The sequence below is a fragment of the Trachurus japonicus genome, unplaced genomic scaffold, assembly GCF_045865225.1.
Source record: "Trachurus japonicus isolate A0001 unplaced genomic scaffold, Traja_1.0 AP030127.1".
Classification (NCBI taxonomy): domain Eukaryota; kingdom Metazoa; phylum Chordata; class Actinopteri; order Carangiformes; family Carangidae; genus Trachurus; species Trachurus japonicus.
The window spans coordinates 1-51670 of NW_028220260.1; the positions used below are offsets into that span (position 1 = coordinate 1).

The 51670-nt window shown below is 45.3% G+C and overlaps 1 protein-coding gene and 1 long non-coding RNA gene across 2 annotated transcripts; both read right to left on the minus strand.

Annotated features, from left to right (window-relative positions):
- Positions 1–3413: 3413 nt before the first annotated feature.
- LOC146960692 (uncharacterized) lies at positions 3414–4955 on the minus strand. Its single transcript, XR_015035391.1, has 3 exons — positions 4859–4955; positions 4231–4554; positions 3414–3557 (listed from the first exon to the last, which is right to left on the minus strand). It is a non-coding gene; the product is annotated as an uncharacterized LOC146960692 (long non-coding RNA).
- A 1232-nt stretch (positions 4956–6187) lies between these two features.
- Positions 6188–41285, minus strand: LOC146960693 (inter-alpha-trypsin inhibitor heavy chain H3-like). Its single transcript, XM_085772147.1, has 18 exons — positions 40139–41285; positions 36938–37098; positions 36738–36842; positions 29908–30070; positions 29699–29809; positions 29259–29387; positions 28846–28962; positions 28553–28721; positions 28351–28461; positions 25460–25641; positions 15459–15638; positions 15278–15384; positions 14128–14345; positions 8618–8719; positions 8328–8496; positions 6890–7041; positions 6622–6706; positions 6188–6402 (listed from the first exon to the last, which is right to left on the minus strand). The coding sequence occupies exons 1-18, from the start codon at positions 40208–40210 to the stop codon at positions 6297–6299; spliced, it is 2439 nt and encodes an 812-aa protein (XP_085628273.1). The 5' UTR covers positions 40211–41285; the 3' UTR covers positions 6188–6296.
- Positions 41286–51670: the final 10385 nt, after the last annotated feature.

Below are 51670 nucleotides of genomic sequence, written 5' to 3' on the forward strand. Positions count from 1 at the left end.
TCTGCTATAATGACCACGGTTTGATTTTTTATGAACGTTTATGCAGTTATGATGCAGCTACTTAGAATCACGGATCAGTTTAATCATGTACTTTTTTTTGTAAAAGTAACATTATAGTGACATTATGCAAATAGTTAAAGTAATAGACCGAATCTCCTTGTTGTTTACATTCTACTTCCTGGTAGAAAACCAGCTGTAATGTGAATGAGATCAATAGTAACGAACGAGAGTTTAGCTATATATCATATTTTTCAGGCCCTATCACCGTTTAGACAAATCTGAAATGATTGAAGAAACATTACTATTTCTGTGTGTGTATTTGTGTTGCTATGTGTTGTATTTATTCAGTTTGGGGGAATCACGGTGTCTAGAAAGCATCAGTGGCTCAGCTGACAGGGACAGCTAACGGTAGTTAAGCTAACGGTAGCTAAGCTAACGGCGGTAGCTAAGCTAACGGTAGCTAAACTAACAGCAGTAGCTAAGCTAACAGCAGGACGTCAGCTGTTAAAACCCTCCCGTTGTGGGACACGACATGAAACTACTCCAGTTAGCTCAGTCATGTTGGAACTCAGATATCCGCTGGAGAAAATATTTTTTCATGGAGCGTTTATTGAGTCACTGAGTTATTAAAGTTAAACAGGTAGCTAACCGTTAGCCCCGCTAATCTATGATAACCATGACTAATTACAAAAATGTGCACAGTAAATAGTAATGTTTGTCCAATCATTGGTTTTATAAACTTTACAAACATCAGATTAGTCTAAACGGTGATATAGTGACATGAAAAAGTAGATAAATATAGTGAAACTCTCGTCCGTCACTATTGTTCTCATGCTGGTTTTCTACCAGGAAGTAGTTGTAAACAACAAGGAGATTCGTCCTATAGCTACACACTGATTTATTTTTCAGAGTTAAGAATCGTTTTTTTAGTGAAGATGACTGGATCACCATCTACTGCACTGTAGCTGCAGCCAGAGTCAGAGACAGTTGCCCGTTCCAATATGGCCGACTGTGTGAATGACTTCCTCCTGTTTGTGTCACTTCCTGTTCAGATCTGATGAAGGAGCTGGAGGAGGCGGCTGCAGAAACATCTGGACAGAAGTGACCGAGACCCAAGACCAGGACGTCACAGCTGCAGCTCAGTGGGACGACCAGGATTTAAATCAATAAAGAGCTTTAGATAATTAAATAAAAAAAGTTGATTTATTGATCAAACACGTCGTTTTTTTCTCTGCAGTTTAAAAGAAGTCAGTAAAAAGTTGTAAACCAATCAGAGAAGAGACTGAACGCAGCTCATCGTCATCTTACAACAGATGTTAACGGTAGAAACGAGGACGTAACATTTGTTTTAATCATTAAAAACAAATCTGTTCCTCTGCAAACGAGTCTCTGTTGCTGTGGTGTGTTGTTCTAAAAACTAAATATGAACTTTTTTTTAAAGGGATAGTTCAACATTTAGTCAATTTGGCCCATTGCCATACTCCCTATAGTCATAGCAGTAGGTTCGTTACCTTTAATTGTCGGTGCAAGCTGTTTTTAGAACGGCGGAGCAGAGCCGTGAGCTGCTCAGAGCTACGCTACAGAGGCTCATTATGGGATTTCTTGGTTTCCCTCATCATCAAACTCATCAAATACACAATCCAACAACTCCACAACGCTCTGGTGGACAAGTTGTGAGCTGCACATTCACCACGCTATGAGATAATAACACAACGTTACCACACAGAGTTGTTGTAGAGGGAAATACATGCAAAACCGCTGATGCACGTTGCCTTCAGGGACAGTTTTTCATCAACAGTCTCTGTATTTCCCTCTAAAACAACTCTGTGTGGTAACGTTGTGTTATTATCTCATAGCGTGGTGAATGTGCAGCTCACAACTTGTCCACCAGAGCGTTATTGTGGAGTTGTTGGATTGTGTATTTGATGAGTTTGATGATGAGGGAAACCAAGAAATCCCATAATGAGCCTAGCGCGTAGCTCTGAGCAGCTCACGGCTCTGCTCCACCGTTCTAAAAATAGCTTGCAACCGACAATTAAAGGTAACGAACCTACTGCTATGACTATAGGGATTATGGCAATGGGGCCAATTTGCCAAAAATGTTGAACTATCCCTTTAAAGAGCCTCGGCTGTGGAGGAGCTTCTCACTCCGTGTTTGCAGCCAGGGCCGTTGGTAGGAATTGTGGGCCCCTGAAAGAATACTAAAGTGGGCCCCTACCCCCTGACTTTTTTTTCTTAGACCATGTCTGTATTATCATTTTTTATTTAGCCTACTTTGTTTTCATGCTAATGCAGCATTACTATGAGTATAATGGCCATTCACTTGTTCATTATAATAGTTATTTCTTTGGAGATGCTCATGTGATATTAAAATAAAACTTGTTTCAATATTTTGTCGATCAAAATATGCATCACATAGCCTAGGTTTTTTTCCCACCATAAAGTAAACATCGCTCGCGTCTCACAGATGAGAGCTCGTGAAAATCAAAGTGACGTCCTAGAACCCGTGCAGTGAAGTTCAGAAGCAGTTATCACATTAACCAGGTGAGAGAAATTATTTGATGAGCTATTATTTGGAAAATATATATTTCTATATCGCACCTTGAACCGAGTCTCATATTCAGGTTGACAGCTGCTGTAGCCTATGTCACGGAAATCAATGACGGCATACTGAAATAGACAATATAAACTGGCATTTTTTGGGGCTGCCCTTATTAATGAAAGAGACTGCTGCAGCTGACCCTACAATTTCTCTGCCTATCTGAGTCAAACGCGGCCGCCTCAGTGATTTTGGTCACCTCTTTGGTCTTTAGTGCGCAAGTGTGTTTCGGTGGGAAAGGGCCCAAACGGCTCTTTTAATGCTAAAGGTTGCTGACCCCTGGTCAGGGTCTTATGCAGAATAAATCAGTTATTCAAAGATTAGACTACTGGGGTTTTTTGTGGGCCCTACTGGGCACGTGGCCCCTCGAATTATCATCACCTTTCTCCCCTATACAACGGCCCTGGCTGCAGCTGTGGCAGACAGGTCTGCAGGAGTCTCTTGCTGCAAGAATTTGTGCACTGTCTGTGTAGTAGCAGTGATATGCGCATTTTCAGTGAAAAAACAAACTGTGCCCTGGGGGTTATTAATTATCATCCTAAATACATATTTTACGGGGACGGTCCTGAGCCCTGTCGCGCGTGCCATCCCCAGTTTGAGTGCCATAAATTGTTCGTCCGTGGTCCGACCCGACCACTGCCTCCTGGTTTCACTATTTAGAAAAGGCTAGTCTTTACACAGATTGGCTCATTTCCTGTTTTAGGTCACACAGAGACATCAGCAGAAACCAGAGACTATTGCATATCCAGGTTAAAGTTCCTTGTAGGGGCTTTAACATACAAAACCACTAGTCATTGCCTGCAATGTTACTCTGGTCTATCACCAGACACAAAGTGCACGACTTGCTGCTCTTTGAACACAACTTCAAATTTGCCGTCAGGTTTAGAACATCCACAGCATCACCATCGTCGTCCGGCAGCAGGGGACTCTTATCCTTCATGGTGCATTCAGAGAAACCCTGGAAGAAAAAACCAACATGTGACATTTTATACAGTCAGTGTGGACAACAAATATTTGGACGTCCAACAGGCCTGTGATGTGACAAGCTGGTAGGTGGCTGTAACCCTTGGTCTGTTTTAATGAAATGTTTGACAATCAAACATTAAATCAGTGTGAAGGGAAATTAAAATGTCAGAGCGGCGTAGGTCGATACTCTAAGAAAATTAAATGTGTAATCTGTCAACAAGAACTGTCTGTACTGTACTGCAGCACACTGCAAAAACTCAAAATCTTACCAAGAATATTTGTCTTATTTCTAGTCAAAACAAATCTCATTCTACTTAAAATCAGACTCATCACATTAAAAGTAGCTTGTTTTTAGACACTTTTTACTTCTTTCAAGCAGATTTTCACTTGAAATAAGTAGAAAAATCTGAAAAGTTTTTCTTTCTTATTACAAGCACAAAAACTTGCTTTCACTGGCAGATTTTTCTACTTATTTCAAGTGAAAATTTGTTTGAAACAAGTGAAAATGATCTAAAAACAAGTTCATTTTTAGGTGATGAGTCTTATTTTAAGTGGAAAGAGATTAGTTTTGACTAGAAATAAGACAAATATTCTTGGAAAGATTTTGAGTTTTTGCAGTGCATGGGAAGTGTGTGTTTATTCAAGCTGTGTGCCCTGGAGTATACCTGTGAGCAAACAACTTCATCGCTGTCATGTCCCAGAAGCTCCAAAGCGCTGGCTGACAAGAGGACGGTCAGTGAAACCCACAGGATGAGCCATCCATGTGGGGACATATTTCATGGGGACATTCAGTCCCCAGGAGTCCTACAGCGGCTGTCTGCACCGATTCTTCTCCAAAACTGAAAATGTGAAACACATCCAGATCCCCCCCCCATCCCGCTGCTGGGTCGGAGATAAACACAGTGATGATTTCCAGTGAAGAAACGTCACAGTTGAGCGGCGATCAGTGAATCATAACAAGCTGCCCAGGTTCAACCTTTGTTTATTGCCTGTGGGAGAAAAGAGTCATACTGTAAATGAATGCCGGTGCCGGTGTAGGATTCCTGTCAACTGCTGTGAAAACAACTCCGGACAAGCTAGCTCCAATAGTTTTCTTGTGTAACATTGTGTCAAGTTCACATCCTTTAATGGATATGATAACTGGGAAGAGAAAAGTCTATTCTTTAAAAAAAAAAGAAAAAGAAACCCAGGCATTATACAAAGAATCAGATATTTGAGATCAAGTTTTATAATGAAGTTGTATATTAGAAGTTGTTTTAAATGACACTCATAGACATATCATGTGTTACCTACTTGGTTTGAGGCCGTCTTCAAGCTCTTCCTCTCCACGGATACTCAGCTCTACACCTCGTCAGAGCAGCCAATGTGTCATAAAACAGTGTCAGTGTCCTGAGTCATGAGACGCCCCACCCTCCCTTCCCCGCTCTCTCTCTATTTGTCCTTCTCTGATTTAGTCTCAGCATAGTCCCCTTACATGTTAGTTAGTTAGTTTCAGTTTATTTTGGACATGTTAAAAGAAATAAGAAATACAGTAATGGACAGACATAACAAATAAATACTTTGCAAAGACAACACATAGAAAAAAAAACTTATTTACTCCCACCCCCTATTCATATAGCTATCAAGCTTCCTTGTCATTATAATCTATACAATAAGTTAATTTATAAGTTCATCTAACTGGATTTATTCTAATATATTATCACTCAGACATATATATATATATATATATATATATATATATATATATATATATATATATATCCGCGTCGTCCATATCCGCGTCGTCCATTAATTTCTGATAATGGACACCTCGTCGGGCATTATCCCTTACATATATATATATATATATATATATATATATATATATATATATATATATAAAGACATACAGTATACAAACACATGTACAAAGACAAACTGAAGGTAACACCAACAGAGCAACAAATAAAACTAAGTGGGTAAATGCCCAAATAAATAATAATAAGCACCTTGTGGTTGTCAAACACCCTCTTCCTGTTAAAATGGACATAACTGAAACTCCCCACTCTGAATTCCTCCACACTGTGCAACCAGCTCTACTACTACTACTTTTTCTTCAAAACAAGACTCCAACATTGTCCAGCAGATTAGTTATAAACTTTTGAATGTGTTCCATGTAGTTTAGTGTAACTGTGCCTTGACGAACATGTTTGTTGCCTCTGCTCAGAAGAGTGTACCTTTGACCTGGACTTGTTCTGCGCTCTGGGGAGAACTATCTTGCACGAAATAAAAGCATGCACTGCTGACATGTAGCTGCTAAACTGATTTTACCACATAACACTGAACTGTATACACTCCTGTCTTCCTGTCACTCCTGAGAAATGTGTTCAAACTGGATTCAAAACAAACTGTGTACACTGACCCTGAACTTTCACATTTTCTAAGTGTTTATACAGTGGCGGTTACTCATTAACTTTGACGCATCCTTTAGCTGTAAAACACTGAGATACTTATGTGGAGTGGAGGTTATTCCAATAAGAGGCCAGAATTTCTTCCTAAGGTCAACTCTGCTGCTAAGGTGCTTATAACCATTTGACAAAGTCATTAAATATGACATGATTAAGTTCAAGACAACCAAAGATGTACTGTAGGAAGCCATTTATTTCTTTAGGTTTGTAACATGTTGAACATTTTTGTCTATAATGATGAATCTTATTTCTATTCTGAACTAAATTGATTGAAGTAAAGTGATTCAACACTTGACATCATCCAGGGGTCTCTGCAGGGCATCCTCGGCAGACATAAACCAGCACTCCGGTGTGGTGAGATGGGGAGTACTGTGGTCATCAGCCCTGGATCTGCACAGCAGAGACACATATTGTCATAATCTTTGTAATCATAATTGGTTGTGTCTTCAAAACATATGTCAAATGAATTGCCCAGTCTGCACATGATCTTGATAATGTAAAGATCTCCAATGCTTTCTCTAGGCAACAAGCTAGTCTAAATGTTTCATGTAAACAGCTAATAAAATAGTACTTATTCTATCGCTTCCCATTAGTACTATCTAATCGTACCTGGTGACGTCAATCTCCTGGCCTTTAATCCTCAGTTTTGTTGAGGGAGTTCGCTGCACCTCCTCATAAACGGCTGGATTTAGGCCTGAACACACAAAGGACACATAGATATGATTTCATTTAATAAGACACTTTATCAAACTCCAAAATTGATGCAAATATTGATTCAATCCGTTGCTTACTTGATATTACAGCTTGAAAGCAAATGCAACACTTTCACATGGTGCACAGATGTACATACAAGAACAAGCAGCCTATTATCACCCACCGAAAATCCCTCTGGTGTTGGTGTTGTCAGATGGCTTCTGTCTCAAAACCGGCCACAGGAATTTCGCGCCATCCTTCTCGCGCATTAAGATAATGATGCGAATGTCTCCGACTGCCACGTCTACTTCCTTGTTCCTCCTGATTACTGACAAGCTAGAAAAATATACTGCTTGTTTAACATTTCACTTTCACATTAACTCCCCAGGATCTTAGTTTGGAACACCTGTGTAGCTGTTATTAGTAATTATTCAGCTTTCCAATCGACCTATCACCTGGTAGAAACGCAGTGCATAGAGCTGTGTGGGTGCAGGTTGAAAACTGCATGAGTTTTCACATTACACATCAGAATATGAAAAAATGATGATGGGATTGAGCTTTTCTTATGATCTACAAAGACAATCAATAATCTATAAACATGTAATTATTATTAATAATAATAATACATTTTATCTATGTTTTAGCATGTTCTTATTTGAATTAGTTCTGTACATATTACGCATTGTAGTATGTGTATTAATTCATCTTTACACCTGAAAGCGATAGTTCAACAACTACTCATCTAAGAGTGGGTTTGTTACCACGCTATGAGATAATAATGGAACGTTACGAGACAGAGTTGTTTTCGAGGTACTTGCCTTGAAAACAACTCTGTCTGGTTACGTCATTATCTCATAGCGTGGTGAATGTGCAGGTCACAACTGGTCTACCGGAGTGTTTTGGAGTTGTTGGATTGTGTATTTGATTAATTTAATGAGGGAAACCAAGAAATCCCATAATGAGCCTCCGTAGCGTAGCTCTGAGCAGCTCACGGCTCTGCTCCGCCGTTCTAAAAATAGCTTGCACCGACAATTAAAGGTAACGAACCCACTGCTATGACTATAGGGATTATGGCAATGGGTCAATTTGCCAAAATGTTGAACTATCCCTTTAAGATAGCATTTCCTCAATTCAGTTCAGTCCCTGCTTTTAAGTTTACTTTGATGCTGTAAGAGATCCAGACTCTTTACAGCAGTTAGAAGATATTGAGTTGTTTTGTGAGCAAAGCAAAGCCTTGACCAGTATCAGTGTAGTGTTCCTGTCTGATAACGTGCTCAGTGAGTGAATCTTGGCTCAAAAGGCGCTAAACTATGCAGGGTCACTGGATGCTTCAACAGGAATGATAAAGATCTGGTTTTTCTCACTGCGGCAAGTGCAGCAATGAATTATTAAACACCCTCAAGCGGTAGAAGGTGCATGTATGGATAAACACTCTCAGTGATGTGTAGTGTTTGGGGCTGCACAGCTCTGTTTGATTAATAATTAGTAATTCATATGGAATATTTGTGTGCCTTGATTAGACACATGTGTGTTTCATTTTCATTTACAGCACAGGGGCACTTGGTTTAAATGAAAAGTGATGCCTCAACTCATGATCCCTGAACATAATAACGCAAAGTCACCTTCCGAATGAGACGGGATCCTCTTCTGTGATGCTCCTCCGTGTCTGTCTATCTTGTAAGTTGACTTCATTGGTGGTAACCTCCAAAAACTGGCCTGCTTTGAAGTGGATGATGATTTTTGAGAAGCCTCCATTTGTTACTGAATCAAGCTCACCATTCACTGTTACCTCTGGTACAGGAGAGAACAAATACAACTCAATACCACACTTCAAATTGGGTTAAACTATGAAATCATATACAAACAAATAGAGGAAGTTCAATTTTGTGAATGAAAGTGGCACATTACTGACCCGTGCTGGGATATTGAAGCAGCTTAAGGCAGATATTTCCAGTGATATCAAAACAAAGTGGAAGAGACTCACTTTTAAGCAAAAACCTGTGGGACGGAGGAACTAGAAAAACACAGACACAATGTCACACACAGGGAAACACACGTGCTGAAAATAAACTGACTTTGTTTTCAATCACAATTGAACAAACTAAGGGTGCATTGCAGTATGTTTGATAATTACGGAAGCCGAGAACGGCCAGGTCCGTATACATTTTTTTTATTACCGTTTTCTCGTGATAACGACTTATTATTTCGTTATCTCGAGATAACAAAGACCGTTTTCTCGTGATAACGAATTAATTTATTTCGTTATCTCGAGATAACAAAGACAGTTTTCTCGTGATAACAAAATAATCATAGAATGTGTCGTTGACATGGTTGCCTAGCAACAGGAGGCTACTGTTCAGCTCGAGCATGGGGCAGTTAACTTTTCTACTCTAGCCTACTCACTGGTGTGATTATTGTCCACACCAGCTGTCAACAATAGAGAGCCTAAGCGGAAGCAGGAAGTAACGGCGCCATGGGACCTCAACTCTGAAAAACTCGCCATACAAATGAATGAGACTGAAAATTTTATTTCGTGATCCGATTGAATTGCGCCATGAGAAAAAAATATGTCCTCTACCTGTTTAAAACATCACGTTTCATGAAGAGAAATCAGCCGTTTATCATAAAACGGCAACAGAAGAATGTATTTTGTGTAAAGACGCTCTACAGACTACAGATCTGTGTCCCACAAAAAAATACGTCACCAACTGACACGGGAAAGGGCGGCATTTGGTGTGTGACGTCACCTACGCGACTTGTAGTCTTTCTGCTTACAGATTCTTCTGAATTTTATTCTACAATAGCTTTACAACAAACTGCTGATTTCTCGGGATGAAACGTGATGTTTTAAACAGGTAGAGGACAGATTTTTTTCTCATGGCACAATTCAAACGGATCACGAAATAAAATTTTCAGTCCCGTTCATTTGAATGGCGAGTTTTTCAGAGTTGAGGTCCCATGGTGACGTTACTTCCTGCTTCCGCTTAGGCTCTCTATAACTTACCAGTAAGTTACACTTAACGTTAGTTTGTATAACGTCACTGTGCTGGGTTTATTTAAGGTGCTACCGGCCGGTGGTCCCATCTATCCTGTTTCAGCTAAGCTAACGTTAGCTACTGGCTGCTGCTGCTGTCAGAAATCACAACCTTATCTCGAACCATCAGACACCTGTTGCCTGCGACCACTGACATGTAGGCTAATGTTCATTTGGCAAGACAGCAGTGTTCATGAGCTTTATCTGAGCAGCAACTAGCTAACATTACCTTAGCTGGAGCTGCCATAACGTAGTCTACTCTCATGTGTTTATGCTAACCTGTAGCCCAGCTCAGTAAACAAACTAACGTTAAGTGTAACTTACCGGTACTTCATTGTTGACAGCTCCTCAGAGCAGACTAACGTTAGTGGCAGCTCTTGAAGGCTGAAATCAGGATGATGTGATCACATTAATCAGCTCACTGATTTGAGTTCTACACATGGTTCTGGGCAATTATCCCACGAAAAACATCTCTTCTGTTACGTTAGATCTGTAGATGTGTAGTGTTTCCAACAGACTCGCTTTAGTAGCCTCCTGCTACGAACATACAGCGGCTAACCAGCTGCTACCATGGATGTATTATAATTAACCCCGTAAGCAGAAGCGATTGCACCGGGGAAACATGTTGCTAGGCAACCATGTCAACGACACATTCTATGATTATTTCGTTATCACGAGAAAATGGTCTTTGTTATCTCGAGATAACGAAATAAATTAATTCGTTATCACGAGAAAACGGACTTTGTTATCTCGAGATAACGAAATAAATTAATTCGTTATCACGAGAAAACGATAATAAAAAAAATATTATGGACGTGGCCGTTCTCGGCTTCCGTAGATAATGACAAATCTATGCAATTCTTTTTTTTTTTTTTCTAGATCATTTGAGATTTGTATTGCTATGATAAAATAATATATGTGCTTGTGTGGAACCAGAGAATTGAATAGATCTACTACTATGTTCTCTGACTCATAAGATTCAAGGAGCCCCAGTGGCCTTATGGTGTGTACCCATATGTACTAGTGGAATATTATGTGGAACTAATTCTTCATATATATTTAAAAAAAAAAAAAAAAAAAAATACAACAAAACGGAATACACCGCATGTGCAATATCACAAAAATGTAAAGCCCTTTGAGACAAAAAGTGTCTGAAAAATGGGCTATACTAATAGAATTGCTTTGCCTTGCAACTTTTTTCAGTAACGAGTAGGCTATAGGCTAATCATGAAAAGTTACTGTTTCCCCCATTATAACGCCGTTTCCGTTACTGACAATAAAATGCGCCTTTACTCGCCGTTACTTGACTCAAGAAGTCCCATCACAAAATAATACACATGTTAAAGTGTACATTAAATAAAGCCTACACGTTTTTTTTCAGTCCATCAAGTGGGGGTTAGCCGTTAAAAGCCAGGAGGTTAGGGAGGCGAGTCCAAGTAATTTGACATCTTTGAGCAGTTTATAAAGAATAAGTAACAGAATAATTATTTTTACTGGTAATTAGTTAGGCTACTAACTCTTATACAGCATAGCCTACTCCGCTTGTGTTTCACATGGACCTTTATAACTGACGAGCAGCGTTGTCAGAATTCAGTGAAGCGATCAGAGGAGAGATGGAGCAAAGCCACAAAAAGACAGAAAAGAAAAAAAAAAGGTTGATGTTAGAGGACCATTTCATGTCGCATCCACTGTAAAACTGAGCTCTTACACACTAACAGCTCCCTACACGTAATGTAAGGCAACATGACTTCATGTAAACGTGTTCATTTAAAAGAACTTGCTGTAATTATGTTTATATCGGCGGCTAGTTACATATATCTACAGCTCAAGAAATTGTATTTTTACTGTTTTAACGTGATGTTTTCAATTAGTTTTAAAGGAAGTTTTGCTGATCATTGGAGGCACTGATTTACAGCTTTTGCACGTCTTCTATGCTGAGAACTTAAAGGTAGAGTCTGTAGGATTTTCCTAAAAAACAAAATATAGACAACAGAAATCCTGCTTCATCATCACCTATGGGCTTCTACTCATGTGTGATGGTGACTGTGTCTGCAGAGCCCCCCCCCCCCTTTCTGTATTTTGACGTTTTGGTGTGGATGGGACGTTTATGTGCCTGTGAATATTCTCATTTGTCCAGGTCATAGTTATCTCAAATAAATTTAAATCGAAATCAAGTGGACTTAGTTATATGTCTAGGAAGACGTGGTGTGGAGATCCAGGTATTTAACCTCTGTGAGGGCTGTCACAAGACCGATGATGTCACTGGAACCCTTTGTGCCAACGACCATCGTTAAGGCCTTTGCACACTGAGTCCGTTTTTTTCGTCTTGCCGCACGTCAAAAAATAAATTGGACCTCATGTTGTGTCGATCATGTTTACACACCGAGTCCGAAGCTTTCGTCCGTCATAAAAGTTTTCGGAACAGGTTCGATTTAACGCGTTTTTCACATCGTGAAAAACCTTTTGACCAATCACATCAGAGTTTCGAGGCTGGAGAGAGCGAGAGAGGAGGGGTGTGGGGGGGGGGGGGGTCACCGCTGAGTGTCTGTGTGTGTGTGTGTGCCAGCCGCTGTTCAGGATCATGGGAATTGACCGTCTTCTGTTTAATGTGTGAGCTAATAATCAATAGGCTATCTATCAAACTGGACCACTGACATCCTAAAATAACCTGTTGAAGTGATCATGATAGTTCCTCTGCTCATTAACAAGCAGCAGATCCCCTCCCTGTTGGCTCCTCTCAGGATGGACACTTTTTCTCTTTCATTTCTCGACAAGTGAGAGAACCACAAAGTGCATCATCACTGCGTGACGATTTTTGTCTCCCTCTCCGAAATTTGGAACACAAAATAAAAACACATGCGAAAAAAACAGACTCAGTGACCTTAAAGGTCTTTGCACACTGAGTCCGTTTTTTTCGCATGCGTTTTTCGTATCCGTCATCCGACCAAAAACGTTACGCGCAGGCTCCTTGCACACTGAGTCCGTTGCGTTTTATTCGCATGCGTTTTTATTTTGTGTTCCAAATTTCGGAGAGGGAGGCAGAATCGCCACGCATTGATGATGCACTTTGTGGTTCTCTCACTTGTTGAGAAATGAAAGAGAAACATTAAAAGCCAGTAGAGGATCTGCTGCTTGTTAATGAGCAGCGGAACTATCATCATCACTTCAACTGTTTATTATAGGATGTCAGTGGTCCAGTTGGATAGATATTGATTATTAGCTCACACATTAAACAGAAGACGGACAATTTCCATGATCCTGAACAGCGGCTGGCGCACGCACACACACAGACACACACACTCAGCAGTGAACAGCGGCTGGCGCACGCACACACACACACACACACACACACCCACACACACACATACACACACACACACACACACACACACTCAGCGGTGATCCCCCCCCTCCCTCTCTCTCTCTCCAGCCTCTAAACTCTGATGTGATTGGTCAAAAGACTTTTCACGGATGCGAAAAACGCATTAAATCGAACCTGATCCGAATTTTTTTATGACGGACGAAAGCTTCGGACTCGGTGTGTAAACATGATCGACACAACATGAGGTCAAATTAATTTTTTTGACGTGCGGCAATTTCGGACGACAAAAACGGACTCAGTGTGCAAAGGCCTTTAGAGTGACAAAGTGACAAAGTGTCACTCTAACGATGGTTGTTTAAATTTATTTGAGATGACGTTTATGTGGTATTTTCTCCCCGGCCAATGACAGATATGCACTTACCAGTAAAGAAAAGGAAATTCAGTCAGAATTCAAACAAGAACTTTGAAGGCCGAAGTGGAGAAGGGTTCCATGGGTTAGTCCTGACAACTGCTGTCAGGGGCAAGGGGAGAGCCCGGTTGAGCCCGAGAGGAGGGGCCAAATTTGAATGTTGTGTTCACAAACTACAGCGAACAAACCTACTGACTCTACCTTTAAGAAATAGAAGTTCACCTTGACGTGGCACTGTATGGATGTGTGTAGAGGAGCTTTTGACCCTTTTTGACCCTAGAAAACAAACAGCCAAGCTTAACATCTGTGTTATCTGCAGTGATGTTTTAGTGAAGCATCAGTTAGTTGTATCAATATTTAGCAAAGATGCAGCACATTTTTTCATGTGATAACTTTTGGTTGTTACTCTAACGTATCTGACACAGACAGATGGATTTTTTTGCAAACAATGCACTTGATACTGAAGCTTTTCTTTCTTTCTTTCTTTCTTTCTTTTGATGGACCTGTCCCATTAGGCTGTATGATCTTTGCATCTTTTGCTGATTGATCATTAGAGGGACTGATTTTTGAGTGTACTAGGCATAGTTTTGTTCTGGAATTTTAAAAAAAATCTACTGATTGTAAATAGTATGTTCTGTTAACAAATGTGTTGCTCACTTGGTTCTATAGCTGAGAAGCTTATACTTCCTGCTGCACTGGGTATTGCAACATCCGTTCTCAGTGGTGGCTGGGGCTGGACCTCCTTGGGTTTATCAAGCACATCTGTGCTCTCCCCCGGAGGCTTAATGACCACCATGGACGTGAGTGGGGTCACAAAGCTGTACTTCAGCGACAGCTCCACGGCTTTTTCCTTCTCAGTTTCAGTTAACAGCAGCCTGTGTGCATGTGTTTTAAACATGATAGATAACAACACAGTAGGCTTGTTTGTTATTTTAAACAGTAGCCAACCCAACTATCTACTAGCCTCGTAAACCAGCCTCTCGCGGAAATGCATTTCATTTCATTTCTCAGAGAGTCTGGCCTCATCCCCCCTCTAAGCGTCTGGGCTGGGCGGGAGCTGGGCGGGAGTAGTAGCAAAGACGGTTTAATATCTTTGGTAGTAGCGTTGACAGACAACCCCATTCAGCCAATCAGCGAGTTGGTGTAGTGACGGGGCTTTGCACCAGTCGGTCCCTGATTGGCCAACGTGCTGTGTCAATCACAGCGGGCGACGCTGATTGGCTCGGCCTTCTGAGGGTTTCAGGCCAAACGCTTAGAATGGGGATGAGGCCAGACTCTCCCTCAGAATGAAATGAAATGCAGTTCCGCGAGAGGCTGGTTTACGAGGCTAACTATCTACCACTGTTTGATTTCAAGAGAAAATCATCAGCTACAAATGAGAAATCTGTTTTTTTGTTTTAAAAAAAAACAACCTGAAGTTCTGGGAAATTGTGATTAGCCTTTTCCAATATTTCTTTACATTTTATAGATTAAAGGTAGAGAAGGAGATCCTATGCAGGCTAGATTTTGAAAAAACGTCATTCAAAAGTCCAAGCCCCTTTCTTCAAACTTCTCTCTGAAGCGCCTGTTCTTTTCTGCCATAGCGTTGCTGCAATTTCGTTGAATCTCTTTGACTTTACCGAAAGCATGGCAGTTTGAAAGTAACATTCATTTGTGATGTTCAAAATGATTGGATGATGTTTTTACAGGACTGTCTGTTCCACAGCTGAATGCTCAAAAAAAGATCTCCTCCCCTATACCTGTAATAATAATAATAATAATAAAAAACAAACAACAACAACAAAAACCCAGAGAAAAAAAAGCTTACTCTTTCTCCAGGAGCTGTTCGACAGTGAGGTAGGCCCAGACCCTCTCGAGGCCGTAAGACACTGCTTCAGGAGACTTCGGCAGAGAGACCGTTATCCTCCGAGTGCCCTGTGATGAAGTCCACATGAATCAGGGAAACCTTTGAGAAGAGCATATCTCGTGCAGATTGGACTGATTCTTACCGAAATGGCTACAACTTGTGGGCTGAAGGTCTCGATGTCATTGTCAGTGATCTGACCGGCCACCACGATCTCAGAGCCACTGTAATACTGGCTGAAATGAGTCTGGGTTAGACTGCTCCCTCCTGTATAGATCATTGTCACATCCGTCAGCAGAGGAATGGCCACCTCCTTATAGAAGTCCTGTTGATACACAGAGGACATGTCAACTATGCTCAGTTTGTTTTCGGTGAAAATGTATCAGTGTTGTGAAATAGGTGCAGATTTGCGACCTTTAATGAATTGAGCTGATTCTTTTTAACTGTCTATCTGCAATCGCCACAGGCTGTCCTGCCAGAACAGTTGAAATGATGATATTTCAGTCAATGATGCACACACTTCCTCTCATGCCACTCATTTATTTATCAGATGCTTGAATTTACTTGTGTGTGGTTTCTACAGAGAATTAAAAGAAACATAAATGAAAATGAATTATATGCATGGTTATTATTGCATTATTATGAACATAAAATGTGGCATAAACAGACAAAATATATAATATTAATAAAGAAATATTGATACAGTAATGTACGCATTCATTTAACACAATGCAATCATTAAACACATCCCTGAAAGCAGTGCACACTGAAAAGGCATGCAACAATTGAGTGACGGTCCCTTAATTATTTATTATCCCTAGCAGGCGGCAAATTATAAACAATTAACTCCGGCGACGCCGTCACACATTAATAAATGGACCGGGTGGCCCGTGCGAATATTAACCGCCACATAAACATACGTCCTCAACAATAAACAAAACAACTTGAACACTTACAGTCTCATGGACGCACAATCTAAATGAATGAAGGATGAATGAATGAGTGAGTCCCGACTCCCGACTATGACGGCTCCTCCGCTGCTCTCCCTACGTGATCAGCAACGATCGATCACTCAGCCAGGTGATCTGATTGGTTAGGAATACCGCGGGTTCACGTGAACACTACATGCGAGCTGAGTGCGAGCTGAGTGACCTTCTGTACAGCCGCCCCCAATTTTGCAAAGCAAAATTGAATCAGGTGAAGGTCAGCCAGGAACATCGTGAGGAAGTGCAGGGAGTCTAATGAGCCGAGCAACTGCACGTGTGTACATCTTGTCCTTAACTTGGACCTGTGCAGTTCGCACCTTGCCATCAGAACCAGAGATGACTGCTGTAACTTTCCCTACTGGCCACAGAGCCCGTGGTAGTTGCTGATCCACTATGAGAACGATTGTCCCAACCGTTAGGTCATCTGTGTCTTGTTGCCACTTGGAACGAGTCTGGAGGGAAGGCAGATAGTTCCTGATGAAGTGGATCCAAAATTGATCAGCCAAGGCTTGACAATGCCTCCATCTACGACGGCTGAGGAGCTCTGTATCTGAGTAGATGACCTGTGGTGTGGAGGGGTCAAGCCGCCCCATAAGGAGCATATTGGGCGTGATTGCATCTGGGTCTGCAACATCCGATGAGGTGTAACCCAGGGGTTTGGAGTTGACAATGTTCTCCACCTCAGTCAGTATCGTCCTCAAGACTTCTTCTGTGACACTCTGAGACCCCAGTGTGGTGTGGAGAGCAGACTTGATAGAGCGGATTTCTCGCTCCCAAGAACCACCGAAGTGTGGTGCATATGGCGGGTTGAACCGAAAATGAATTTGCTGACTAGCAAGCTGTTCCTGCAGAGCTGGCGAAAGTGAGGTGAAAGCATCTTTAAGCTCAGAGCTGCCGCCTTTGAAGTTTGTACCCTGGTCCGATAATAACTCGAAGGGCTTTCCTCGCCTCGCTATGAAGCGCCGAAGGGCCATCAGAAATGAGTCAGTGTCCATATTGGCGAGCAGATCAAGATGGACACCATGAGTTGTCAGACACTTGAATACTATCCCCCATCTCTTCTCTGTGCGCCGCCCCATCTTGACAAGGTATGGTCCGAAACAGTCCACACCTGTGGAGTAGAACGCTGGACGGTGGAGTCGCAAGTTGGATGGGGGAAGGTCAGCCATCTTGGGGATGATTGGACTGCTGCGCCATCGGCGACATTCAGGGCAGTTGTATTGATGCTTCCTGACAGCTTCTCTTCCACGAAGGATCCAGAACCGTCTGCGTAGCTCAGCAAAGACTCTTTCTGGTCCTGGGTGAGCAAGGCGACCATCAAAATCCTGAATGACCAATTTGGTGATGTGATGATGGGGATCGAGTACGATTGGATGTAGATTGTCTTGATTAAGCTCATCGCATCTGCGAAGGCGACCCCCGACACGGATCAACCGAGCTTCCTTGTCGTACTCAGGTGCCAATGTAAGCAATCGACTGCTGTTAGGGACTGATTTCTGAGAGGCCAGGAGAGCGAACTCTTCCGGGAAACAGTCTTCCTGCACTTTCCTGAAGAGTGCCATTTCAGCTTGTCTGTAGTCGTCTGCTGTTGGGCTTGAGGAGGCGGCCGCCCCATTACCTGCCTGGACTGAGGCTTCAAGCAGCTCCTTGAAGTTGTTGAAGGTACTAGGATCAGGCAAAGGTTTATCAGTAGTCACTGAGACATGTCCACAGAAGTTGGCCTTACGCAGTTCAACTGGGTCCTCTGACAGGGAGATGTCTGGAGAGGCTGGCCAGGATGATTCGTCCTGCCACAAGAAGAGAGGTCCGTGGCTCCACCGGTTGCGACCAAGGAGCTGTGACAAAGCCAGCCCTCTGGTTATGTCATCAGCAGGGTTGTCTCCAGAACTGACATATCTCCAGGGACTATCCTCAGTCAGCTCCTGAATGTCAGCAACTCTGGACCCGACAAATACCTTGTAGCGACAAGATTGTGACTGCAGCCACTTCAAGACTGTGGTGGAGTCTGTCCAATAGGTGATACTGGAGACCTGGACAGTTAGCTCCTTCCTTAGGACAGCAGAGAGCTGTGCTCCAATGTGAGCAGCACAGAGTTCCAATCTTGGGATGGACTGCTGGCGAACTGGGGAAACTCGGGATCTGGCAGCTAGGAATGCCACTTGAACATTACCTGAATGATCCACTGTGCGAAGATAGGCTACAGCCCCATAAGCTTTCTCCGATGCATCTGAGAAGATGTGAATAGTCTGAGTGCAAGCTGAGATGTCTGTCGCCAGGTCAACATAACATCTAGGCAGAGAGATAGAAGGGAGCTGTTGTAGTTCACTCTCCCAGGCATACCATTGCTGGAGCAGATCATCTGGCAACTGTGGATCATCCCAGTCTCTTTTCTTACTCCAGAGACGCTGCACCAATATCTTGGCTCGAGTGGTGAAAGGGATGAGCAGGCCAAGGGGGTCATATTGTCTCGCTAAGACCCGATAGATGCTGCGCATCGTTGGTTGGTGCTGCTCTGTTTGACGAAGCTGGTAAGTGATGGTGTCAGACGTGCAGTGCCACAACAGCCCCAAAGCTCGCTCTGGTGTGTCAGCTCCATCCAGTGATAGCCACAGTTCCCTACTCTCTGCTTTTGACTCTGATGGCAGGTGACTGATGATGTCAGGAACATTGGTAGCCCACTGGTGTAGTTCAAACCCACCTGAGAGGAGAAGTGGGTGTAGCTTTGTGATGAGCTGCTTGGCTTCTTGCTCGGAGATGAAACTCTGGAGAAGGTTGTCTACATAAAAGCAGTTTTCAACAGAGTGACGGATGTCCTCACCTGGGCTACTATGATCTAGGACGTGTCTTTGAAGCGCGAAGGTGGCGCAGCAAGGACTGCACGTTGTCCCGAAGGGCAGCACTTGCCACTCGTAGATGTCCGGTGCTGCACTGCGATCCATCTCTCTCCAGAGGAACCGGAGGAAGGGCTTGTCCTCAGGCAGGAGGCGCACTTGATGGAACATCCCTTTTATATCGCTACTCACTGCCACCGGATACTCCCTGAACCGGAGCAACACTCCCAGCAGAGTGGATCCTAATATGGGCCCGGGAAGTAGCTGTTCATTCAGGCTCGCACCTTGATACGTGAAAGAACAGTTGAACACAATACGATCCTTACCATTATGACGGACCATATGATGAGGAATGTACCACGAGTTGACTTTGGCTTGTGCTCCATCTGCGGTTAACTTGACGACGTAACCCGCATCCAGCAACTTCTTGATCTCCTGGTTGTAGGTGTCTGCTCTGACAGGATCCTGGGAAAGGCGCTTCTCAGTCCCGCGCAAATGACCTAGCACGGCCTCCTTAGGAGAATGGAGAGGAGGAGCATCTTCCTTCCACAGCAGGGGCGTTGCGTACCTTTGCACACCATCCACTTCCACTCTAGTGGTCTTATCTTCCAGTCTTCTGATTGCTGCCGTGTCCTGTTTTGACCGAGTGATGAGCTTCTCGTTCCGGTACGGCAAAATATCCATTTGCCAGAGTTTAGTCACATGACTCAGGAGTTCTGCAGATGGAGATAAGGTGTTGGTCAACAGACACTGAGGAGTGGAGGACTGATGCATGAGGACTTTAGCAGGCCCCTGGAGTGTCCAGCCGAGGCGTGTCTTCAGTGCAGCTGGTCCGCCTGGTGGTCCTAGATGCACAGGCTCAACTGGGGTGATCAGGTGCGGATAGTCTGAGCCGATGAGCAACAATGGTTGCTCTTGATTGAATGACTGAAGAGGGAGACCTCTAAGGTGACGGTAGGTCTTCTGGAGAGCTTCAACGGGATGAGAATGTTTAGAAAGGCCGAGCTCAGTTGCTGTGAAAGCCTTGTGGATCCGGAAACGCTTCTGAGGATGAGCGACAGCGGAAACTGAGAATGAAACTGATCTGCCTGGCACGGTTCTAGTATCTTGACGGATGGTTCTCAGAACCAAGCTCTCAGTCTGTCCGTGGAGTCCTAGTTCTCTGGCCGCATCATGGAGGAGAATTGTCCTTTCGGACCCGTCGTCCAGGATGGCATATGTTTCGATCCTCCTTTTCCCATTGTAGAGGCACACTTTGACCATCTTCAGCAGCACGCAACTACTTCTCCAGGCTGGGTCCAAGTAGTATGTTACTGGCTGAATTGGTTCTGGGCTTGGTCTCTCTGGTCTCATGGCTGAAGATGAATTGACCTCATGTAATACTTCCAGGTGAGTTTTGTTACATTGTTGACATTTGGCCTTGAGATAGCACTGTGCCGCTTGGTGATCTCTTCCACATCTCCAACACCGCTTGCCTGTTTTGATCCAAGTTACTTTCTGCTCCTTTGTGAGTTTCTTGAATTCTGTGCACTGATTGAAATAATGCTGAACATCGTCACAAAAGGGGCAATACTTCTTGGGCTTCGCTGGTTTGTTGACTTGAGATGTGAGTTGTGAAGGAGGCTCTGATTCCCTCATTGCAGGTTCATAGAGGACGGTGGTAGAGCTGACAGCAGATTTCTGCTTGGGCTTGAACCCTCTCAACCGGTCTGACCGCCCCTCTGGTATCGACCGGGGCTGATGAGTTAGTATGTCATCATCTTGAACACGGACTTCATACTCTAACCACTCTGAGAAATCCAGCAAAGTTGGAATAGGTGTACGAAGGGGGTTAATGAAACGCTTGAATTGTGCTCTCAGGTCGTGTGGAAGTTTGGACAGCAAGCGGGATATGTGTGACCCACACTCCAGTTCAGTTCTTCCCTCTCTACCCAGCTGGTCGAGCATACCAACTAGCGCTCTCACCTTCAGTGCGAACAGCCGGAATCCCTTACTGTCACCACTCTTAATGGCAGGTTCAGCTAAGACCTCAGTGATGCGCTGTAAAGCCAATTTGTGAGGCTGGCCATAAAGCTCTGTCAGGGAGGCCATGGTCTTGCTATAAGGGTGGTGGCTGTTACTGTAAGAGTCCGCAATCAGGAGGGCGTCTTCCAGCTTGAGATGATCAACGAGTATCTGATATTTAAACCTCTCAGTAGCATCTTCAGGTAAGATATTCTCGAGCGCTATCTTTAAGCGTGCAAACTGACGAGGGTCTTCGGCGGTGAAGCATGGAATCTGAGGCTTTGGTCCACGATATGTGGTCTCCTGATGAGATTGAGAACGTGGTTGACTGTAGCCTGTTGATTCCTTCAGGTCTACAGGTGGCCACTGAGGTTGCTCATCTGCCTGATGAAAAGGGTGAGTAGGTGGTCTACGATGACTGGTATATGGCTCGACATACTCAGGTGTGGACACCCAGCCATGGGGAGGATACGAGACTGGCGGTGGTGGTGGAGGGAATGACTCGTTGATTTGATGGAATGGAGCTGAGGAAGGTGGGTCCGGCCATGGCACACCCTGCAGGTCATCCTCTGGATAGCTGACAGGTTGGGCTCTATAATGCAGTGGAGTGGATGTGAAGTCTGGAGTTGGAGCCTTTAGAAAGGAGCCACGGTCCTCTGCCTGGTGAGCATATGTGTGGGTGAATACACTGGGCCTTGAACCATGAGGCTGAGAAACAGCTGAAGGGTGTGGGGTGAGAGCACTGATGAGGGTCTGCATCTCTCGCCTGAGTTGGTTATTGTCCTCCCTCATCTCTTTCAGCGCTGACAAAACCACCTCTGGAACAGGGCTCCGTGGTGTCAGTCCATCATGAAGGAGCTTAGGTGATTCATGAATGTTAATGACTCCCTCGTTGGAGTGGTCATGGAGTGTGTGTGACTGAGGTAATTGACGTCTTGGAAGATCTACCAGGAAGTCGTCTAGATAACGAGGTCGACGAACTTCACGGCGTGCACGGACATTATCAGGAAAAGCCATGATTCAACTGTGGAAACTGCAGATCCGGCTCGAAGGACCATGTGAAATAGGTGCAGATTTGCGACCTTTAATGAATTGAGCTGATTCTTTTTAACTGTCTATCTGCAATCGCCACAGGCTGTCCTGCCAGAACAGTTGAAATGATGATATTTCAGTCAATGATGCACACACTTCCTCTCATGCCACTCATTTATTTATCAGATGCTTGAATTTACTTGTGTGTGGTTTCTACAGAGAATTAAAAGAAACATAAATGAAAATGAATTATATGCATGGTTATTATTGCATTATTATGAACATAAAATGTGGCATAAACAGACAAAATATATAATATTAATAAAGAAATATTGATACAGTAATGTACGCATTCATTTAACACAATGCAATCATTAAACACATCCCTGAAAGCAGTGCACACTGAAAAGGCATGCAACAATTGAGTGACGGTCCCTTAATTATTTATTATCCCTAGCAGGCGGCAAATTATAAACAATTAACTCCGGCGACGCCGTCACACATTAATAAATGGACCGGGTGGCCCGTGCGAATATTAACCGCCACATAAACATACGTCCTCAACAATAAACAAAACAACTTGAACACTTACAGTCTCATGGACGCACAATCTAAATGAATGAAGGATGAATGAATGAGTGAGTCCCGACTCCCGACTATGACGGCTCCTCCGCTGCTCTCCCTACGTGATCAGCAACGATCGATCACTCAGCCAGGTGATCTGATTGGTTAGGAATACCGCGGGTTCACGTGAACACTACATGCGAGCTGAGTGCGAGCTGAGTGACCTTCTGTACAAGTGTGTTAATTTTAGTCAGGCTGTTATATGTAGGTAATGTCATGCCTTAGCTTCATGTTTAGTCTTTGTGTCCTTTCATGTCCAGACCAAACACTCTATGTAAGTGATTGCTGTCGGAAGATAGAACTAAATTAAGACTTATATTAACACAAACATTCCGCTTACTTTTGCTTTAACTTTTTAATAGATGAGCAATAAAGTATATATTAAAGCAGAAGTGAGCGGAATGTTTGTGTTAATATAAGTCTTAATTTAGTTCTATCTTCCGACAGCAATCACTTCTATAGAGTGTTTGGTCTGAAACACGGGTCTGTCAGTCACTCTGCTCTGCTCTGAGCCCAGGAGAAAACTTTCCTTGTATCCTAAAACCTTTATCCAATGAGGAGAGAGAACGGCATAAAGGGGCAGTCCTCTCTGTGTGTACAGCCAAGGGATGCGCGTGAATGTGGTGATGTAGGGACGAGGGCGGGGACTGCTAACTCCATCTGCTGACAGGAAGTTAGACAAAACCACCGGACCGCTGACTTCTGCTTTAATGTTTTAAGCATCAACAAACAGTTAACAAGTTTCTTATACTGTAAGTTATTAAATCTCTTATAGTCCGCTACTAAACTATATTATAATGAGACTATTATTACTCGTAAGCACTTATAAGAGCCTTTTTACCTATTCACTAATGCTTATTATTACACAGACCTTAAGATTAATAAAGGCATAACAAAGACATAATGGTTGGGCTAGTTGAGTCAACATATGTGTTTGTAATGTTATTATGAACAATTATAAGATACTCATGAGGATTTTATTAATGTTCTTAAAGCTATGGTCTACGATTTGGAGCATTGGTAATTATTATTAACATCGTTTATACAGTGATTATGGTCCTGTGGTCCGATATACACAATATAAATAGCAAAAAGAACCAAAAAAATCCATTCAGTCTATCAGCCGTGGGCCTGCATAGAAACTGACCAATGGGCGCCGCGCGCCCCGTCCGGCTCCCACTGGCTCGTACCCTCCATCCAATCCCCTCGTCTCCCTGCTCCTCCTCGACCCGCCTCGTCCCCACCCCCTCCGCTTAGAAACTAGTTGTAACCGCTCTGAGCTGCTCACAGACACATGAACCCACCAATTCAGCACCTGCTGCCCCCCACCCCCGGCCGGTCTGCCGAAAAAAAGCCCCACTAGGATTCAGAGAAGCACAGTACAGAAGCACAGAATGTGTTGCTGCCCGTATTACTAGTACCAGTGCCGCGTCGAGTCTCCCTGATCCTCTCCCCGACACACAGCCGCTTCCAGCTGCAGCCTGACCGGGGTGCTCTGCACCCTGCACACCGCGGCCCTGCTGAGCTACTGTCTTCCTCCTCTCCCCGACACACAGCTGCTTCCAGCCGCAGCCTGAGCGGTCTCTCTGCACTGCGGTGCTGCGGAGCTCCAGGCCCCGGCATAAAGGGGCAGTCCTCTCTGTGTGTGCAGCCAAGGGATGCGCCTGAATGTGGTGACGTAGGGACGAGGACCAATAGATCCATGACAAGGGCGGGGGCTGCTAACTCCATCGGCTGACAAGACGTTATGGTGCGTTCAAGGCAACTCGTAACTGGTGTTTTTCAGACCTGTGAAGTCGTACCAGTTCGATCTGGTGGTAGTTCACGGGTCAGAAGTTACGAGTGGCCGTTATAGTGACTTTCACAGGTAAAACAGGTCGGAGAAACACGAGTGGGTTGCCTGGAACGCTACAAAGTCGTAAGTCGTGACTTGAAGCTGTAATTTACGGTTTCAAAAGCCTGACTGGAACGCAGCATTAGCCAAAACGACTGGATAGCTTACTTTAAGCATCAACAAACAGTTAACTAAGTTTATTATTAAGTTATTATAAATCTCTTATAGTCTGCTATTAACTATATTATAATGAGACTATTAATACATATATAGTCTTATAAACGCATAATAATGTTAATAAGCATCTTGTAATCACTTATAAGGGCCTTATTACCTATTAAATAATGCTTATTAGAAGGACCCTAATATAAAGCGTTACCGAGACTTTTGCATATCCAGTTAAAAGTTATTTGTAGGTGAAGCTAATGTCACTCATGCCTATAATCCTGTAATGCACTTCCTGTTTTATTTTGTACTCACCTTTTCCCTCTCGTTTCAAACCCTGACTTCCTCCCTTTGTGTGATTTTCCCTCCAATGAGATGGTCAACCGCACCTCTGATTAGTTTCACATATTTTCTCCCACCTCATGGCCCTGTCTCCCGTTGTCTTGTTGCCAGTTTGTCTCGTCCAGTCTCTGAGTCTTGTCAAGCATCCCAGTCAAGTTTTCAAGTCATCAAGCTTCAGTTTTCTAGATAAGTTTTGATCCTCACTGTGAGCGTCTTTTGTTTGATTGAATTTTGTGTTAAAATAAATACCGTTTTGTCATATCCACGTCAAAGGTTGTGAGGCCTACATATTCACCATGTGAAGGAAGTGCAAGCAATTCAAATATACCTTCAGCTGTAAGTCAGCGTCAGAGTCCTCATAAATCCGTCGTGCCTTGCCGTTGTTCTGCAGTGACATGGTCTTCAGGAAGTCAAAATTGACATCAAAGCCAAAACCGAGACAGTAGAGAGAGAATTTGTCTGCGATGGCCTCTCTCACATTTGACTGTATCATTTCCAGGTTTGTCTCCCCTGCGAAAACACAAGCCATGTGGTTTAGAAAGGCTAGAAATCAAATTCTCCAAACAACTATCATGTGATCAGTAAAAGGTATTGTGTGCAAAGAGTTAAAGGTCCCATATTATGCTGTTTTTCAACCATTTCACATGGTTCTAAGTTGTCCAACCATATAGTATTCCTAGTGTATTGTCCCCAAATCAATCTGCAGCTCTACATCTCAGTATCTAAAAGTGGCTCTCCAGAGCTCTGCTGCGAACGAGCCATTTCTGTGTCTGCACCTTGAAATGCAAATAAGATGTGTAAACCACGTCCACTCCACACCTGTCACGGGGAGAGGGTGTGGTTTTCACTACAGGTACATGTGGACATGTGGACATTGGGAATATGGATTGGGTCGGGCATTGATTTCCGAAAAAAAAAAAAAAAGTTTCTGAGACTCTCATCTTGTCTGAAAAAATGTAAATGTTCCTTTTTTACTGTGGCAGAAAAAGAAACATGGAGAGACTCCTACTACCATCAGAAAGTTCTGTGTGAAACTGTCAAATAAAAAAACAAGTGAAACTGAGGAGCAGCACAAACTGCACGGTGTGACTGATGAGAAGCTACTGGAGAATATTGAGGTGGTTTTGCGCCGGGAGAGGAGACTTCCTCGTTCAGATGTCTCTCAGTCCGTGATGAGGAGTCGGACCGCTGCGCTGATGAGAAGCGGTATCATCCCAATATTCTCTGATCCGCGGTTTCATTTTTAATGACAGGCGGCTGTTTTTCAATCAGTGATTCAAAATGATCATCTGGCGGCCGCGGTACCGACGGCTCCTCCCGTATCTACCGCTTCATGTCAAATGACGGACGGGGGAAGAGAGAGTGAGAGAGAGAGTATGTGTGTATGTGTGCTCTGTGACGTCAAGTCTCACAGCACTTTCAATTCGCCCGTTTGGAGACACAATCTCAAAAAAGTGTAGCAATCAATTAAGGGAGTGAACAGACTTTTTTCACCTGCAGGCGTCATAGAAAGGCCACGGGAACACATAGGACCACTGCTAAACCAGTAGAAAGTGGATTAAACCCTAACCCCTTTAAATGCAAATAATGCAAATGAAATAATCCAAGTTCGGACAGAATTTAGAAAAATCTGTGAAAGATCCACATAATTCCTTTTATTTTATATTTGTTAGTGCTGGGCCGTTAACAGCGTAGACGTGCTGCGTTAACGCGAGACTCTTATTGCGCGATAAGAAAATGATCGCCATTAATCTTTTTTTTTTTTTTTTATAATTTTTTCAATTTCTTTCTTCAGTTCATCCATCTCATATACACAAACCCACACACACCAAAAAACCATTAATCTATTCTCAAAGTTGAGTCTGGGAGCTGGGTCAACATAGGGCAAGCTATGAATTTCACTTTGATATTTTTGCATGGACCTACTTGGCCGGGCCCAGAAGGCTCTGACCTGGCCGAATTATGCTGTGGGGGCCGGGGCGTGAACAAGTCAGAACGCGTGTGAATCACATCCGTCAGCTGACATGGCTGCTGCTGTGAAGCCTGGCTGATTCAGGGCAAATTTTTTTTCAAGAAGCTTCCCAATGGAGACCTCGACAAGACTATGGTTGTATGCACCTTGTGCAAAGCAGGTTGCGGAGCTCAGAGGTTACGCTGCTCTTCTGTCCAGTAAGTTTCACTTTTCATTCAAACAAACTAATGCGGCTTCCACAGTTGTTAGGTTTCATCAGTGAGACCAACATTAATTTCCTAAAAATAATTAAACCAGCAGGCAGTAAACCTCTAACAACCTGCAGGTAAGTTACTAGGATCGTTTTCTCCCCACGGGATGACGACAATGCTGACCGTCACGTCAGCAGACCGGTGTTATCGGTGGCAGCTGCCTCTGTGATGAGCTGCTGCTGCTGCTGCGCCCAGTCGACCGCTCCCACAACGTTGGAGCAAACAGGCGTCATTTAACTAACCACAAACTGGGGATCTACATGGTTAGATTCTCTCTGAAAAAATATTAAAACGTAATAAAGTGACATATTAACAGCTCTACAGCGGGAATTAAAACAGCTTTTAGCTGCTTTACCACTGTCGCTTGGAGCGAATCACACATTCAGTACAGTAGGCTACATAGTACAGTTGTTAAATATCTGTGCATGTAGGCTACCTATACCTCCTCATGCGCTTTAGGTTGAATATATGTATTTCTTATGCATAAATACTTGAATATGAATCTTGTTATTTAAACCAGTTATAGTTCTGTGAAACAATTTTCTTGAGGGATGCACTTTTTGTTTTAATTATGATGATTTGATATGTCAGTGCTTTTGATTTATTAATTTCATATGGTAAATGTTTGGCCTATGAGTGTCTTTTGCTGCTATTTTTTATTCACAGCAAATTATCACAAATATTTGTGTGATATGACATGAAAAAAATGAATGAAAAGTTGAAGAGCCAGAGCTTTTGTTAGCTGTTATAGATAGGCTAGAGCCTATTATGTTAAATATAAAAATATGAATTTATCGGTTATCGGTATCGGCAATGAGAAGCAGGAAATTATTGGTTATCGGTATCGGTTGAAATTTTTCATATCGTGCATCACTACCTATTTTGAATGCCTTCATCAGAATTGAAATGAGCCAAGATTGCAGTGAGATTAATCTAGATTAAAAAAATGAATCTATGCCCAGCACTAATATTTGTTCATGTGTGTTTCATCATAACCTGAGGTTGGGTCTCCATCAGTGAGAACTATGAGGATGGATGCTGAGCCTTCTCTGGGATGGGCATTCAGCATCCTCGCTCCTTCCAACACTGCTTCATTGATGTCCGTGGCTGAAATACGAAAAAAAAAGGAAAGGTTTCATTCCTTACACTCTACTGTCAACCATTGAGATCCCAGAATCTATTCATTGCAACACCTCACTTCCTCCATTTTGAATTCCCTGTGCAAATGTCTTGGCACTATCCAGGTTTTCCTCGCTGGCCTGGACAAGTTCTCGTTTCCAGCGAGAAATGGAGTCATCAAAGGTGATGAGGCCAAAGTGGTCATCCTCTGCCAGGTCATTCAAGATGTGGATTAAAGCAATTCTGGTCTGAGGGAGAAATATGAAATAAGTGATATATGATGAGTTTGTTTCATTCATGTTTATATATTTTCTGCAAAGTAAAGTTGATTGAAAATACATGACAAAAAATAAAATGCTTCGTCACACTGGCCTGTTGAATTTTTATGCCTTCCATGGAGCCACTTCGATCAATAATAAAGACAAGATTCTTTGGTATGCGTTGAAGGTTAGATGGAGCGAAGTGATGAACGAAGTACCCGTCTGATATCTTGAGGGAAGTCAGAAGAAAGTTGGATTTGGTTGAAAGGACAGGAAGATAAAATCGGAATTGAAGGTATTTTAGTTATTTGTTGGTTTGATTTTAGCTCTTACAGATTCATTATGTACCAAGTTAAAGGTAGAGTCTGTAGGTTTGTTCATTCGTGGTTGGTAGATTCAGACACTCATCAGTAGAAGCCCAGGTGATGATGAGGCCAGTTTTTTGTTGTACAGTATTAGTTTATATTTTGTTTTTGGGAAAATCCTACACACTCTACCTTTAAGAAAGACGGAGTGCTGCTGTACCTTGAGGTCTCCGAATATGGCATTCCTGTTGACATCATACACAACAACCAGATCTCCATTCATACCCTCCTTTCCACAGCTGTCACATGTTAACTGCTGACTCTTGGTGGGGTAGAAGTACACCCAGGCCTGAAAACAGGATGAATGAATAAATGGCTTTCATTGGTCGAAATGATGAGTCTTTAATTTTTATATCACATTTGATTGGATTCATCTATGGAGGCATTGTGTAGTGTTGGTAACTGCTGGTAGAAATAAATACAGCTGCACATCTGACTAAAGTACAAATGTGCAGGTAGATGTACTGTGTGTAGCAGTGTTAGGAGATGGGCTAAAGGATGAGCAATATTGGTATGTATACTGTGAGCCAAACAGTTAAATATGGATCAGAAAATGATCATGATTGTGTTATTATGTGTTATGTGTACAACGTGCTGTACCCATTTGTCAGCATGTGTTTTGGTGATGGCATTAGCCATGGCATTGGTGCTTAGTCCTCCTTTGACGTCAACGAAACTGATGCTGGCTTCCTCATGAATGCACACATCGAGCTGTCATTGAAAAAAACGCAATATTTAGAAGCTCTGGCCATGAAAGCTGTTGTTAGCACAGCAGTGATTTTCCCCCCAGATGAACAGGACAAACACACCTTGAAGTCTATGACTGGCTGCATGGGGCGAGCGTGGATTTGCAGCTCATATTTCCCAAGCCTGCGTTTCAGCAGTTCCTCATATGTGAGTTCAAAAGTCACCTTTTTGTGCGGTGCAATGGTCACAGAGGTCTTAAATTCCTCCAGGGTCCTCCCTACAAAGCTGCAACACACACCATTAACATAGTACTAAATCAAAGGCGTCCATGCCCCCACCCTGTCTGGCTTGTGTTATGACCCTTTAATATGAAACCATGTATTGTTGTGGCCCCTCGTCACATGTTATGAACTTATAGGTATGAATTGTAAGTGATACTACTGCAACAGGGACTTTTTCCATCTGACCTGAAGATGTCAAAGCATTTAAAAGAAAGGAGCAAAAACAAAAAAGCAAAAACAAGAAAAAGAGAAGTCAAAATGAACAAATGAACAATGTATGTATAAATGTACGCATGTACAGTACTGTGCAAATGTTTTAGGTGCTTTAAGTAAAGTGAAGGTCATGAATAGTCTTTATTTATGGATTAACTTCATCCAAAGGTCCGTCAACAGAAGAAACCTAAATCAGATCATCACTTGCTGTGACCACAGCTCCAGTTCTCCTCCAGACACTTGCACACAGTTCTTCAAGCTTCTGGACTGGCAGCTTGTTGAAGCGTCTTGGAGAACTTGCCATAGTTCATCTGTATCAGGCCTAGTCCACACGAGCCCGGGTATTTTTGAAACTCTGAACATATGTTCCCGGTTGTATGTCCTGTCCACATGCAACCGTGCTTTTGGAACCCTGAAACCGTGGTTTTTTGAAACCGGAGTCCAGGGTGGGGTTTTCGGCCGGGGTTGGTTTCACCGGGTGCGTGTGGACACTGCAACCGTGATTGTTTTACTCGTTTACGTCATAGCTGCACACGTGCTGATGTAAACACTGCCAGCCCGCAGAGGTTGTTTGCAGCGGTTTGCAGATGGAGGTGACAAAGTGGATTTTTAGCACTTTTTTTTTTTACATCATCTAAATGCTATTTGTATAGTTTTTCGATGAGAAAAATATAACGAAACGGTCGTCAGGGCGATCCTCTTGTCAGCTCCAAACTCACCCTCAGTTGTTGTAGCGTTATCGCTATCGTCAAGACGAAGGAGGCAGGAGCACATCAAAGACACACCAGCTGTTAGGTCCAGGAAACGTTGGTCTGATTTATTGTCACCATGACAACTCTAACATTCTAAAGTCTAACATTCTAAAGTCACCTAGCAGGACTTATCTCTACATCTCCCTTTTCCAGTTAGTTTCCAAGAGAGACCTTATTTTAAAGCGTCTGACTAGACATGAGGAAACTATCCAATAAACACAACTTTTCTAGTTGTAACAATTAACCAATAGTCATATATACATTCATAACTTAAAGTTCATATTTAAATTCAAGCAAACTCTAAAATCTTTTCGTTTAGGTTATTCAAACAATTCTTCTCTAATATTAAACAATTATTATTATTATCACTATTTTACACATTATACGATCACAGTCACTTTTTTCTTTTCTTTTCTTTTTTTTTTTTTTTTTTTTTTTTTAAACACACAATATATACATTTCTGTCTCAAGAGCCCAGGCTCTTCCACTGAGTGAGGGAATTATTGTTACCCAGCTTTCACTCAGGGTAGGTGTTACATCTTCTCATAGTTCAAGCGAACTGGAGCTGTCCTGATTCTGACTGTATAGCGTCTCTCGTTCACTGGAGTGTGTTTGTGACTGAAGTCACACCTCTCAGGGGTGACGGATGTGTCAGTAGATCTAGCAGGATCTGTCGCTGGAGTGTTGTTTTCCGATGACAGGTCAGGGATCTCGGTGGGTGTGGCAGGCGCCACTGGAGTCTGCGAGAGATGGAATCTGTTCCTCCGCAGGCTGCCTCTTGAAGTCTCCACGATGTAGGATCTGGGTGTTCCTGCAGTGGACACCACGGTGCCTCTCTGTTGCGTGTCCTTGACCCACACATGGTCGCCGGGTTGCAGGTCTGGCATGTCACGTGCTGCGTGGCGACGGTTGTAGTTCTGCTGCTGTTTTTGTCTGTAGCTTTGCTCCTTTCTTTTCAAGTCCTCCATATCTGTACGTGAGGGGTTGAGCTGGGAGGGAAGGACAGGAACTGTTGTGCGGATCTTCCTCCCCATGAGTAGCTCTGTGGGACTGTATCCATTGGCCAGAGGAGCAGAACGATAGGCCATCAGGGCCAGATAGGGGTCACTGGATTTCTTGAGGAGATTTTTAATCGTCCTCACAGCCCGCTCTGCCTCTCCATTGCTTTGTGGGAAGTGTGGACTGGAGGTGACGTGGCTGAAGCTCCAATCCTGTGCAAACTTCTGAAAAGTCTCTGATGCAAACTGTGGGCCATTGTCTGTGCGCACCACTTCTGGTATGCCATGACGAGCAAAGATAGACTTGACATGTTCAATCACAGCCTCTGATGTTGTGAAAGTTAACTTCGCTACTTCAAAGAAGCGAGAATAATAATCCACAATGATTAAATACTGTTTGTTTTTCATTTGAAACAGGTCTGCTCCTACTGTAGACCACGGCCTTTGCGGGAACTCAGTGGGCAACATTGTTTCTCTCAGGGTTGTTCTCTCTCTGGCGCATGTATCACAACTCTCTATCAGTTTTGTCAGTTCTTTGTTGAGTCCAGGCCACCACACCGAACTCTTGGCTCTCTCCCTGCATTTGGTTATGCCGAGATGACCCTCGTGTAGCTTGGCTAGAATATCTGCTCTGAGCGATGGTGGGATGACGAGTCTGCTGCCGTAGAGAAGCAAGCCACTTTGAACTGTCATTTCTCCTTGAAATGGCAGATATGGCTGGAGCACCTGGCCTATTGAAAACTTGTCTGGCCATCCTTCTGCACAATACTGTTTTATCTGTCTCAGTATGTCGTCATTGTCCTGTTGTGTCTGTATTTCTTTTAGCCTTTTCTCTGTTGCTGGTAGGCTAGCAATGATGGAGTCGGCGTACAAGTCGGTCTCCTCTTCTGACAGCCCTGCAGGCGTGCTGTTTTCAGGTGCTCTAGACAGCACGTCTGCAGTCGCTATCTCTTTTCCTGGCACATGAGATATTGTGTAGGAAAATCTCATGAGCCGCATGCGTAGACGCTGGATGCGTGGTGGCAACTCATCAAGGCTTTTTGAGCCCAGCAGTGGGACGAGAGGTTTGTGGTCTGTCTCTATGTGAAAGGTTTTCCCGATGAGGAACTCTGCAAACCTCTCACAGGCCCATGTGGAAGCAAGAGCCTCCTTCTCAATCTGAGCATACCTCTGTTCAGTGCTGCTGAGTGCCCTTGATGCATATGCCACTGGTTTCCACTTTGCTGTGCTGTCTTGCCGCTGGAGGAGAACAGCACCCATGCCATATGATGAGGCATATTTGTCGTTCAGTGTCACTCCTGCACTCTGCAGCCGTGAGAGTGTCTTCCGCAGCCTCTCATCGTGTTCTGCCTGACTGGCTCCCCAGATGAGCACGTCATCCATGTGGCACACAGTACCATCTATGCCCTCTAGGATCTGCTGCATGCGTTTCTGAAAATGTTCTGGTGCTGATGAGATGCCAAAACATAGACGATTGTAGCAGTACCGTCCGAACGGAGTGATGAACGTGGTCAGCAGAGAAGATTCCTTGGAAAGTGGAATTTGCCAGAATCCTGAGTTGGCATCCAGCTTTGAGAAGACTTTGGCCCCGGTGAGCTGTCCAAGAGTGTTCTCCACCGAGGGAAGTTGATGTCTCTCTCTCTCTACTGACTTATTCAGCTGTGTGAGGTCAGTGCAGATCCTCACAGCTTCTCGTGCGCGTTTAGGAACGACTACCATGGGCGCACACCATGCTGTGGGCTGCTCCACTTTTGAGATGACACCTTGCTGCTCCATGCGATTTAGCTCAATTTTGACTTTGGGAAGGAGGGGAAGTGAGACTCGTCTAGGTGTTGAGACTGCAAAAGGCTTTGCATCTTCCTTGAGAACGATGGTGTACTCACCCCCCATTTTTCCGAGTCCAGAGAAGAGCTTTGGGAATTCTTGCTTCACCACCTCGCTTGTATCCAGGCTGACGTTGTCCAGCCTGACGACCAGCTGCAGCTCTGTGGCGGCTGCTCGGCTTAGCAGCGGTGTCCTCAGCCCATCCACAACATATACAGTCTCTTTTTTGGTTTTATTTCTCTTTTTGAGAGTGGCTTTGAACTTGCCCATCACTTTCAGAGGGTTTCCTCCTGGCCCTTTCAGAACCATTGTAGCTTTTGATAGCTGACCGTACTGGCCCTCGTCATACAGTTTTTTGGGTATGGCTGTCACATCTGCGCCAGTGTCAATTTTAAACACTGCTTTGTGGTCATCCATTTTTACCTCAGTCATCCAGGGACCAGCACTGTCCTCTTTCTCTGTTGACATTGAGCCCAGGAAAGAAACTCCATATTCTTCATCACTATCCTCTGTGTGTGTCATTGTGGCCATATTCACCTCATGTAACTTTTTTGACCTGCAGACTCGAGCATAATGTCCTTTTTTCCTGCACTGGTTGCATGTTGCATCTTTTGCTGGACATTGGTCTTGGCTGTGTCCTCTTGTGTCCCCACACCTTTTGCATGGTCTGTTCTGGGCTTTACTGAACACTGGTTTGGACCGTGGCTGAGCCTGTTTTGTTTTTGCACCACCGCGCTGCTGTGCGTGCATGCTGTCCAGCTGTGTGTTGTTCATCATGTCTCCTTTGCAGTTAGCTTTTAGCAGTTCGTTTTGCTTTTTCACCTGTTCACTCTGTTTAACTAGAGTGACAGCTTTCTGTAGTGTCAGTTCAGGATCCAGCTGTAATCTCTCTGATAGACGTTTGTCTCTCAGACCCACGACCAGTCTGTCTCTCACCATCTCGTCATGTAACGCGCCGTATCCGCAGTGCTCCGCCAGGCAATGTAACGCAGTGATGAACGAGTCAGCTGACTCGCCCGACTCTTGCTGCCGTTGATTAAACATCGCCCGTTCATATATGACGTTCCTGCGAGCGACGAAGTGAGCGTCCAACTTCTCTTTGACTGTGTGGTACTCACTCGCTTCATCAGCCGTTAGGTGCAAGGACGTTAGAATGTCTTCCGCCTCCTCGCCCATTGTGTAGATCAAAGCATTGACTTGATTTTCCTCCGCTTGGGTTTCCAAACCTGAAGCGATACGAAATCGGTCGAATCGTTTGATCCACTTCGGCCATTCCTCTGTTTTGAACGAGAATTTCTCCGGTGGAGCAACTTGAAACTGGTTCATGATGAACGCTGTCGATCCGTTGCCTTGGTAACTTCGCTGTTCAGCTACAAAGTTACTAACCGTTTCCTTCCGCGCAGCGGTTGGCAACACTAACACTCAAAATACACTTTTTTTTCACGAAAAAATAACAAACCGCCAGCTGACGTTTCACTTGGCTACTAAATAACTTCTGAATAATTAACTTCTGACACCATGTTGTAGCGTTATCGCTATCGTCAAGACGAAGGAGGCAGGAGCACATCAAAGACACACCAGCTGTTAGGTCCAGGAAACGTTGGTCTGATTTATTGTCACCATGACAACTCTAACATTCTAAAGTCTAACATTCTAAAGTCACCTAGCAGGACTTATCTCTAAAACCACAGACCACAGCTGGTTTTCCACACAGCATCATTTACAGTAACAAGTGACGCTACAGATCAGCTGTTTTTAAAATCACAGAACTACTACAGTAGCGCCGCAGTTTCTTATTCCCCACCTTGTTTGATTGAGAGTTTTTCGGGATGATTTTCATGAATGAACAGGCAATAGCCTATGTCCCGGGTACGACGGGAGGGGGGGGCGGGGGGGGGGGGTCGCATCATGCAGTGATAAAAAGAGCCTATGTGGAGATGAGGAACGAGCCAAAAGCCGAACATTTATTCGTGACGTCCGCGGTCGATATAAAGTGGATATGATGTTTCATTCATCCATGTTTTGACAGACAACACAACAGCCAGAGTTGCGCCGCACCGACAGACAGACATGTGGCTCAGCAGCCAGGTGATGCACACAGCACAACAACACAGCACACAACAACACACAGCACAAGAGTCAAGACACAGCGCAGCAACATGTGCAGGCTGCTGCAGCAGTGCACGTCAAAGGGACACCGCCGAAAATAAATAATAAATAGCTAAGGCTCCACGTAGTTTTGAAATTGTTTTTGCGCATGTTTTCATCAATAAAATGACCAAAAATGAACACTATAAGCGGATTTCTTGATAACGAATTATTTAAACAGCATTTGTATAGAAATGATTCCTCCCAAGCCTTTTGATCCAAGCGGTTTCCACTGTATTTTGATTGGTTAAAACAGCCTTCCATACGTGCATTGCGTCACTTGGTAGCGGATTTCACGGTTGCGTGTGTACGGAGTGTTTTTATTACACCACTGGTGTGGACGCGGAGCAAATACCCGGGCTCGTGTGGACTAGGCCTCAGTGTCTGTCTGTCTCTTCATAATGTTGGGATTGGGACTCTGTTGTGGGCTCTACCATCTGTTGCAGGACTTAGTCTTTTTCTTGTGAATTGAAATAGTTATCTTTGACAAATGTAGGACTGATCAGAAGCCTCTTTGATGGTACTGCATAATGGATAAGAATCTAAACATCTTAAGTGCCTAAAACTTTTGTATAGTACTGTATATAGTTTAAATGTGTGTGTGTGTGTGTGTGTGTGCGTGCGTGCGTGCGTGCGTGCGTGCGTGCGTGTGCGTGCGTGTGTGTGTGTGTGAGAGAGAGAGAGAGAGAGCTGTATAAGACTTGGCAATAATTTGAACCATTGGTCCATGTAATACCTGACAAGCCCAGCACTTTGGCCACGGGACACAGCCTCAGCGTACTGCTGCCAAGCCTTCTCCTTATCATTCACAATGCCATCGTACACCTGTCCATCTATTAACCTGAAGACCACCAAGAAAAAGATCATGTTCATATACTTTCTCCTGCTTAAAATGTTAACTTTTTTATGTGCAAATAGCTGTAAATATTCACATACATGCTGAATTTACTGATGAAGGCATTCTTGGGAATCTGTACAAGGAATTCTATTTCTTTTGACTCATCCATACGATTGACCACACGGCTTGTGATGACGGTGGTGGCGTAGCGACTGGTCACCGTGGAGTTGATGTGAAAGCTGATGATGTCCCAGTCATCCTGCGTAAATATGGGAGGCAGATTTCACAATAAAATAAACAAGACTTCATTGATCACTGGCTGAACGCGAGCAGAGCAAAGATCAGATGAAGGAGAAAAACAGTGTTGTTGGGAGGCATCAGTGAGGTCTCATTGGTCTAACTGCAGAAACTCCCCGTTCTCACTATTCTTCATCTTGATATTACATGGAAATGACTTGTACATATGAAGAGTTCATTTGCAAAAGCAGATAAGTGCCATTTTGAAAAAAATGAGCTGAGGCTTTGTAATTATTCTTTGCATAATGTTGTTTTAAATAAAACTTTATTTTTTAGAGATATGTCTGTTTTGTTACATCTCAAAGTCACTCAACTTTGGTTTGACTGATATCACCTTGTGTAAGGTATACACTCACAGTATACATTTAGCCTATGTAAATAAAAAATGAAGATTCTAGAATTTTTAAAAACTCTTTAATAACTCTTGAACTCTTCATATACATTCCAAATACTGTGTGTGTGCGAAGCAGTTGCATTACACTGAATTGTTTCATTCATTCATTGTCATTTGACCACTCAAGATGCCTTACCGGAGAGTTTTGTCAGCTCTGAGACGAAGATCAGTCTGTTTAGAGTTGCTGAAGAGTTTCTCTGGTGACTTTAGGTGGAGGCAGGCTAACACTACCCATACACTTCCAGTGTTTGAGCTAAGCTAATTAGCGACTTTAGGTGGAGGCAGGCTAACACTACCCATACACTTCCAGTGTTTGAGCTAAGCTAATTAGCGACTTTAGGAGGAGGCAGGCTAACACTACCTATACACTTCCAGTGTTTGAGCTAAGCTAATTAGTGACTTTAGGTGGAGGCAGGCTAACACTACCCATACACTTCCAGTGTTTGAGCTAAGCTAATTAGCGACTTTAGGTGGAGGCAGGCTAACACTACCCATACACTTCCAGTGTTTGAGCTAAGCTAATTAGCGACTTTAGGCGGAGGCAGGCTAACACTACCCATACACTTCCAGTGTTTGAGCTAAGCTAATTAGCGACTTTAGGCGGAGGCAGGCTAACACTACCCATACACTTCCAGTGTTTGAGCTAAGCTAATTAGCGACTTTAGGCGGAGGCAGGCTAACACTACCCATACACTTCCAGTGTTTGAGCTAAGCTAATTAGCGACTTTAGGCGGAGGCAGGCTAACACTACCTATACACTTCCAGTGTTTGAGCTAAGCTAATTAGCGACTTTAGGCGGAGGCAGGCTAACACTACCCATACACTTCCAGTGTTTGAGCTAAGCTAATTAGCGACTTTAGGTGGAGGCAGGCTAACACTACCCATACACTTCCAGTGTTTGAGCTAAGCTAATTAGCGACTTTAGGTGGAGGCAGGCTAACACTACCCATACACTTCCAGTGTTTGAGCTAAGCTAATTAGCGACTTTAGGTGGAGGCAGGCTAACACTACCCATACACTTCCAGTGTTTGAGCTAAGCTAATTAGCGACTTTAGGTGGAGGCAGGCTAACACTACCTATACACTTCCAGTGTTTGAGCTAAGCTAATTAGCGACTTTAGGTGGAGGCAGGCTAACACTACCTATACACTTCCAGTGTTTGAGCTAAGCTAATTAGCGACTTTAGGCGGAGGCAGGCTAACACTACCTATACACTTCCAGTGTTTGAGCTAAGCTAATTAGCGACTTTAGGCGGAGGCAGGCTAACACTACCTATACACTTCCAGTGTTTGAGCTAAGCTAATTAGCGACTTTAGACGGAGGCAGGCTAACACTACCTATACACTTCCAGTGTTTGAGCTAAGCTAATTAGTGACTTTAGGTGGAGGCAGGCTAACGCAGGGCTCTCAAGTCTCACGCATTTGGCGTGTGACACACGCATTCCCACCCGTTCACACGCTCACACGCCACACATTGTATTTCTCACGCATTTAAATTACCACGGTGACGTCCATCAAGTTGCACCGCTTTAACAGTGGAACAGATTTGAGGGCGCACTGATCACACAACAACACTGTTACCTGTTGTAGCCTACTGGCCTCAGCCTGTACCATCGCTAAAACACCGACGACCAGTGAGTAACGAGTCAAAAAGCCGCCGACACTGAGCTGGCTGAGGAGTTTGAAAGCAGCCTCTTAACTTCATGAACGCAGCTCAAACCGACCACTGGTGCCTCAGCACGGCGACCAAGCTTTGATAAACACACCGGATCCGCGCCAGTTTACAGTAGGAGCTTAATTTAAAAAAAATAAAATTAAAAAAAGCGCTCATCGCGGTGGAGCGGAGAACAGCGGAGTTTCCTCTGCTGCAGCTGATCAGCTGACATGTGGTCAAGACCAAGCTGTCACAGTCAGGTGTCTCTCATCTCATCTCATTATTGTAGACTTCACCCTCAGACTGTCCTGACCGTCCCTGAACATCACACAGGGACAACATGGAGCTGTCTGTGTGATTGGTTACTGAGTTTTAATGTTTACATCAGGCTGCATTCAACTAATCAGTCAATGCTACTGTGATTTATACAGTAGCCTAATCATAGTGTAGTGGCAGGAAAGACCATTGCATCTGTATCAAATATTGTGTTGAACAAGTTCAACTTGAGGAAAAATGTTTAGGGTGTTTTCACTGTTCCTAAATGTAAAAATGGGTCACATTGGACCCTCAACATTCAGTGTTCACTGTCTGGACAGATATATTCCCCCACAGCATGACTAACACACATTCAAACATACATTTGAACATGAAACCATAAGGGGGGACAGAAACTGACAGACCAAAAAGATTTCCAAAACTATACAAATAATTGCACAAGCACAGCTCACAGATATCTGTTCATGTCTGTGAAAATTCATCTGCATTAATATAGTAGATGTAGATTCTTCCTTAAAGCAAATGTTCATTGGCTGACGATGAGCAGAGCAAAGACCAGATGAAGGTGAAAAACACAGTGTTGTTGGGAGGCATCAATGAGGTCTCACAGTTCACAGATATCTGTGAAAATTAATCTGCATTTATATAGATTTATGTTCATATAGATTCTGTGATCTTACCTTGTTTGGCAGTGCAGTAGCCAAAGCCAGCAGCAGCCCAAAGAGGGTGATCTGCACCACGGCTCTCTCCATGATGGCTCCCACCAGACTGCAGCCCAGGCAGCTCACACTGTCTTTTAACTCAAACAGACAAGGACACACAATGTGTACATCTGGTTTTGGGCAAACTTTTCTCTCTCCTCCTATCTCACTTGCACATAATCACACACATGCACGCGGACACACACACATGCATGCACACACATATCCCAACATAGAGAAGTGGTTTGAAAATTTAAAGTGAAAGTGATGCACAGGGACATTCTGGGTTGATCTGCTCAGTGCACACTGTGAATGAAAACAAGAACATGACTGATACTGCATGGTGTCAAGCAAAAATGAATTTATTATTACTGTCTCCAAGTAGTCTCCCAGTAGTTTTTGTGAAAGAGTACCGATCTGACGAGATCGGGAAAGTGTGTAGGGGGAAACAGCAGGCAAAAGCAAACGTACATCTAGCTTTCACTGCAAGCATTAAAGCCCCTGTACGGAGCTTTTAACTGGATACGCAAAAGTCTCTGGTGTCTGCTGATGTGTCTCTGTTACCTACAACAGCAAATGAGCCCATCAGTGTGAAGATACGCTTTTTCTAAGTCGTCTAATTCTACACCTCTGGAAGGCATGGTCGGGTCAGACCACTGACCAAACGATACGAATATTACGCTGCTAAAAAAAAACAAAAATCAAGTCCCGTCTTCCTTCCAACGTTTCCAAAACAAATCTACACGCGCCGGCCAGACAAACGTCTTCATGACAGAGGGAAATGCAGTCTTCATTCCGCCGCTTTCGTCCACAGGGGGCCGCCAAAATCAACACTAAATGAAAAGTCTGTACAGGGGCTTTAAAGAGATCAAAGACAGGAAGTAGAGCACAAAGAAAATAGTAGTATAGACAAGAAAAAAAACACCATTAGTCTTCATGAAGGAAAGACAAATGTTCAGTTTAAATCAAAAAAGTGTCACACTGTGCAAACTTGGAGGGATTTTATATGGGCACTAATTAACATACCGTTTATTATTCTTAACCTGTGCAAACCAGCTGTTTAATGTTTTCTGTGGCTCTGGGAGACATGCTCCCACATTAACTAATAATGTCAAAGATGTTACGGAGTTGTATTATGGGAAATGCAGGCTCCAGCATTTCATCAGAGAACTTCTAAGGTTACACCCCGCCTTTCCGAAGCCTCGCTTTTCCGACAATAGACTTCCATTCATCGTAATAGCAGGGTTTTCTATTTTTTCTAAAGACCCCGCTATTCCGAAAAGCCTAAGGGGAAACCCCCAATGCGCATTGATCCTTTTTTCCTTTTTGGGGTCAAACGGATCATGTGCATAATTAACTGCAGAACAAGCAAATACTTCATATTAATGACATATAATGTTCATAATGCTTAGCCTGTCTAGCCTCTACCTGGTCTTTTTACTAAACTTAACCAACTCCTTTCTTCATTGCCTAAACCCAACCAAAGCATCTCCCTCAGTCAGCTGTCAGCACGATCGGCGGCAGCAGCCTCGCGCCCGTGTGAGCTCAAGCCGGCTTCAGCCGCGCTCGAGCGGCGAAGGGGGGGGGAGTTTTATTTCTTTCACTGTGTGGGAGATCTCCAACCACGGAGTCGGGGAGAAAGCAAGTGGGACAGATCTGCCCAGTCCCCGAGCAGCACATTTCACAGACAAGCCACAAAGCAGAATGTAAACAACATCACGCGGTTCAGCACCTTGGACATTGGACAGCTGTGGGGGGGAGGGGGGGAGTGGAGGTGTGTCGGAATGGAGAGCTGTCCACAACTTCTAATATCAATAGACTGGCTCTGATTTCATGGACTTCTCCACTTCACTCACACTCAGGACTAACAGGCAGGATATCTCAGGCCGCATTCAGACTGCAGGCAAATCTGATTCAAATCTGATTCCTTCTCATATCTGAGACTTGTACAGCAAGTACGGTGCAGCAACGGTGGTGATATCAGCCACGATCGACGTGGAAAGAGAGCGGGTTGAGAGTACCGGTTCAAAAATGAACGGGTGGAGCGTCAAGCGCGAATGACGCGACGGACACGAATAGTCCAAAATGATCAAGTGGCGCGATACAGTCAAAACAGACAGTCAAAACCGATCTGTGTGGAGCTGTTCAGACTGAGACGCATCTGTCCAAATGCCATTTGAAACTACCTCCTTGTTAAGCATATTTAATAATATGAGTGGCAAAGCCATGTTAAATAAGTCACGTAGTGACGTCACACGAGAACAGGTGTGCCTGCGAGATTATGATGTTGTTGTGAGCATGCGCGAGAAACGGTCAGTGAGTGAGTTCTTCCAGACCAGAAAGAAGCATGGTTGTCTGTCCATTTCTCCCGTGAATAATAACCACTTTGGTGACTGTGTAAGGATAGACTGCTGCACAGATGTTTAGTGCTATTACTACTGTTCAGACTTCATCCGGTTCCAATCTGGGGCCTCATTTATCATTGTGGATACACGCTTTTTTACACGCTCTTTCCCCTGTTTTGTGCGTACGCACTTTTCTCCGCCTAATTTGGGATCTATCAAACCAAAACCTGTCGGGAGAAAGTGCAGAAATTTACGACCAGTCTGACCCTGGCGTACCACGATTTACACACTTTTATGAAGAACAGGAGGAATTGGAGCGGCGAGGGAGAGAGGAGCGCGGAGTACACAGTGTTTGAAGTAGTGGTGGTGATGATGACCCCCCCCCCACCGCACACGTGTTGACGTCAGCACTTTACATGAAAAGCACAGCGACTCTGATTTTTCACTAGTTTGCTCCTAAATACTGGCTTTATAAAACGAATTTCGTTTTCTTTTGATATCATATTGATATTTTTCCCTTGCATGTGTAGTTTGGCCTTGGTGTCTCCACTCTCTCTGTGTTTCCTCAGATCCACCGGAGCTCCATCTCTCTGCACCAGCCGCCGCCTGCACCGCCCCCCCTCCCACCCCTTCCCCTGCTGTTAGACCGGCCTCCCCTTCCTTCCCATGGACCAGTCTGCCACCCAGCCCTCCCATCGAGCTGGCCAGCTCTCCCTGCCCCCCCCCCTCCCCTCACCAGAGACTGCCTTCATCAACTCCTGCTAACATTTCCATATTTCGCACATTCTGTGACAAACTGTAAACAGTTTTCTTGTCTGTAACAACATCTCTGTCCCGTCTGTCCGTCCTGGGTGAGGGATCCCTCCTCTGTTGCTCACCCTGAGCTTTCTCCTGGTTTTCCCTGTTAAAGGGGTTTTCCATGGAGTTTTTCCTCAGTGGATGTGAGGGTCTAAGGACAGAGGATGTTGTTATGATGGGATGTGAAGCCCTTTGAGACAAACTGTTTGTAAAAACGGGCTATACAAATAAAATTGCCTTGCCTTGCCTTGCATGTAGGCTACACCTCTTCCACAACCCGTCTGTCCAGTCTGGAAAATAATTTCTGCAACGTGCGTGTGTTACGTAGCCAGACTGGACACACACAAGCAAGCAGCAAGCCCAATAATGTCGGAGCAAATCAAAGCAAATGAGAAAACATGATCGATATTTTTTGTGTGAATAATATTTATTGTATTTAACAAAATTGGGTGCTGCCCAACATCATTTTAGGAAAAGTCACAGACTGCGGTGGACTTCAATGTTTTTGTTTTTTTTATATATAGCTATGCACAAATGAAAATCAAAGTCTTCCAGTGAACGGCATTTGGGGGTTAGTGGAAAGGGGTGCAAAGTAATACTAACTGGCAGTGGAAACCCTGCTTTAAATTATTATGACATAATCTAAAATAAAGGGGCAGAATAAATATGATTCTTCTTCTTTCTGCTCTGTTTCATTTAGATTTGGGAGTTTTTTGTTTTTATTGTAGCCTTTCAATGCAAGATGATGTTTCTGACTGATATTGCCGTGTTACCGTGTATCTCGCTTTCAGAGAAATTCCGCTTCTTTCTCCGCTCTCCGTCCGTCTATTGTCTTCACCGTCTTCCACTGACGTCATTCCACACGTTTCCAGAGTGCACATGGCTACTTAATATGCACGTGCTGATTTGCATTGACCATATATGGTTGTGTGGGGCCGTTTAGCAGGCGGGGTGTGAGGCATGTTCACATCCGCACTTTTCTTGGGTCCGGAGTGATTTATCAATGGAAATTGCGGGCAGTTGTGCGTACGCACAGTTTGATAGATCTGAAAAGGGTGTAAATATTTTGGGTGTACGCCATTTTTGGCTTTTCGTCGTACGTCAAAATTTAGTAGCACTTTTACACCCTCTTTGATAAATGAGGCCCCTGGGGCTGTTGATAAACAGAGCGGATTGAGGATTTTGCTTTTTTGCTTTTACACACTCTAGTGTGACGTCTGACAAGGATCAAACTCGCCAAGTTTAAAAACACATTGGCAGCAGCGCACACTGATCTGCAGCCTAGACTGTTATTATTCTGTCACCTGAGTTAACGAGGTGCACATGTGTTTGGAGCTGAGAGAGGAGAGAATAAAGAGTGAGACAACGCGGCCCTGAGGAGGAACTGTGAAGGACTCAGCTGTAATGGAAAATGACCTAAACCGAGTCCAGTAGAGCTGTAACTGTGTAGTGGAAAGGCCTGCAAAGTAATGGTAACTATCGTGGAAATCCTGCTTTAGGAGAAGGTGTAAAAAAAAAAAAAAAAAAAGATTTTCTGGGATAAAGGGGCAGATTAGGAAGATTCTTCTTCTTTCTGCTCCCTTTTGTTGAGATTTGGGAGGTTTTTGTTTTTATTGTAGCTTATTAAAGTGCAAGATCATTTTTCTGACTGATTTGTAGCCCGATATCGCCGTGTATGTGCTTTCGGAGAAGTTCCGCTTCTTTCCCCCGTCCGTTGTCACTTTGTTGTCACTTTGTTGTCACTTTGTAGCCGCTCCACAGAGCGCACATGGCTTAATATGCACGTGCTGACCATATATGGCGTTCTGGGGGTGGAGTAAGAGGTGTGTTCACGTGTGCACCATTCTTGGGTCCGGTGTGATTTATCAAAGGGAAATTGCGGAGAGTTGTGCGTACGCACAGTTTGATTGATCTGAAAAAGGTGTAAATATTTCGGGTGTACGCCATTTTCGTCTTTTCGCCGTACGCAAAACTGTAGTAGCAGTTTTACACCCTCTTTGATAAATGAGGCCCCTGGATGGGCTAAAAATCGGATTTTGGCTGGCAGTCTGAATGCGGCCTCAGCCTCTGCTGTTTCTGTGTGGGTCCCCCTGGTGGTCTGGAGGTGCAGGACCAAGTTGGTGACATTAACACTCAGCTAATGTCTGAGTGTTATATGATTTTCTTTTAAAGACTTTTTAATGAAGTGACGTCAAGGTGCCAACGGCCCGTTAAGGGCAGCTCATTACCGTTGCAGCGCTCTACCTCCCCCTAGCGGCAAAAGCGGGGTTTGACCCTCTGTTGTAGTGGTCCCTAAGGAGCCAGTGTGATTTTGAGCTCCCTTTGTGTGTAGTGTACCAGTTCCAGTTGCTGTGCAGTGATTCCTGTGTGCAGTGTCTCTCTTTGGAGCTGCCCTCATTGGTCTGCTGGCTGCAGACGTCCCTAACTAATTAATTGAAAAAAAAAGATTTGTCTACTTTTATACTTACCTGTCTGTGGTGGGTGCTCTCTGGCCTCTAATACTGGACCAGACCGGGTTAACAAAGGTGGTGGCAGCTCAACGTTACCTTAAACATCAACTTCTTTCAGTGGTGACAAAAGTGAAATATATAGGCTATAATATACCTACATAATGAGCTCCTGACGCGAGTCGGATCAACAGCTGAGCAGCGTATTCCCTCAGCTGAACATCTGCAGGCAGAGACGCTCAGAGAGGAAGTCAACAGCAGCGGATCAGTGTGATCTCTCCCTCTGGTCCAATGCTCCGTTCTGATCCAGCTCCACTGGACTTTCAAAGTAAAGCTGACGCCAGCGGTAAATGAGATAAATTGTGAAACAGCGGTGCTTTATAGCCGATTTTAGGATTAAACTCTAACCAACCATGGTGATCTAGCCGGGTTAAAAGAGAGCCACCTTTGTAGTACAGGAGAGCCTGGCTTTAGACTCAACATACCTCGATGACCCACTAAACTGGCTTGGCAGTACAGCCCTGCTATCATCACAAACGGTGTCAACAATGGTGTTTTGGGCCACTAGTTTTGTAGAAGCGTGTGCCGTTGAGATGCTTCAATAGATTGGAGTTGCTTACAACAGACGTGGACAAACACTTCACGCCGGGACATAATGTAGCTACACCTCACATGTATGTGCTTGCCTTTTACCTCAAGGAGATTAAAGTAGTGTCTGTACTTCCACTTTGAAAATGCAAACTTTCCCTCCGAATTTGGCAGCTTCCCTCTGCTAGTTTGTGTGTGTGACTGTGGGTCTCCAGCTGACATTCGACCATTTTATCACTGGTGTTGCAGACCTGTGGTGGCAGAGGTTTCAATTCAGTCATGACCAGGTCAGAACCAGGTCAGAACCGGGTCAGCAGGTGGCAGCTCTATCACTACCACTAACCTGTGTGAACTATATAGGAGGAGAGGGTGCAGCTGCAGGAGAAGAGGTAGGAGAGCAGGCATCACTCTGCAGAGTAGGACTTCAACATGTGAAATGAAATTTTCAGATGTCTTGCATGTTTTTGAAGCCAAAATAAAAAAAATTCTTGAGAGACTCTCTTTCACAAAAATGCATTTTTAGAGAGTCTCCTCTTTTAGTTGAGCTATTTGGTGTTTTCAGAGTCATAGTACAAAATATTCTGTGGGTCTTGAAATATTACTATTACTCAAAATGCCCCAAAACGCTGGCACAAGTCACTGACCATTTTATAAAAGGGCTGGCACTCAATGAGTTAATAGTTTTTCTTTTATAAGTTTAATTAAAGACAGAGGAAACAGCTTCTAATGTCAAAGGAATAAAATGTATTGGTTTTGATTTATTCTGTTTTCCTGTAATTTCTGTATATTTTATATTTATTACATTATAGTGTGACGCCCTCTGCTGGTCACAGCTGCAAACCACACACACACACACCATGGATGTATTCACACACACACACACACACACACACACACAGTCAAACACACACGACGATAATGCTCAATCAATTAAAAAACAAACAAAAGATGATATGCTTAGCTCATATCGACGGCCTTTCTGGTGCTCCTGGTGAGTTTAGAAACTTTCGTTCATGTTAGCAAAGACAGTTTAGAGCAGTAAAGTAGGCTAATGCTACCTGTGATGCTAGCGCCTAGCGCCGCTGTTTTCTGTCTTCTCCCTCCCACAACAACAACTTTTCCTCCGGTTCCTGTCATTGGTCTGATAACAGCGGTGTTGGGCTAAATTAGAGCAGTGTAAAAGAGAATAGTGACAGCATTGGTCCAATGGCAGCGCCTCCTGGTGGAGGAATATGGGTATTGCAAAAGTGCCCAAGAACTGACATCTCTGCATTGTTGGTGAATGAGCAGTGTGGTGTTTTCAATAATTTAAGGACATTTCTAGATCACCCACGTTAATAGCATCATTGAGGATCCTTTACAGATAAACATTAACACATAGGAGAGTAAAAAAAAAACAGTTGTCTACATGAATGTTTCAATCTACATTTTGTAATAAACAAGTTATAAGTATAATCTGATATGACCAAGACACCTAAAAACAAAAACACGGCCGTTTTCATCAATTTACAAGTGAGTGAATTTACGAGTGAATGGGTTTTCTGGGTGCTTTTGCAACACCCACATCCTGCCACTAGGGGCACAAAACCCTCAAAACCCTTACCACGGGAGTCAATGGTGGTGTCGGACTCGTTACTCTCTTTTCCAGTGCTCTATGCTAAATGAAAAGCCCCAATTAGAGCACTGGAAAAGAGAGTAACGACCAAAGGACACCACCAGGGATGTGAAGATTCACCGATTCATATCGGTGGTCCGATAAACGTGTGCGATGCGACTGCACCGGTAGATTCAGGGTACATCGGACAATATTTATGGTTGAATTTGCGATGCATCTCTTCTAGCCTTCTACATTGGTAAATTCCATGGTTAAATCGATCATTTCATTTTCTGAGGCAACCTGAACGCACCATCGTGGAAGCCGTGCCTGTGCGCAGCCTCCTGCCCCTGGTCTGACAGCAGCAGCAGCTGTAGTCAGAGCCGCCAAGAAAAGTAAACAGTCCGAGTGAAGCGGCGGGTCAATACTCGACCCGAACTAGGAGCAGGGCCGTGGTAGTGGCTCGTAGTGAGCTGGGAAGCGGTGGTAGCCGCGGGTGCTAACCGCTAGTTAGCGGTAGCGGTTAGCATCCGGGACAGCTAACAGGGCTAGTAGCTCTGCTACTCTGCTGCACCAGAGAATTTCTAATATTGAGGAGAAGTGCCACTCTCGTCCTACTTCCGGGTTTTCGGAACACGTCTCTGTCCATGTGGGGGCGCTCGCAGGCGAGTGCAGAATGAATGGGAGTCAATGGGGATACACCCCTAAAAATCCACTTTTCTCTGGAAATAATTTTTTGTCAAGTAATTTGAATATTATTATCAAAAGGGGGAAGCAATAAAATGCACTTGGCTGAATATTGGATTTTTTAAGTTCACTTTTCTGTTCAAAAAACATGATGACGTCACAGACAAGAGGTGCTGCTTTACGGTCATTTCTGAGTCACCTCAGAGCACGATGACAGCCCCTCCAGCCCGTCTACAGAACCGCGGACCGTAACCATGTTATATAATATAACATAATAAAAAATTAAAAAAAACATTTAATGCAGACGATCGGTTCATTGTAAAACATTTATTTATTTATGTAAATGTGGTGAACGTAGGCTACAGAGCCCCCAAGCAGCACTGCTCTCTGTCCAATACACACATGAAGCTTCACTTTTCATTCATACAATAAACTAATGCTGCTGTCACAATTGTTAGATTTCATCAATGAGACCAACATTTATCTCCTAAAAAGAATTTAACCAGCCGGTGGTAAACCTCTAAAAACCTACGGGTAACGTTTTCTCCGCCGGATCGATGACAGAGGTAGACCGACCGAGCACGTCAGCAGACCGGCTGCTGTCTCTGTGATGTCCCAGTGCGGCGGCCATCTTGGTAAGGTCAACTCTCTCCCTCAGAGCATTAAGCCTCTGCTGCATGTTCTGACCACAACTTGCTCAGTTTTTGTCCGATTTCAAAACGGTTTGATTTTTTATGAACGTCTATGCAGTTATGATGCAGCATCACGGATCAGTTTAATCATGTACTTTTTTCTTGTAAAAGTAACATTATAGTGACATTATGCAAATAGATAAAGTAATAGCTACACACTGATTTATTTTTCACAGAGTTATGAATCGTTTTTTTTTAGTGCAGATGACTGGATCACCATCTACTGCACTGTAGCTGCAGCCAGAGTCAGAGACAGTTGCCCGTTCCAATATGGCCGACTGTGAGCTACGGCTGCGTGTAGTCCGATCCAACCAACCCACTCCACCCCCCCCCCCCCCCCCCCCCCCCCCCCACCCCCCCCCCCCCACCAAACCACCCCCACCCCCCCCCCCCCCCCCCCCCACCCCACCAACCCGATCCACCCCCCCCCCCCCCCCCCCACCCCCCACCCCCACCCAACCAACCCCCCCCAATCCACCCCCCCCTCCCCACCCCCCACCCCCCCCCCCGCCCCCCACATCCCCCCTATCCCAACACCCCCCCCCCCCCCCGCCCACACCCCCCCCTTCCCGATCTCCACGCCCCCCTCCACCCCATCCCCCACCCCCCACCCCAATACCCCCCCCCGATCCTAACCCCTCCCACCCCCCCCCATCCCCCCCAGCCCACCCCCCCCCCCCCCCACCCCCCCCCCCAACACAACACCCCAGCGTGTAGAATCCGATCCACGTTCCACCACCCCCCTCCCCCCCCCCCCGTCCGCGAGCCACCCCCCCACCCTCCCCCCCCCAAACCCCCCCCCCACCCCACCTCCCATCCACCTCCACCCCCCCCAAACCCCCCCCCCCCCACCCATCCGATCCCACCCCCCCACCCCGCCCCCACCCCCCCGCCCCCCCCCACGATCCCCGAATCCACTCCGATCCTCCCCCCCCACCCATCCCACCCCCCCCCCACCACCCCCCGATCCGATCCACCCCCCCCCCCCCCACTCACCCCCCCCCCCCCCCCCCCCCCCCCCCCACCCCCACCCCCCCCCCCCCACCCCACCTACCACCCTCCCACCCCCCCCCGACCCCCCACCCCCCCATCCACCCCCCACCCGCCCACCTCCGCCACCACGAATCCACCCCACCCCCCCCCCCCCCACCCCCACCCCCCCACCCCAACGATCCACCCCCCCAACCCACCTTACCCCCCACCCCTCCCCCCCCCACCCCCCCCCCCCACCCCCCACCCAAACCTCCCCCACACCCCCGATCCACCAACACCCCCACCCACCCCCATCCACCGCCGCCCCCCCCCCCCCCGATCCACCCCCCCACCACCCCCACCCCCCACCCCCCCCCACCCAACCCCCCCCAGCCCCCCGAGCCCACCCCCCCCCCCTCCCCCGCCCCCCCCCCCAACCCCCCCTCCAACCCCCCCCACCACCCCCCCCCCCCCGCCGCGATCCACCCCGCAACACCCCCCGCACCACCCCCAACCCCACAACCACCCCCACCACCCCCCCCCACCCACCCCCCCATCCCCCCCCCCGCATACATCCCCCGACCCCCCCCACGCCCCATCCACCCCGCCACCCCCCGATCCCACCCCCCCCCACACCTCCCCCCCCCCTCCCGATCCAACACCTCACCCCCACCCCCCCCCCCTACCCCCCACCCCCCCCCACCCCCCCGCCACCCCCCCCCACCGCACTCACAGCCCCCCCCCCCCCCCCTCCACACCCCAAATCCACCCCCCACCCACCCCTTCCACCCCCCCCCCGCCCCCCATCCCCCCCCCACCACCAGTTCCGATCCACCCCCCCCCACCCCCCCCCCCACACCCCCCCCTCCCTATCCACCCCCCTCCCCCCACCCCCCCCAATCCCACCACCCCCCCCCTCCCCAACCCCCCCCCACCCCCCACCCACCCCCCCCCCCCCCCCTCCCCACCCCCACATCCACCCCCCCCCCCCTCCCCCCCCCACCCCCCCCAACCCCCCCCACCCACCCCCCCACACCCACCCCCCCCCCCCCGCCCCCCACACCCCCCCCCCCCCCCCCCACCCGATCCACCACCCCCGTCCGATCCACCCCCACCCCCCCCCCCCCCTATCCAACCCCCCCCCCCCCCCCCCCCCACACCCCTCCCACCCCGATCTCACCCCCGCCCCTCCACCCCCCCCCCCCCACCCCCTCCCCCCACATCCCCACACCCCCCCATCCAACCACCCCCACCCCCGGCCACCCCACCTCCCCCACCCCCCGCAAACCCCCCCCCCCCACCCCCCCCCAGCGATCCACACCCCCCTCCACCCCCCCCCCCTACCCCCCCCCCCCCCACCCATCCGACCCCCCCCCCCTCACCCCCCC

What these genes read in the sequence shown, in the direction of transcription:
- LOC146960693 (XM_085772147.1), bottom strand. Translation starts at nt 40,210, where the DNA reads ATGGAGAGAGCCGTGGTGCAGATCACCCTCTTTGGGCTGCTGCTGGCT. An exon ending in TTCATCAGTAAATTCAGCAT is followed by an intron (nt 36,843 to 36,937) that starts GTATGTGAATAT and finishes GGTGGTCTTCAG; the next exon opens with GTTAATAGATGGACAGGTGT. An exon ending in CTTCTCAGCTATAGAACCAA is followed by an intron (nt 8,720 to 14,127) that starts GTGAGCAACACA and finishes GTGTTTTTCTAG; the next exon opens with TTCCTCCGTCCCACAGGTTT.